This window comes from Wasmannia auropunctata, unplaced genomic scaffold (genome assembly GCF_000956235.1).
Source record: "Wasmannia auropunctata unplaced genomic scaffold, wasmannia.A_1.0 LD336090.1, whole genome shotgun sequence".
Taxonomy (NCBI): Eukaryota; Metazoa; Arthropoda; class Insecta; order Hymenoptera; family Formicidae; genus Wasmannia; species Wasmannia auropunctata.
Window position 1 is genome coordinate 1,213,010 of NW_012026800.1, and position 70,302 is coordinate 1,283,311.

At 40.6% G+C, this 70,302-nt stretch overlaps 7 protein-coding genes and 1 long non-coding RNA gene across 20 annotated transcripts; 5 read left to right on the forward strand and 3 right to left on the reverse strand.

Moving 5' to 3' along the window:
• Positions 1–15,156: 15,156 nt before the first annotated feature.
• LOC105447837 (protein Cep78 homolog) lies at positions 15,157–18,363 on the reverse strand. The gene is given in 7 exon segments (XM_011686060.1): positions 15,157–15,325; positions 15,327–15,832; positions 15,927–16,319; positions 16,410–16,594; positions 16,839–17,068; positions 17,514–17,740; positions 18,012–18,363. Coding segments are annotated over 7 exon segments (1,650 nt in total). The 5' UTR covers positions 18,066–18,363; the 3' UTR covers positions 15,157–15,270.
• Positions 18,364–18,831: 468 nt separating this feature from the next.
• Positions 18,832–38,668, forward strand: LOC105447838 (high affinity cAMP-specific and IBMX-insensitive 3',5'-cyclic phosphodiesterase 8A). Of its 10 annotated transcripts, none has more exons than XM_011686063.1 (21): positions 18,832–20,270; positions 21,841–22,104; positions 25,102–25,197; positions 27,961–28,046; positions 32,722–32,781; positions 32,906–33,096; positions 33,327–33,386; positions 33,462–33,528; positions 33,650–33,817; positions 33,968–34,182; positions 34,421–34,578; positions 35,155–35,285; positions 35,390–35,497; positions 35,650–35,846; positions 36,000–36,278; positions 36,560–36,686; positions 36,785–36,922; positions 37,380–37,541; positions 37,640–37,769; positions 37,851–37,918; positions 38,130–38,668. In XM_011686063.1, the coding sequence occupies exons 2-21, from the start codon at positions 22,008–22,010 to the stop codon at positions 38,202–38,204; spliced, it is 2,613 nt and encodes an 870-aa protein (XP_011684365.1). In that variant the 5' UTR covers positions 18,832–20,270; positions 21,841–22,007; the 3' UTR covers positions 38,205–38,668. The 10 variants fall into 10 exon arrangements, with proteins under 10 accessions (XP_011684365.1, XP_011684366.1, XP_011684364.1 ...); XM_011686064.1 differs by having other exon boundaries at positions 18,832–20,180; XM_011686062.1 differs by lacking the exon at positions 18,832–20,270 and adding an exon at positions 20,753–21,754.
• A 3,018-nt stretch (positions 38,669–41,686) lies between these two features.
• Positions 41,687–52,745, forward strand: LOC105447841 (protein lethal(2)essential for life-like). 4 transcript variants are annotated; one of them, XM_011686073.1, is made up of 4 exons: positions 41,687–41,816; positions 43,832–44,077; positions 50,505–50,729; positions 52,023–52,745. In XM_011686073.1, the coding sequence occupies exons 1-4, from the start codon at positions 41,706–41,708 to the stop codon at positions 52,155–52,157; spliced, it is 717 nt and encodes a 238-aa protein (XP_011684375.1). In that variant the 5' UTR covers positions 41,687–41,705; the 3' UTR covers positions 52,158–52,745. The 4 variants fall into 4 exon arrangements, with proteins under 4 accessions (XP_011684375.1, XP_011684376.1, XP_011684373.1 ...); XM_011686074.1 differs by having other exon boundaries at positions 50,508–50,729; XM_011686071.1 differs by lacking the exon at positions 52,023–52,745 and having other exon boundaries at positions 50,505–50,912.
• LOC105447840 lies at positions 50,877–53,272 on the reverse strand. The gene is made up of 3 exons (XR_974169.1): positions 53,106–53,272; positions 51,811–51,927; positions 50,877–51,036 (listed from the first exon to the last, which is right to left on the reverse strand). It is a non-coding gene; the product is annotated as an uncharacterized LOC105447840 (long non-coding RNA).
• A 4,793-nt stretch (positions 53,273–58,065) lies between these two features.
• LOC105447842 (aquaporin AQPAe.a-like) lies at positions 58,066–60,770 on the reverse strand. The gene is made up of 6 exons (XM_011686075.1): positions 60,645–60,770; positions 60,393–60,568; positions 59,983–60,126; positions 59,674–59,907; positions 59,322–59,402; positions 58,066–58,803 (listed from the first exon to the last, which is right to left on the reverse strand). Exons 1-6 carry the CDS (start codon positions 60,736–60,738, stop codon positions 58,651–58,653), a joined length of 882 nt encoding a protein of 293 aa, XP_011684377.1. The 5' UTR covers positions 60,739–60,770; the 3' UTR covers positions 58,066–58,650.
• Positions 60,771–61,368: 598 nt separating this feature from the next.
• Positions 61,369–63,649, forward strand: LOC105448024 (odorant receptor 13a-like). The gene is made up of 5 exons (XM_011686384.1): positions 61,369–62,162; positions 62,717–62,816; positions 62,885–62,995; positions 63,195–63,350; positions 63,430–63,649. Exons 1-5 carry the CDS (start codon positions 61,369–61,371, stop codon positions 63,481–63,483), a joined length of 1,215 nt encoding a protein of 404 aa, XP_011684686.1. The 3' UTR covers positions 63,484–63,649.
• A 1,065-nt stretch (positions 63,650–64,714) lies between these two features.
• On the forward strand, positions 64,715–66,545 carry LOC105448025 (putative odorant receptor 92a). Its single transcript, XM_011686385.1, has 5 exons — positions 64,715–65,523; positions 65,763–65,862; positions 65,951–66,061; positions 66,188–66,343; positions 66,416–66,545. The coding sequence occupies exons 1-5, from the start codon at positions 64,715–64,717 to the stop codon at positions 66,467–66,469; spliced, it is 1,230 nt and encodes a 409-aa protein (XP_011684687.1). The 3' UTR covers positions 66,470–66,545.
• A 1,067-nt stretch (positions 66,546–67,612) lies between these two features.
• On the forward strand, positions 67,613–69,337 carry LOC105448026 (odorant receptor 24a-like). The gene is made up of 4 exons (XM_011686386.1): positions 67,613–68,218; positions 68,461–68,693; positions 68,820–68,919; positions 69,026–69,337. Exons 1-4 carry the CDS (start codon positions 67,613–67,615, stop codon positions 69,335–69,337), a joined length of 1,251 nt encoding a protein of 416 aa, XP_011684688.1.
• The last annotated feature ends 965 nt before the right edge of the window (positions 69,338–70,302 follow it).

Below are 70,302 nucleotides of genomic sequence, written 5' to 3' on the forward strand. Positions count from 1 at the left end.
TTACGTCTAGCATAACTAGACGCTTAACTTATACGTTTCGTTATCATGTTAATTACCTTCTTTAAGAATGTCCATAAAAAATTTCGAAATGTCATATAGTTGTTAGTAAGAAAAATAAAAATTCCAATAATAATGTTTTCTGCGCGTTTCTATTATTCAACTGCTCGCCCGACGACGGATATCGGGTTAATTATGATCCTAACGGGATTAGCTTTCATTAATTATATCGTTTCACCGTCATTCGGTGTCAGGCAACGGTTTCACCTTTATCTCCACCGTCGATCTGTTCAACCGCATTCACCACCCTTGCCCCCGATAGCCACCCTACCAGACCGACTCACCGCCATGTTTCGTGCGACCGACGTACACTGAATGGGCGTTCATAGCTCATTTACATTAATACACGGGAAACACGAAACGGCCGTTTGCCATTTGCCGCGAAAAAGAAAATTATTCGCCGGCCGAATATAAGCGGTCCTCTCGTCGCGTCCGATCGACTCGTGCAAAACGGTCGACGTACGTCGTTAAAACGGAACGTTCCCGCGAGCGACGCGAGGATCGCCGTGATTTTTCGCGCGGTATAGTTTCACCGTCCCTTTAATTATCCCCGTCATAAGAGAGTTACCGAACCTTTCCGCATCCTTCTCAAGAACTCCCATCAGCGTAGAAAAATCCGCGCAGAGACGTCTCCTTGGTTTCCAATTGACGCCAACTCGGCGTCCCCGTTCCTAAGAAGGGTCGCCCGAAGCAGCGCGAGTCGAAGTTTTCTGCCCCCTTACCGAAGGGGGCAGAGGATCCGCGATGCCGCGGGGAAAAGGTCGCCGCGCGGGTAGCGGGAACTGACTTTGCGCCGAACAAATTAGCCCCTCTCGATGGGGGATATAACTTTGGAAAGCTCGACTAGCGTTGCGTTTCCATGAAACGGAAGTTTCCCCAGGCCGGAGACCTGGTAAGTAGTCAGGCTCGGCAGGTATCGCTGAAATATTTAAGATCCACTTTACGTCGATATGGTAGACGTCGCTTCTGCTTAAGCCGCGTGTCGACGTGTCGGCGCGCAATAAATTTGAGTAATCGGGACCAGAGATCGTGTAGGGTTTGAGGTCGGCTGTCGTCGCCTGCCACGTGGGACACGAGTTGAGCTCGCCGATTCGAAAAGCGAGCCGAAAATCTTGAGCCAGCCGCGAGGATGCACTTCGCGATGGATAGGATCTTGAGAAATTCCCGACGGATCGTAGCTCAGAGACACGTCTTTCTATTAAGGGCATTCTAGCAAAGACGTTTTGTTCGACAAGAAAATCTTCCGAAATATCAGAATTCTTAAAATCATTCTTACACTGAGAGAAAAATTTTTGGTATTTGTAACTATATGATTACAAAGTACTATAATTATGATTATTATTAGTATAATGTTAGCAATAATAATTATATATATAGTTTATATCAAAACTTACTGTATATTTTATTACCATAAAAATGGTAGCAATTACCATTATTTAACGATAATTTATAATCATTTTTGGGATCAACGATATGAAATATAGTTATTACTAACATTATAGTAATAATTGTAATTATAGTACTTTGTAATTATAGTTGCAAATACCAAAAATTGTTCTCTTAGTGTAAAGAATTATCTATTTTATTTTCGTGCGTGGCAAAAATTCCCTGCGTTCGTAGCTATGCTGCTTTATCCCGGTCGATCTTTCTCAAAGACGTTAGATAAGAAATGAACGAACGGATTATATACAGTTATAATCGGAAATGAACGCGCGGATTGCGAGAACTTCTAACGGAATCGCGCGATAATCATTTCTCAATTTGCGCAATCGGGTTAATGAGGGGCAGCCGGCACTCGCTCGGCTCAGCCGGCGATGCTCGATTGCCGGTGCTTTAAAGGGCCTAATCGATGCCTGATAGGGCAACATTATTACCTAACGCCAGACCTACGGACCGTGCCATTATCTCGCCCGCTACCATTACGCATGGCTGACCGGCACCTTTCGATTCCGCGGATTATGCCGTCGAATCACGCCAGCTCGCTCGTAATTTACGCCGAGTCTCCGCTGAAACTAATAAGAGAAATTAAACGTGCCTTATGTACGGGAAAGAAAGAAATAGCAACGCGATCGAATCGGTCAGTCTCGACTCGCTCAGAAACAATTGCAGAATAAGAATCAGAAAGAAGCTAACAATATAAATAATACAAAAGTGTCAGATATAAAAGTTATGAAATTTTTGTACACTTTATACTCTCATTACTTGTATACTATTAGGCATATATTATATAAATTTTTATACAATGTAAAACAGCTTAACGAGGATTATGCATCGAACGCTTGAACAGGTTAATTAGATCGGCCGTCCGCCTCTGTCTGCCGATTACTTCGCGCATCCGACTTTCGTCCGTTATTTCCATCTCGTTATCAATTTTTAAATGACATTGATACAAGATACCATTAATGATGTTCGTTACTCAATTTACAAAATCTAATAGTTCTCGAGTTACACGTAATGAGAGAACTTTTTAATAGAAGTTAATGTAAAATAAAATTTCGAAATTAATACGATATTCAGGGAAAAAATGATATCTTTTCATTCTGGTTTAGTCGCTGTTTTTATACTCGGTATTTTTTTTTCTTACAGTTCCGTCGCGTTAATGAAAAGTATCGAGCTGATATACGAATCTCCGAGACATGTATTAACTTTAATATATTCAGTCATTAGCGCAGGGCACCGGCGGTAAAATCAGTTGATTTGCGTCTCGTCCAACATTAAATAAAAACTTGCGCGCGCGCAGAAATTTAATATTGGTTTAATATGACCCGTCTGATGAATTGATTTATCTCATTTAATACGCATGCATTTATAAAGAGTAATCGGTACACGGAAAAGCTGTTGCGCGGGCGAATCGATGCAAGCGGGGAAATCGTTCTATATCCACCTCGTTTCTCACTCCTCTCTCTCTCTCTCTCTCTCTCTGCGTATTCCCGTTTGCTCTCCTTCTCTTCTCTCTGTTTCTCCGCCGTCTGCTTAATAATCCACGACCGCGTCGTAAATCCGCCGAAATTCGAGGCGAACGCGAGCCGCCTCGAAGATTACACCGCCGCCGGTATTCGGATCGGAAATTTCCCACTTTTTCCCTCCTTTTTCCGTTCGCCCCCGATTTTCTGTTTAATTAATACGCGTATGTCGAGGGTAAAGCCGCGGAAACGTATAGGAGGATACGATATCACCACTCTCTGGCCCCGAGAGCGAGACGACGATGAGAATTTTCCGTTGGACACCGCGCGCCGCGCCGCACCGGGTGCTCCCATGAGGCGCTCGCTCGGCTCTCCGCCTCGGCGCGACGTTGCAACGGCGAGATCGAATGCTAATTCCTTTAGGCGCCTCGAGACCGGAAATTTGAACGGGATTGAGTCCGGACGGGCGTGTGGCCCCTCCCCCGAAAATGTTCGCCGTGAATAACAAAAGAAGTAGACTATCGCAGGCGGCCTAACGAAAATTACCCGCGCGTTTCGGGTGCTCTCGAAATGAGATTCAATTAGTAGCCGCCGTCGCCGTCTGACCCGTAATGCCCCGCTACTACTTCGCGACCGTTGTCAATTATTTCCTTCTCATTGGGTGCGTTCAGCAAAGAAAACAGCTTTGCAACTGTTGTGAGATTCTTCAACATAATTGGCTTTTGCCTTTAGTTCTTTATGGATCTAAATGTATAAACCAATCATATTAAAGAATTTTACAACTGTTGCAAAGCCGCTTTTTCTGCTGAAACGCAGCCATTATCGCTTCCCGTACACGCCGTCTAAACAAGATACGGCTGATGATGTTTGCTGCAGCTTAATTACAAAATTTGACAGCTTACGAATAATGTGTTTTTGCTTAAGACTAAAAAATTTATTTATTTAATTAATTTAATGTATCTGAAACGAGCATATATGAAATTCTTTTGAGGCAGATTAAACGATCTTCAGTTCACACGGTCGTGTTTGCGCTGCCTTAATTCTCGTCGATTAATCTTCATTCCCCCGAGAAGATTTTAGAGTGTTATAAATCCAATTGGATCGAATCTTTTCTCCATATTATGCGCACGATTAAAAATTCCGCGAAAAATCAACTTAGCGTGTTTTATTTCGAAGGAGCTCTTCTCTTTGGACCTCTCGGTACGGGGAGTCCTCTCTCGCGCATTGGCGCGATTCATAATGCATAGAACGGAGCCATACGCACAACGGAGGTATTAAAGCGAGAGCACGAGCCCGGCTGCGCGCACCTCGGAAAGCGGAGCCGGCCGCAAATTACCTGAGCGCGCGGCGTCAAATCCTTCGATCGCGGAGCGTGCGAGAGAGGCGTCCCGGGCGCGAGCATCGATATCGAAATTACCTGCGAAGGAGCAAAGCCGAAACGAGAGGGATGAGAAAGAGAGAGAGAGAAAAGGAGAGAAAGAGAGTTTGGGTAAACGTACCGCGGGAGGGCGGGGAGGAAGCGCGGGTAAAAGGACGTTGACGCGAGTTCCCTGACGGGAACGACGTCGCGTCGCATCGTGTCTTGCGAAGAAAGGGGGATGAGTCTTGGAAACGCACGTGCCGCGGATTGCGGCGGCGGACTTAGCAGGCTCGCGAAACCAGCTCCGACGCGCGGCATCCCCCCCGCCGTTTCGGGGCGGATGAGGGGGAGTTCCGGGGAGTGTAAAAAGCATCCCGCGGGAACACGTGCTTCACCCTTTTCAGTTAAGGCGTCGACACGACGACGGGGCGTGGAAGCGACGACGGGGGGGGGGGGATCGCGAGCGGGCGTTGTGGATGCGGGATAAAGGGAGAGAGGACGAGCCCCAGGTTGGGCGGAGGAGGACGGCAACAGGCTTTGCCTAATGGCCTGGGTCGCCTACCGCAGATCGGTTGATACTCAGTCAGAGAGTAGGTGGGTTAGGTGGGAGAGCGCTTTCCTCGACTGAGTCTTACCCTGCCCTCTCCCTTCCCCCCCCCCACCCTACCCCTCCATGCCCCTCGTCGTCACCCATCCGCCGCTTCGCGCAAGCGACACCGGAGGATCCTTCAATACCGCGAAGCTCCTGACGTTTCACGAAGGAGAGACGATTTGAATAATCGTTATATGCGCGGCGGTAGCTCGCAAACGAATTCGTTATCGACGGCCCCGGATGCTCTTTCCCCGGAGACGGGCTGCCGGGCTCTTGGGAAAATTGAGAGTGCCCCGCGGGGGGTATAGCTGAGCGATTCCACCGGTGGCGCGCGCGGGCGGGTCGCGCCGGATCCCGTCCCGAATGCGAAAAAGCCCTGGATGGTCAGCGCGGAATAATACGCGTGCATTACGGGCTTTTTAAAAGCGTTAGCGAAGGAAGAGCGATGGTGCAACCACGGGGGGAAGATGGGGGATGAATGTGGGTGAAACGTGGGGCGAAAACGCCGTTCGTCAGGAAATAGTGCTCTTAGTGCAGTAGTATTTTCGCCCACGCGCCGAAATTACCGCGCGAATCTCGTTAAGTATCTTAAATTAAAGCCCACGACGTGCTATTACTATGTTAGTACTATTTTTTTTCCTACGGAAAACTCTAATCGCGTCTGTCCCTCGCGCGAATATTTCCACGGTAAATACGTCTCGCGTAAAAATTAATTAGCATGCCGCGAGAGAGAAAAAACTGGCTCTCTCTCTTTCTCTCTGCCGACGAATCAATTTGTCGGCTTTATCGGCGGGTACCTTATCAAAAGTGCGACGAAAAGCGCCGCGCGCCGCACCGCGCGTTCTGCCAATTTAATTTGGCTGTCAAGCTCGAAGGAAAAGCGGGGAAAACGACAGCGGTGGCGCGCCGCTGACGCTTCGAGCGGGGTCGAGGCTAACGCTGCGCGCGTTAATTTCTCGGGCGAATTTATTAAACGTCATTGCCGCACCTGCCTACCCTCAAAGCGAATCGACGCCGAATTTGGCGTGCTTTTACGGCGCAAAACCCGATACGCCGACAAAGCTGATTTTCCCGCGCGGCCCCCCACGCTCGCATACACCGCCGCATTCTGTAAGCGATCGCGAGCAAACAACCAACCTCTGGTCTTTTCCCTCTTTCCCTCTCTTCTTTTTTTTTAATTTGCGCCACCGCCCTTTCTACTTCGCAAACACCGTCCAGCGACGAGCGATTTATGCGCGTAAACGCCACGCGGAGGAAACGCTAATGCGGCTAATGAATATGTGAGAGAGAGAACGGTGTTACACACCGATGAACGACTTTATCATCCCCGGTGTTATGTTCGTCACGCTTTTAACATCATCGCCATGCATACGGCGAACGCGAGAATGTTGATTTTTCCCTCGCGCGGAAAGTGCTGATTGTTTGGCACGTGCATAAGAGACAGGGAGAGAGAGAGAGAGAGAGAGGGACCGCAAGACCGGAGGCGAGAGAGATACCGGATTTGTGTGCACTCCAGTAAATCTCCTAAATTGATTCAGACATCTACATCCCATTATGAAGGCATTTACATGCTACACATCCGTGATGCGCGCGTTTCGCAATTATTAATATAAATATAAGAATAAAATCAGAGAAAGAGAGGTGCTTCTCTGCAGAACAATTTAATTTAATCGACTAATATCTATGGGATACGCGGATAAAGATTGAGAGCAGGCGGAGTCACACACATCTCGCAGAATCTCTATCTAGTTTTAATTTCCGGTCTCTCGCAGAAGATCGTTAAATGATATATATATCGAGGAAGTACTTCGTAATTGCCGGCTTTATCTCCCACGTTCAATTTTAATCGCCGTAAGCTGTCATTGGGGGATGATCCATGGTGTGCAAGGTAAAACGTTTATTTCGACGGATAATCTGAGTCGGAAATGAGAGGATACCTCGAGAACCCGGTGCTATCCGGGGGATCCGGCCGGTGGTGAAGAGAACAATATCTTTCGGACTTTTTCCCCTTTTGTCCACATTATTAATACACCAGCAAGAGAGAGGTGGGCACGGGCGCCCTTTCTGTTACTCAACAAACGCTCTCTCTTCTCCTCTCCTCGGCGCGCCCGACATTGTCATCAAGATAAGCTTCTTAAAATCTCCTAAACCTCTGGTGTGGTTTCCCTTTAAACGGTAACCACCTCCGCGTTTTACAAGCAGCTTGCTTTTAATCAGCGCAAATTGTATTTTGTTTTTCATATTTCTCCCCGAAGAAATTATTTCGGATCCTCGGTGGCCTCGCCGCAATCGGCGAAAACAACACTGTTGTTGAAAATTTGTATCTCTCAACGAAAATATTTATCTTTCATTCTCAATCATTTTTTTTTCATTTTACTTTGTTATGAATGCTAAAGCTGGGACATGTCGTTCTGACAGTAACGCGAAGAAAAGCCCCGTGCATGCGTTCCATTAACACAAGAATTAAAAGGAAAAGAGAGAAAGAGAGAAAGAGAGAAAGAGAGAGAGAGAGAGAGAGAGAGAATAGTTCGAACATGATTCCGCCTACAAAATGATTACGCCGTTTCGATGACGCCGAGATATGATGCGCAAATTGTTTTTGATAGTCGAAGTTAATAGCTTCGCCGGGATATCCGGGACCAACAACAATCGGGGAAAAGCGCGCGCCGGGCACGATGTGTTTCCTCCCCTCGAAATAAAGGCCTCGTCGATCGAGCGGCGATTTTCGATTATCGTCGCGGCATATAGGTAGATACAATACGCGCTCGTGGATCGCGGAGGATCTGCTACACGTAGCCGAGATTATTCGCGGTCGCAGGCAACTGACTCGTTCCCTCGTTTCGGCCGGCTAAATTGCCATTTCGCGATTGGCAGCTCGTCATCGATTCGACCCGCCGCGCCGTCGCCTCGCCGGACGCGCGCGCGTCCGCCGTGCGCTATTATTGTACGCGTACATGCACATACGACGGTGTGGGATGGCGCAGGTCGCCGCAAATGTACCTACTATACTCCCTGACTGACGTATGTATTTTTGTCGTCGGCGTTCATGATTTCCATCCGGAATGAGGTTTCGCAGTCGTAGGAGGATGCGGCGTAGGTGCTTGCAAATCGAGAGTGAAAGATATAGAAACGAATGGGAAGAGAAAGATGTAATGTAAGATACGAAGATGCAACTGTCAACTGGCCTCCGTAAATCGAGCCATCGCAAAACGAAAATTGTCTATACAAATACAAGTGTGTGAAAGGTGTGCAAATCCATGTAAGAATAACACGCTATATCATATAAAAATATGACAATGGCAAACATATAAATGAAATCTAATCGAGATCACGAAAGTTCAAACAAGATTAGAAATCTAAAGTAAATTGATGCTTAATATTAATATTATTAATATTTTTTTTTTGTATGAATCTTACAATTTCCAGTTCAAGCAAACTGAATATTTTGTTGGTCTTGAAACACAGCTCTAAACTATAAATCCGGAGTAATATCACAATTAAATGGACAAGTAATTTAATAATTGTAAGTTCATATTTTTATGCAGTTTAATGTACAAGTTATGCAAGTTATTTTTATGTGGATGAAGCATTTTTAGATACTTAAATTTGCAGTGTATAAGCAATTTTTCTTAATAATGTTATATAACATTAATGAGATGTTTAATAAAATTTTTGTAAAATATAATAATAATAACAGTAGTAGAGGAGTGTACAGCATATTGTATTTTATGCTAAAATAATTGATTTTTACATGATTTTATAAAATATGTGGATAAGTAATTATCGTTTCTAACGATATTACTGTTTATTAAAGAGTTTAAGCTTGATGTAGCAAATTTGTCTTCATGTAAAACGCCGCTCCATCAAGCTCGGAACGGAAGAGGAAAAGCCAGTGATTGTGATCGTGTAGAAGTCCGCCCGCGAATTAAAGGTAAACCAAAGACTGAGGGAGCAGAAAAATTCGCGAACTCCATAAGTAACCCGAAGAAAGAGAGGAAGGAAGGAAAAAGGAACTTCGCCTTCTTCACTTCGCGATCGAGCCATATCGCGCGTTTTTCCTCTTTTTACGCGAGACTCGGGGAAGCTCGGGGGCGCGATGAAAAAGATTCATAAAAATTCTTGTGCATCTCGCGTTCCCGGTCGCATCCCTCCACGTCGACCTCCCCTCCTCTCCCTCCCTCTTATCCCGGTGAACCATTCGCTGGCGAAACTCGCTTTCTTTCTGCGCGGCATCGTCGGCGGTGATAAGTCAACCTCCATGCGCGAGAGATCGACGAGAGGTACGACGATGAGCAGAGAAAAAGGGGCGACAGGGCGGGAGGGAGGGGGAGGAAGGATTGGAGGTGCTCCCAGAATTTAATAACCATAGGTTCTTCGGCTCAACGGGGAGGCGCAGCCCTGGATGTAAGGCATGGATGTAATCTTGGCGGGTAACTCATATGTTAAGAACCCGGGGGGGGAGGGGAAAGGGGACACATTCCGGCGCCGTTAACAAACGCTATCAAACCCCCCGCCTGTCGCCGCGCTCGCCCTCCCTCTCCTCTCCTCTCCCCCGCTAACCCACCGTACGGAGTTGTCTGGCCATGAAAATGGGGGCGGTCCCGGGGAAAAGGGAACGTCGCGCGCGAGCCGCCGCGACATAATTCTAATTTTATTGCCCTGAACCCGCGCTTGGAGGGGCGGGAGATGCGCGCTCGCGAAGGAGACGTCGAATTTATGGGCAATTTTTCTTATTAATTTTCATAACTTCGACATGCGAGCGAGGCAGCGCGACAAAGCGCGCTTTCCCCGCTTTCCCCCGCGCGCATTCTCTCTCGCAACCCCTGTCTTTCCTCCTCCTCCTCTCTCTCTCTCTCTCTCTCTCTCTCTCTCAGCTCGAGGATCGGGGGTCGCGCTCGTTGCTCCGCTGTACGTGGGACGGCATACTTTCCTCGCCTTCCCGCGATCCTTATCATGTCGAACTACATGGGTTATATCAGGGAAGAGATTGTGGGGATTTTCGAGGAAGCTCACAGACCTCTGTAAATCTAAAAAAAAATGGCAACTGAGGTAAAGTTAACGACCGCAAGGATGAGGTAAAGAGATTTTAAGTTATATTTAATATGAAAGAGAGAGAGAGAGAGAGAAATCTTTATTATTAATTATTTCAATAAAACTTATAAATATAAAGTATAGAGAAGAGAGTACGCTTTTTTTTGTTGAAGACATAAGTTTCTTTATTCAGCAAAGAACTTTGATTTGCCCGATTTTACGGTGAATTATGTCGATCTCGCACCGCGATATTTGCAATTCGATTCGCGGCGCGAATCATCGGCAGGACACTCGGGGAGAATTCCCCGAGCGCGTCGGCAGCAATTTAAGATCGTCGCCGAATTTCATGAACCCGGCGCTTGTAGTACCGGGGACTGGAGAGACTGCGGATGAAATTTTTCGAGCACCGGAGTGGAAAGAAGCATCTTCGACGTTTCGAAGTGGTAAATAATGGAGGGTGACGGACGGGAGTGTTGCTGCAGGCTGTTGCGACGACGAGGGGCGGATGGGCGGTAGAGAAGGGGTGGCGGACGCGGTGGACGGTCTGAGACGGAGGAGATGGCGGAGAAAAGGATCGAAAATTGCACGGTAAACTCGTGCCACGATTTCCACCTCTCGGCGCGGTAAATTGAGAATAAACAGGCGTAGACGAGGCCGATGGAGTATTTCGCGCGTCTAGCGAGGATTCACGGAAGGAATCCGGCGAGGACTGGTGTTTGATTTCACTCTCTTGCGAATGATCGATGCGAGGAGGGGTATCTTCCTCTCGCGACCGTACAACGATACTGCGAAATCTCCTCCATATTCCAGAAGATGGATTAAGTCATAATTGATTAATAAATACGACCGACTGGTATACACAAAATTTCACTTTATTATCATTTATGGTAACATATTTTATTTTTGTGTTATTTATATATGTATATAAAATTGTATTAAATATCATACGTAATATATTTTAGTTTTTTCTAGTTTTCGCGAAATGCGCGCAGAATCCACCAGAAATGTTCGCTGCTACACACCGAAGGTTCGCCTTCAGGTAACAGGCAATCGCGATAGGGCACCTTTTCTTCCGGGATAGACCCCAAAGAAATCTTATCTTCGCGCGTATTTACAAACTCCTTTCTTCCGAGCCTTTACGTATTACCCATCGCCATCTCATTCCATTCGGCGCGGGCAATATCGCGCGGTGGAAACGTATATACGGGAAACGTATAACGTTTCGAATTGCACGTGTTGCGTCCGTGTCTTCCCTTCTCTCCGATACGGTATTGCGCTGTCGGCAAAGTCTGCGTCCTCTCATCCATCACCGGGCTAAGGTCGCCCCCGCAGTAGTCAGGAAAAGACGAGAAAGGCCTGCAAGGCCGACAGGAGCTTCCTCCCGATATCTCGACACGACGTTACGATTTGTCCGTGAACCGTGTGTGTTCCGTCATCCCGAAACAAAACTGCCCGGTCGAGCGTCCCGAGGAAAGTCGTTGCGACTCGCCAACCGAGTAATTTCGACGTTTCTTTCGTGGCGGCACCGACATCAATCGCCCAATGATGTCCCGACGAATTATCGCGAACACTCGGTCGCATTTCTCGACGAGATGTGAATTATTAAATTACTTAATTATTTATTTATCGCACTGTTATCATTAAATCTCGAAACGATAAACATAATTGTTCTATATTATTTCCAAGTCACGTAGCAATACGAAAATCATTAATAGTTTCCGACAAATATTAAGAATGTATTTCTTTATTTAGATTAAGAATTGAAAGATTTAAATTTGCATTTTTATGCTACAGACTTTAATGTTAATTTTAATATTTTATATTATTTGTAAAAAAATGTGTAGTTAGAAATTGTATAATAACTATTTGTGAAAATCGAAAAAGAGAAATAAAATTTAGATTAATTTCAGATGTAATATCTTTTAATTCTTAATCTAAATACATTAAGAATATATTTAGATTAATTAATAATTAAGTAATAATTAAATTAAATAATTAATCACACCACAAGAGAGCACAAACGCCGCAAAAGATGTTTGTTTGAACTTACTTTGTTTCACTGTAATCAACTCTTAATATATATTTAAATATATTCTCAACTTAATTAATCTAAATATGTTTTTAATATTGATCTAAATGTATTCTTAATCTAAATATATTAAGAATATTTAAATATATTCTCAACTTAATTCATTTAAATATGTTTTTAATATTGATCTAAATGTATTCTTAATCTAAATATATTAAGAATATTTAAATATATTCTCAACTTAATTCATCTAAATATGTTTTTAATATTGATCTAAATGTATTCTAAATGTATTCTTAATCTAAATGTATTAAGAATACATTTAGATCAATATTAGAAACATATTTAGATTAATTAAATTGAGAATATATTTAAATATATATTAAAAGTCACAGTTGGTCACAGTGTAACAAAGTAAGTTGAAACGAACATCTTTTGCGGCGTTTGTGCTCTCTTGGTGCGATACGGCTGCGCCGAAAAGGCGGGGGAGCTCGCTTTATCGCTCGGGCGAGAACTGCGAAGGGCGGTTATTATTAATTGCTTCCAGAGGGTTTTACAACCGGGCGGTTAAAGCCACGGTCTTTTTTACGAGCATCGAACGGGCCGGTTTGGCCTCCCTTTTCCACCACACCGGCACTCTCCATCCACTCTTCTCCCGCTCCCGGACACTCGACCGGAAACTTCATTTACATCGTCAGCATCTATAAAATGGATTAATTGCAGCTGGCCGTGCGACGAGTGCTGGCATGCACAGCCGACGAACGTTCGACAGATGGAATTTATCCGCGAGTGAATCCTCCGCAAAACTGCTTTTTATATTCTCTCCTTTTCAAAATATGTACCTCCGGATCTTGTTTCCAAATATTTCACATTTATTTCTTGTTATTTAAATTATCAAATTTGTATACTTACTTTTAAACTTTTACTTAAACTTTTCAAAAAATTGAAAAATACCAAATTTTATATTTATAGTCTTCCAAAAAATTGATAAAGTGTTAAAAAAATCTAATTATCAGCTAAGGAAAGACATTAATTCCATAAATTAAAATTCCAACAAATTCAAGACATTTAGTCGTAAATTTATGAAGGATACGAAATTTAAAGTCTCAAATATCAACGAATTATCAAATAAAATAAGTTAGGAGATTTTAAAATAAAACTGAAAATTATTTTTACATCTGGAGTTAATCTAAATTTGATTTGTTTTTTTATTTTTACAAATAATTATTATACAATTTCTAACTACAGATTGTGTTTTACAAATAACAAATATTGAAATTAACATTAAAGGTAAAGTCTGTACTATAAAAATGCAAATTTAAATCTTTTTAATGCTAACACAAAAAAAACGATTTTGCTAAAAGGTCGAAAAATTTTGCTGGATATAGATCTGAAAATAATTTTCTTGGTTCATAAAAATTTTGTTAGAAACTCAAAAATGATGAGCACTAGAACGTTTTGATATTCTAGCAATCAGTCTGAACTTTCAACAAAATTATTTTCAGATCTGTATCCAGCAAAATCGTTCTTCCCGTGAATGTGTGAATTAAATCGATATGTTTTTACGGAATAAGATAAAATTTTTCGTCTAATATGAAAAAGAAGAAACATTATTATCGGACATAAGTCAACGAGTTTTAAATGAAACTACGCAGGAAAATGGAAATACAAAAAAGTTGTGGATCATTTAACGAATTAACAATTATAATCTGCGATTAGAATTCCTGACATTAGCATAAGCCCGCGTCAGTGGGGCCGAGAAGTTTCCGGCGGCGTTTGTCCGCCAGTGCCAAAATAACCAGGAGGGAAGGAGTAATTTTATGCGATCGCGCCGGGGAGATTATGAGGGAAAAGTAGCCGACGAAGTAGTTGAAGAATGTTAAGTCAGAGAACCTTATTATCTTACCAAGATAAATCACGAAGGAATTGAAATTCTTGTTTAATCGTAGTAATTACAATGGCGAGCTAAAATTAAAATTAGATACAGCAACGTTTGCTCGATAAATCTTTCTGATACACTTCTTAATTTCTAAGATCTATCTATATCAATCATTAATGAAACAGAACTAAATAAAGAAAGAAAGACATGTATATATATTTAAATAATACAGCTTGTACTATCTGCAAGTTTTAAAATTGTCCGTTTGCGGGTTATATTAAATAGGAATTAATACTGATATTCAATTGATATGACTATAATGCAAAAGAATTATTAAAGAAAAATTAGATTTCAGAAGAAAGAAAACTGATACTGAGCGATTTGATTGATTTCCGTTACAAGAATTAAAGGTATAAAGTTATTTTTAATTAATTTATAATTTCAAGATAAAGAGAAGAATACTTTTTACGTAGTGAATTTATCTCTGTTACCTTTGTACAAAGCAAATATATTTATATGTATAGCAACTATTGCTTAAGATGTCACACAAAAATAAATAAATAAATAAAAAATAATAATAATAATAATAATTAATATTCATAAATTATTTCTGCCATTTTCCATTTCTTCTCGGAGTACGCTGCATATATTAGATTTTATGTACTATTCCTCTGAAATCAATATCACGAACTCTGAGAGTATCAAGTGTTGGCCTTGTATCATCTACTGTAATATAGTCCTGTAGAACTACATAGAGGAATCAATTTTCTTCGATGATAACAGTGTAACGCGCGGTATACTGCCGACTATAGTCAACCGTAGGGAGCATCGATCGTACAAAACGTTGTGAAGATAATGTATCTACTGCTCGGTACGGATTATTGATTCAACTAACGTAGGTCGCATTTTATGTTCCCTGAGACAGATGCCCTTACCTGTACCTATTTCAGAGAGAAAAAGATTTTTATGTAATACACCTTTAAATATAAAAAGAAGGGAGAAAATGTAATTGCCGCAAGGATGGTTGAGCCATAATAATTACTTTGACTTAGCAAATTCACGGATCGGAGCACAATACATTGCAAACACTTTACTTACATTCATAATCTCTGTTTCTTTGCTTTAAAATTGGTTTTAAAAATATATTTCTAAAAATATTTTAGTATGTAATCTACTCGTGATATAAAAATGTAAAAACATACACTATAACTAATTATATATAAACCATAAACGTGGATCCCTTGCACAAAAATAAACATACATAAATAATACTAGACAAGTTTATAGATAAGAAACCAGACATAATTATAAAGATTAATTGATTTATTCATTCATACAATTTTACTTGCATACAATATTGTATTCTCATATAATTAACACTACATAATTAACACTATTGTACAAGATGATCTGAAATTATTAATGACACAATTTAGGACAATTTGGTATTTTGTGGAAAAATTTCAGCAGTTTCATTTTTAAACGGTTGATTTTTATCAAAACAAGCATTAAATTTAATTTTATTTTCGCTAGTTATTTCGTTAAGATTTTTTCCGTCAATTTTTAATATTTTCCCGTTTGTAGATATTTTCAAGTCGTTGAACACGTTATGTAGGTTCACGTAAATTTGATTTTCGTAGCGCATATTCGACTGAATAGAATTTTGCATGGTGATTTTATTTTTCAAAATTCTCAATCGGGGTTGCATTTTGTGATACGCTTTCTCGGCACTCAAACGCCGATCTTTTTCCTTCATAAGAAAATTTGTGCTGGTCTCCAAGTCTCTAATCAAGTTCCGATTGTGCTCGATCATGAGAGACAGATGATTTTTTAATTCGTCCGCGTTGGTCCAGTTGATGTGACTTCTTTTTGCTGCACTGTTCAATCTACATTTCCTACCACCATTTCTTCTTGTCTTTCGTAAACGCCTAGTTTGCTGTGTTTGTAAAATGCAGTCTTTTTGCATTTTTATTGGAGTATCCTAAAGCAGACAGGTCTAGGTATTATATAAGGCGAATATAAATAATATTTTAAAAATCGTGCGATTTTCGATATTAAAAATTTGAGCAACTTACAGTTTCAGTTTTGAGAAATTCGCTCTCTTTCTTTATATGCTGAGAAGATCTGTCCTGTGAAATAGTATCTTGTTTAAGGATATGCTTGTGGCTCAGCAATCTTTTCCTCATCGATATTCTCTCCCCTTTGCTCTTTCTCTTTTTTAAAAACTTGCGAATAATTTGCAGTACGTCGGTCGACACTTCATTATCCCTGAGATCAATCTGCGTGAGCACGCTGTTCGTTTCCAAAAACTCCAATACAATTTCTCCTCCTCGCTGAGTAATTCCGCAACATCGTAGGCACAGCGTCTTCAGCCAAAAGTCATTTTTCAGCATACGTGTCAATTGCCTCAAGCCGATGTCGCCAAACCGGTGATTTCTGTCAAGTATTAGTGCTTGCAATCCTTCCTCCTGAAATACAAAAATTTGTTAAATAATTTACCCGTAAAAACGTGTAAAACGTCTTAATTAAAATAATGCTTTTCCATGCTGAATACACACCATCGTCGTGCTCTTGTCTCGAGATAATATTGACTCCTCCCAAACACTTTGCAACAAGTCTGCTTTTCTCCCTTTGAAGTACAATGACAGACACGTAGCGCTTCTATTAGTGAGGCCGCATGACGACAGATTCAGGACATGAAGACTCGAATTACACTGCAAACTTTCCAGCAATATATAGCATCCTGTAAAACAAGGCATGAGTATAAAAATATCATTTTCATTATTTTCGTTTACATTAGTTTTATTTCGTTTATACGAAATTTGTAAAAAAAAATAGGTAAAAGAAAGAAGTTTTTTTTAAATACAATAGATATGTCTAATTTAAAATACAATAGATGTCTGAAGTTGTTTTTTAAAAATACAATAGATATGTCTGATCTGTATTAGGTGTTTAAAAAATTCGAATTTTCACGAATTTCAACCAACCTGCATCGCCTATTCGACATCTGGCCAACGACAAGCTTCGCAGATTACGATTATTTGCCAAGCCGTCAGCAAGGATCCTCAGATACTTGGGTGCCAGAGGGATATCATCGAGCGTGAGGCTGGTGAGCATCAGCGAGTTCTTCAGGCAGACCGCGACGGAATGAACGAAGCACCGTAGCAGACGATTGGTGTACAAGACCGGGTGCCGTCGATCCTTTCGCGCGCATCTCCTGAACGTGCGAGCAGAATGCCAATCCATTTGCCATTTTGCGATTCGCGAGTTTAATTATCATCGTTTTTTTTTTTGCCATTGTCATATCTTTTAACGCTCCCGTCGAGTGTCCCCTCGTCGCGACGTCACCTGCAAGCTTAAACTTACTGGGAGTAGCATCCGAAAAAAACAAATAATCATGGTATTTAAATTTACTTTTCAAACATCCAAATATTTTCCGCGACACACACACACACACACACACAACGAATATCAGAAATAAAAAATAATTTTCTATACTATAATTACAACATAGAAAGAATTATAATGATTTAAATATTATTTCTAAACAGATAGAGAAATTTTTTAATATGTCTCCGTTCGCGTATTAAAGCTGTTTAGTCTCCATGTTAAAAGAAAACTATTTGCCAAAGCAAGTAAATTTTCAACATATTTTCAATTACCGTAATTTCATAAGTTTTTTCTCAGTGTCTATTTTCTCTCTAATCTTTTTATGGCAACATCGACTAAACACATAAATTTTGGACAGACTTCGATCTTGCATTATGCTGTCCAACAGAGGCGACCAGTCTTTCAAATTTACATTATCGGCACAAAATCGCAGGCAGTTCTTTTGCAAATACATTTGTACCGTGGGCAAAGGTTGCACGTTTTTCTCGCGGCACAGCACCTTCATTAAAGATATGTCTTAAATATAAAGATTTTATTTAAAAAAAAAGTTATAATAATAGGTAATAGGTTATTAAACATAAAAATAATCCATAATCTCTGTTCTGTGTGTTTTGATTCAAATTTATAACAAATTGTTAGAAATCGTCTTAATAATTACTTTATTTTTTGATAAAGTAAATTCTTCATTAATAATATTTGTAAAATATCATTAAAATGGCTAGATTGTAAACTAACGATTTTATATTCAAACAAATTTGAAAATAACAAACCTTGTACGTAAACTCAAATAATTCACTAAAACTTTTTTCTTCGCAATTTTCCATAACATGTAATTTTGCCTAATCGCGAATTTTATTTCCTAAGAACCTATAATTTTCACCGAAACACCGTTTTCAAGGAAGTTCGGAAAGTGACGGATCACGCGTTCTGAAAGCACGAATATAGCGATGTAAAAATATCAAACATTTGAATGCATACTATTAATAGAAGGGAAAATCGAACGATAAATACAATTATTAATTTAATTTTAATAATAAAAATTAGAATTAAAGATATTTATTATCCACACTCCTAAGTAGTGCAATAATAGGTAATATAAGTAAAATAATTAAAATGAGTTTATATATATCGAAATAATTTTTACAAGTAATTATTTTTCTCTCTATGATTATAAGATAATAAGAATCACAAAAAGAAAAATAATTACTCGTAAAAATTATCTCGATTAATAATACGCATACAAAAACGAGAATGAGATAAGTAATATTTAAAAAATATAGAATATCAAGTATAAGAGATCGTAATCAATCATTTTATATCAAAAACTTTAAAAAATCATACATTAAATTGTAAATTTAAAAATGTTAAAGGATAAATCCATATTAGAGAAATATATAGAATATTAATATTGTCGAATATTAATATACACGTAACGATAAAAATTTTTCTTAAAATGCATGACAATATTCACAAGATAAAAAAATGTTGTTACATAGCAGTGAATAATATAATTATAAGATAATAAAAATCAACAGAGAGAAAAATAACTACTTGTAAAAATTATTGATTATCAATTAATAATACGCATACAGAAATGAGAATGAGATAAATAATATTTCAAAAATATAGAATATCAAGTACAGATCGTAATCAATCATTTTATATCAAAAACTTTAAAAAACCATGCATTAAATTGTAAATTTAAAAATGTTAAAGAATAAATCCATATTAGAGAAATATATAGAATATGTCGACTATTAATATACACGTAAAGATAAAAATTTCTTCTTAAAATGCATCGAATATATTCACAAGATAAGAGAATGTTGTCACATAGAAGCAGTGAATAACATATACATGCTACTATAATTGCTATTATACAAAGCAATCGCAATCGTTCTTGCGAATATATCTACTTATGCATCTCAAGCCGCGCGTACAAACTGAGGACTCGCATTAAAGTACAAGGAACATTGCGTTAAAAAACAGCGGATAAGAAGTAAAAACAGACGTACGGACGCACGATAAGCTCTCGTGCGCGGAGATAAAATTACGTCACGGAAATTCTAAAACGGCCCTAAATAGTCGCCTTATGAGAAAAAAACGGCGCTCGTGTTAAGCGATTAAATTTACCGTGATAATTCCCCGACGTCTTGTATTTGCCGCACGCAAATTCCACCCATCCCTACCACCATTGTCTGCCGAGTAGTCGCTGGCTTAAAATCAAAACCGCTTATCGTTCAGACACGCGTGGATCTCTCGTGTGCCGGATCTCCGCGCGCGCGTGTATATGTTTGAACACTACTCGAATATCTGTTGCATCCTTTTGAGCAAAGAGACACACGACACGAGGCGGCTGGATGCGGGCGGCGGGCGATGCGAGAGGAGAACTTTGAACGCGAACGCGAGATACGCAGATTCCAAAAGACGACTCCCCGAGAAATCGCACAATTTAGCCAGTGAGTCTGAGGCCACTGTGCTGCACACCCGATTGTCTCTCTCTCTCTCTCTCTCTCTCTCTCTCTGTCTCTTCATTAAAATCTCGCGCACACCTCGAATGTTTGGCGCCTGATTCGCCTGACAAAGAAGACCCGCGCGCGCGATTCCTAGCAGTTTCTCCTACTGCGAAATCGCCGTCGTCGTCGTCGTCACAATTGTTATGTGACATCGCGAAAGTCATCGACGAGCGAGTTTTCACCTCTGTTCCGTTGCCGTCGTGCCAGCCGTCGAAATACGCTGTTTGAAATATGCCGTGACGCGTCGGGAGTTCGCGCGGAGCCGCGTCTGATCCAAAGTGTTTCCGGTTATCTCTGCTCTCTCGCATCCCGTATATCCAGCCTACGTACTTGAACGCGAGGCAGACGTCAATGAAGAAAAAATCTCTCGCGTACTGCACTGTGCGCGAGTTTAACGAAGCTGCAAAGTTGATCTTAACAGATGTAAGGATCGCCTCTCCTATAGCGCAGAGATCCATTTGGACGACCTATGAAACGGCCTTGTTGTTAAAAAACAACGCGCGTTCGGTAAACGTACGTACATGCTTGTACAAACGTACTGGCCTGTTATCATTGTTTATTTCCGAGGGCAATTAACAGCTTTATTCTTCTTCGAACAATTCGAGTGTACGTTTATTCACCAAATCGATTGTTAAACGTGTGCATATATCTTGTTTGTTATCTTGATGTTTCCGAAACGACACGATTCGCATTCGTTATATTTTAAGTTCAGCAAGAATAGATAATATTTTTGAATAAATCATTTTGTTTGTAATTACATGTAACTTTATTGTGTTGTAAAACGTTAAACAAAACTTGATAATAATTAATATAAAATACTATTGACTTTAATAATTAAATTTAGCAACTTGTGTATATACATCTTATAAATTAGATTTAAAATCAAGAAGTTGTTTGGATTACCTTTTCATTTGAAAAAGTAATTACAAATGTTATCTTTAATATATTTTATATTACTATATAAATTTAATTACAAATGTTATCTTTAATATATTTTATATTACTATATAAATTTAATAATTTTTATTTTTAATAGAATAATAATAGAATATCTTTCTTTTCTCTCCACGCGAGCGATAGAAAAGTTTCAAGATAGCAAAAATTTTTGTCTCAAAATCTCTTCTGTTTCATTAGCTTTAAACTTTAAATGCCTGTGCGCGCGCGCGCCTATCTCGGTATAGGAACTACAGACTTGCATCACTATGAAAACAGTTCCTCCCGGTAATTATGCACACAACACTATTTGCCCGCTTCCATGCCCACACAACGCGTAATCGTACGAATTACGTGAACGGCTATCTCGCGCGCGGAACGCTCTCTAATTGCGCACGCCGAGGATCGTGGCTGCCGAGTGATACAGCTATTTGAGATCGCGTCGCGGAACTTTTGAATTATATGTAGACACTTTCGGCAGCAGATAAGATAAAGCGGACTCGGGGAAAATTGCACGCTGACGTATGACCCCGCCGTGCGCGCGAAATCTTCGCCTCGCGCGATCTTGACGGCGCGCGTTCCAATAATGCCGAGTTAATCGTCAACGCTCGCGGAGTTTTCGCGAAATTTCCTGCACTCGTCTCGGCGCCGAAGCCGTTCCATCTGGCTTTTCGACGAGCGATTAGCAATTTACGTCGCGCTTTGTCGACGTAACGAAACGTTTGTTTAATCCGTTTCGAAAGTGAAAATAGAAACTCCAAGTGATCGGAAAGAAAAATCCCGGTCGACTCGCCGTAGTAAATTTCACCGGCGCGCTTGTCGTTCAATCCGTCGAGTTTAATCCGAGGCGATTTAGCGTATCGTTTCAAAGTGGCTCAGTCCCGGCTTTTTTTTTATTAGCGCAATCCCCTTTACGTACGTTAATTAATGTAAAATAGTGTTCGCGCAATCAATGTTTGGGTTATGCAAAATCAGTGCGCAGAGGACTGTTTCCTTCGGTCCCGAGATAAGCGAATTGATATGGTGCAAGCATGAGCGTGCATTTTTACACACACGCGTGCACGGTAAGCGCACGTTTCGTTTCATTTTCGAATAACGTCGAATTCTCAGCAATCCTATCTTTTCTTTTTTCTCTCCGAATGCAAAAAAGAGGAGGTCCCGCTTCTGCCAATCGGCTTCGATGAAAGGTAACCTAACGACACTTGCCGCGGCTGTCATCGACGATACGGAATCCGGCCGGATGCTTTGCGAAATTAATTCCCGACGATGCGAGAAGCAGCGTGGGGACCCGCCGCGAACTGAGAGCTCGCCTTAAGAATGGGATGCAAGTTCAGCATACTGGAGTACGTGAGAGGCAAAGTCGAGGAGGAGAAGAGCATATCGTCGGGAACTAACAGTTCCCTCGTTACGAGCGGTACGTTGCTCCTTTTCTTCCTTCTTTCTTTGTAATATAGTCTCGCTTTAATCGTTTCGAATTTTTTACCAGGAAACAAATTATTACGTATTCAATATTGAAATTTAAATTCGGAAAATCGGAATTTGCGCAGCGAAAGATGTAGACAGTTTGGAAAGACGTTTATGTAACAATGTAAATAAAAGCTATATACATAATTTTTAGGACTGACATTGTGAAGACAGGCACGATTGACAATCTACGTCGCACTTCGTGCAGCCGTAAATTTAAAAGGCCGTATAGGGTGTCTCGTACTCAATGGTACAACGTTTGTAGGCAGATAGTGTGGACCAAACAGAACAAAAAAGTCCTCTACCATTTTGCGATTTTCGCAATAGTTATCGAGATACTAATCATTTTAAAAAAAGAAAAATTTTATATAATGGCCAAGTTTTTGCTTTACTATGATTGATCATTTTAATAACTTTAAGTCTGTTTTACAAAACTTAAAATTATTTGGAAAGACCATGGCATTGAACTTTTGCTGCATATAATGCTTGAATAATTTAAACGATTTATTAAAAAAAATATTTTTGTGATTTGGAATAAAATATTTTTGTCTCTATGTCTAATCAAATACTTGGCAATTTGTATGATCTCATATTTGTTTTTGGACAACTTTTATTTGTTAAAATAATATTTTTGGTTTAGATAAGATGTACCTAATGTACGATACACTTGTATATACTTGGCGTAAATTTTTTTTTAATAATTAGTATCTCGATAACCATTGCAAAGATCGCAAAATGGTAGAGGACTTTTTTTTAGTTTGATCCACACTACCTGCCCACAAGCTACCATTGAGTACGAGACAGCCTGTGTATTTTTTTGCGATGTCATTTGAAAAACCGGTAGCCAAAAGATTATATTCCATATTATGTAATTATTTAATCTCTTGATCGATAAGTGATACAAAGACATGGTTCAAGCAGTGTGCACTAATTATTTCTTAATGGACGGCACGGTGAAATAAAAATCTACGAACGACGTGGTTGTCCAGTCTGTAAACTGAGCGCTTTTAACGTAAAGCTTAAATGCCTCCTTCCGATTGCGAAATGTAATCAAGTCTGCACGTATTCGGCTCTTGGATACATGTAATATACGGCTGGGGAACGTCAAACGTCGAAGCATAGTAATCTTCTCTCGAAGGTCGAATTCTGGATGGCTACGTGTCTTTGCCTCGTGTTTGCTCAGTACAACCCGTTTACGGCTTTACGAGACGCAACGTTGCACTCCACGAAAATTTATTTTTCAGACGACTATTTCTGTCTTTGCGCTTTGCATTAACTTAAACTGTATATCGAACTGTACATTTTCGATGCTTCAATCGATAGCAAAAATCAGTACTTTTAGACTTTTCAGTGAAAGTGCATTTTAAAACATTATGCTTAAACTCTGCGTTATCGTTAACATTCTCATAATTATTATGTCATAAATTAGACATATATTATATTCGTAATATGACAAAAAATTTCACCCATACATAAATGTAATACAATGATCTGTAATTTTATTAGAGTTTATTATTATTTCAATTAATAATTTAAAACATAACTTGAGATTGTCATAAAATTAGCCATTTATGTATATCTGCTTTATTTCATATACATTGCTTCTTAACAATATTTTTTATATTTTTAACATGTGTTGCCTCAAAGTATTTATATTAAATTATTCTACTTAAAAAATGTTTATAAATTCTTTAATATTTGATAATAATTGTCATTTATTTTAATTTTTTCAAACAACTGGATATATCACGTTGGTCAGGCACATTTACATAATAATAAAAGTTCCGTTTCACTGTAATGGAAGAAAACTAATTATCTAGACGTTTTTACGGTCAAGCGAGATTTTACTGTTGAAATAAATTTCTCATTTCTATTCCTCTGAGACTTTCTAACCGTAATGTCGTTTGACGTTAACAAAAGTTGAACGATCAAATCGAAATCGCATTTTACCGCGCGTCCGTCTGATGGATGCCTTTCATGAAAGAGGCGGGGGAAGGAAGAGCGGGGAAGGTGGACTTCAGGTAACAGTCATTCTCCTTGACCTAGTCTACGGCTGACCACGCCGTGCGTGTGCCGACTCGGAGTCATTGTTCGAGACATGAATTAATCAGACGTACGAAAGGGAGCAGCTTCCAGCGGCGCGTTTCTAGCTTTTCGATTTAGGAGTCCGCGCGACGCAATGCCGAGCCGCGGCCGTAATAATATTTCGTTCTCAAGGATCGACTCTAGGACAAAAGTTGATCGTTCTCCAACGCTCTCAAGGGAACTTTTGTGATTCTTGTATTAATTTATCACCTATATCTGTAATTCTTTAAGTCCAAATCGATCATCTTTCAACAATAATCAGCCCAACTATTCTACAGATTTTTTTTTTCTTTAATTTCGACTCGTTTTTGCCCTTGTACCAACAATATACGACTAAAATTTTATTTCTACCTACATTTTCCTGTATTTGTAATGTATTTCGTGATTGTGAGAGCTATCCACATGATTACTATACTTTCGGATCATTTTTGTCATTAGGTATTTAGTACTTATTTCCAGTAACGACTATCATTTTTTTTTTTGTAACTCTTATGAGAAGGAATTGAGGTTTATTGGGTATTATTTAAATCGCTACAGCCGCGATGTCGTGAGCGAGCATGTGCTGCGGAGATTACGTAAACGAGGCGTTCTGTCCATTCCTTTCTTTACACACACACACACACACACACACACACACACACACACTACTATTATAATGCATATAATAACGTATTTAGATACACAATCAATTCGTACATTAATATTCTAAGTCGGTTGCAAGTACGTTATGTTAATATTTGTACGTAAATGCACGTCAGGTACTTTATCGATCTCGTCTCTACAGAGCTTATTAAGTGTTTAAGACATTAGTTGATTTAGCCACTACTAGCGACAAGTATTTACACGTAGATATTATTTACAGATGCAACAGAGACCGACACGGACCAAGACAGTCTGTTTCTCGCGTCCGACAAGTACCATTATATCGCCGAAGAGGACGTTCAAAAAGTAGCGCAACGTTAGTTAATTATATTGGATTAATTGTTACGTAAAGCTAACTCTATATAGAGCATCAGTATAAGCATCGTTATGATTGCTTACATTTTATACTATCTAAAATTGTAAACGATTCTTATATCAGCATTGACGTTTAATCAGCATTTACGTTAAATGAGCATATTTTCTCTCTCAATCGATTAATTAGATTATTTTCATTAATGTTCATATGAAATCGGTGAACATGATTCTTGTGTAACTTAACTCACTTCGGTATTCTACAATGTTTTTGAACACTCCTATGGACATTTAAGCAAGATACAGGTGGTTTAAATTATCTTATCAGACCTAAGATAGTTGAAAATAATGAATTTATTTAAATGCCCGTTTGTTCTCACCGAAACAGTTGCCACATAATTTAAATATTTAGTAAAATTGCTGTACATTTATTTATTTTCTAGCTAGTAGAATCAACTATTTTATTCTTTTCAACTTATCGCCTCTGCGTGTGCTCTAGTTTTTCATGCATAATAATGATAATTTATAATTTTTCTTTTTTTTTTAATGACGCTTTATTCCTAACTCTCATTTACTTCGGAAAATCTCGTTCCACTTTGTTGAAGCTCAATTTGACGCGATACATATTTCCGTCCGTGTACGTGTTAAATGGACCTGCAGTATCTCTGGTCTCCCCGACAACGCTATCGCGTCGCTCTTCTGGGGCCAGTCACTCTCTCAAGTAGAATTTTAACTTGGTCGATTCGGTACTCTCGGTCAGTCGCTGTCTTTGGGCCGCAAACAGCACATCGTTCGGCGTCGGTATACACGTACCGCCGATTTTCGTCGTCGCGATTTTAATCCGCTCGCGATTTAAACGCCCGCACATAGCGTTTCGGAACAAATTGTACTTGAGTTAATTGTGAAATCTCATGAAACTGACCGTTTCGAGTGCATGTGTTATGTATAAGCGAATTTTGATTTTCAAACATTCTTAAACATATATAAATAATGTGGTGTGAGGAAAATCAAATGTTAGAAGAATGCGCAATAGATTTTTTTTACTTGATATAAATGTATGTAGTGTTAAGAATTTTTTAAATGTAAAAACTATTGGTAATATTTTCTATTTAACAATAATTTGTTACAAAAAATTATAGAAAAAAATTTAGCTAAAAATAGTTTTGATTTTATTTTCGTTTTGTCATAGAAATAAATATATATTATAGATTCAATTTTTTTGTATTAAACTTGAACAAAAATTTCTGAAATACTCCACAAAATGGTAGGATTATTTTTGGACAATCTTGATCTTTGGAACGGAAATAATCTATTGACCGACTTATTTAAATCGAGACAACTGACTCAGCATTTCAGAAATTAATGATTGATAAAATTTCGACGATTATTTGCACCAATTAAGATCACATCATTAATACATAAATCATTTTTGAATATTTCACATCTTTATTTAAATATATACGTTTATAACTATTTTAAAATTAATGTACAATATATTTGTATTTACATTCAATTCTGAAATTTCTCGAATTTTTTATACTATTTAAATTACAAAAACATATTTAATTTTTTGTACTAGTATATAAATTATATAAATTTAACATTTTTATCTATATATCCAAGAATCACAAATATTTTATTATATTCCTATCAAAGTAAAAAGTTTCTAATTTTTATAAACAGAGAAAAACACGTGTATTGCATTGATAAATGTAAAACATTCATAACTACAATATCAATTCATTTGTAGGAAATAATCAATGCTCATATCATATTTTTAATATATTTCTATGTAAAAAATTAATATGTTACTTTTAATGAGAACGTGTGATAAAAAAATATTCCTAATTAATAACACATCTACTGAGATTTAAATAAAGTTAATAATTTCAAAAAATAAGTAATAGTTAATAATTTCAAAAAATGTAAAAACTTGCCTTTATTAGTGCGGATTGCAGTGATTATTTAAAAAAGAAATTCTTTAACGAATGTTTTATGTGAGCAATGACAATGTGTAATAATGTAACGCCGACAGTGTAATGAAAGCGGACGCAAAGAAATATAGTTTCAAACGGCGCGAGATCACGTAGCTCCGCTTAATCTCAATGATCGCAAGGCCGAAAGCATAATTCATATGGCATCGCCGCCGAATGAGTATCTCTTCCCAAGCGAGGACGAAGACAGCTTGGAGGATGAATTATTTCCAGATCATTTATTCGGTGCGTAAATGATCGTGTCCGCGGTCCCTTAAGCTCCGCTTTTTGCGATAAATACATTACGCGCGTGCATATTACGCAATTATTTCATAATAAGTACGTCCTGTAAGTAGAACACTTTCTCAAAAAAAAAAATTGGAGTAACGATCAATCCACCTCGTCAATTAAATCCAATTGACTTTTAATTGCAATAAATTCTACTGCTGACCCATAAACCTCCCCATAAGATACGCGCGATAGAATAGGTGAGAGTACCTACTCTAACGAGCTTCGTTACCATATAATTACTTCCGCATTGACGGCTGAAATGCGTTAATTGATAGATTGAGCGCGGCTAGGAAAACAACATATAGGTATCGATAAACCGATACGCGTGAATAGCGGGTATCAGCTTTATTACACGGAATCAAGCGTGGCTTTAGAGTCGACAGACCTTCAATTACGATGCTATAGACACGCTTAGCAGCTACCTGTTGCTAAGAATTTTCAAAAGGACGCCCGTCCGAGTTTCGAGCTTGATTATAATTGAATATTCAACGGGACTGTTTCAGGTAAGACGGACGCGCTTGACATTGTGGCCGAGAAGGATGAAAAAACACCCTTCGAGGACAATGAGAACGGAGATTACTTGACTATCGTAAGTTATTTCATCATATTATCCAATGATGTAGATGAAAAATTTTTTAAACCATTTTTTCTATTATATATAAAAATTGCTTAATAAGTGGAACATCAGGCAGAAACGGTAATTTATTTATATTATCCTCCAATTTACTATTTCGCAATATTATTATTTACATATTATTCTCTGATCTACTATTTCGTAATATTCGTAATGTTTGCAACATGAGAGACGTTTCTATTAAAACAAATCTTCAAGTTGTAGAATTTATTAAGTTAATTTCTAGTTACATTAATACAATAAACTTCGGATAGTCTCTATACTTGGTTGCGTGATGCAACAAAAGATAAAATATTTCATTGGATTTCTCGAGAAAGCTAAATGTATAGGCCAATATCACATGAAGACGATGCACTTGACGATAGGTGACGCGGCTTGTGACGTAGGCGTGCGTTATCGCGTTTCTATTAATCAGGCCTGCTATCTAGACTCTTGCGCATTCGTAATCAGAGATAAGGATCGCCTAGGCATTGTTCCACTTTGCATTTTTTGAATACAGGCAAAAGGTAGGCCGGTTTTCGATGGTACCGTGTCGATCGTTGCTTTTTTTCTTTTCAATTTTCAGCGTTAATATTTTAATATAGAGAATATTAATTACTTAGCAAAAAAAATTTAATAATAAAAATTCCAGCAAATATGTAATATATTTTTAACATTGTATTCACACAGAAGACTCAAAATTAAATTATATTGAACGACGGAGCATTATATAACGTTTCGCTACAAGTATTTATCTAAACATTCGATCGAAATGTCGATTTTAATTTGTTATATCTTTAATCGAAAAATATATTGTTATCACCTCTCCTTTGCTTCTATATCTCTGGTCTATTATGCTCTGCTCTCTTTTGGCTTTTACGCAAAAGAGATATATATGAGTATCTTTAAAAATTATCAATATTACGCAATATTACTATTCGTATATAAAGTATCAATCGTCAGCAATCGTCCAGATTTTACGAGGAATTTTTAACAAAGAGAAGACAGAAAAATTGAAATTATCCGACGAGAGAAAAGTTCACGAAAAAAAAGCTACGCGGAAGTGTGCGCATAAATAGCTGGAAAAGGGAGAGCCACGCAAGTCCCGCTCGCAGGGAATATTCAATCGTTAAGGGAGCGCAGCGAAAAGAAAAAAAAGAGAGATAAAGAAAAAAGCGGAGAAATAATCTAGCGAAGAGAGAAGAGTGGCCCTCGGCGCGTCAGCCCTCTCCGTTCTCACAGGGCTTCGGCATCGGAGAACCCCGCAATCAAGCCCTCCCTCCCCCTCCCTCACCTTCATCCCCGCGATATGAGCTTCGCGAGGCAGTGATTCTAAATATACGTGCGTTTTTCTGCGTATCGCTGACGCGGCTTTCCACCCGAGACCAACCCTTTCAATAATTCGCGCGACGTTTACCGCAAAGTTTCGCGCGGGGGTGACGACGGGACGTAATGCTCGATCGGCTCGATAGTCATCCGTTTCCCTCCTCGATGGGCAGCCCGATTAAATATGAAAATTGTTCGGACGCGCTTCAACGTCGCGGGCATAAACGCCAGGCTGAATAATTGATTCGCGGCGCGCAATCGCAGTGAAGACGTGCTCTCTCATTTCGCCGCTTCTCCTCGACGAGTCAAGATCGCCGCCGCCGCCGGGAACGGCTATAGAACAGGGTCTATAGACTGTCTATAGACGGTCTCTAGACCGAGGCGCGCGAGCGGTCTGCAGATGGAGAACGATAGTCCCGGACCGGCGGCGAGCCGCTCGCTTAAAGTATGCGGATGTGCGGCACGCGATTGTCTCGCACGTGTTTCGGGCCGTCCGGAAAATGTATCAGGTAAGAGAGGAACGGGTGTTCGCACCGCGCGTGTGAAATCGTCGGGTGAAATCGAAGCGCGACGGGAAGATCGATCGCGCGACGCACTGTTTGTCGCGCGTCAGCTCGGAACCCCTTGTAAATAAGAGGGTAAAGTTGCCCCTCCGCGATAAACTTTCTATTATTTCCCGACGGATGAATAGCAGACTCCCGATCTTCGGCGTGAATCCTCGGCTCGGGTGAGCGGCAGTTATCAAGTTCGTCTGTGCGGCCAGAGCAAGAAGTGTGTCTCTTGTACAAGCGAAAGTTTTTGGAACGTGTTTTCGAGACGAGCGACGATGTCACTCCTTTGTCTTTCTCACTTTCCACTGTTCACTCGTTTCCCCTCCGTTAATTGCGCTGTCTCTCCGTACGTGCTCGTACTTATGTATACTCACTATAGCACGGCACGCGATAGCGCGGTGCCGCAACGAAACGCAATCGTCGGAGTTGTCACGCACGGCAATTAGTCTGATTGAATTATCGGCGGGAGCGTTGTTTCGCGAAAAGTTATGAACGAAGTTTGATACCGTGGACTAAAAGCGAGCACGTTGCGACGCCGAGTTAAACGCTAAACGGGCGAGTTGCCCGTTTGACAATTAACCTGTTGACGGAACGATTCGAATTTTCGCACCGCTTCCGCTATAAAATTTTCGGCTCACCGTCACTGATTCGGTAGTCGTTCTCCTCCGTGGTTTTTCTCCCGATTTTTATTTTCAGTCGGAACGAACGTAGGTAAGATAATTGCAATTGTCACTCCCCGTTTATTCGCCGTTACTTTCACGTTCATAGGAGACGTTGATTAATACCGCGAAGTGACTCGCGACGAATCGATAGCGGCAGGATAACCGCCGCTCTGTTGCAAGGAGCTTTTTTCTCGGTCGCAGAACTTTCTCTACCTGAACGCAGACGAACTTTTCCACCCTTTCTACGGTTTATCTCTCGGCGAGCAATTAAAAAAAAAAAACAAATACGAGACCCACGTATACTCTTCGTCCTAGCGTACAGTTTTCTTTTTTTTTTTCAGCTAGCAGTAGTCTTCTTTCTCGAGGCGCAAAAAGAGATCGAGGATGTAATATTCCGAACTGTGACCGTAAAATGTGTCTGTCTCCCTAATTCCGTATTTCATCGCGACGATATTCACGAGCGATCAGCTATGAATGGCACAAATGGTATCTCTATAGCAAGCCGCCAGTAACTATTTGCTAACGTCGCAAAATTTAATTTATCGCACACGTACGATGCTCGTGATAAATTTTATTCGAAAATGAAACGCAAATTTTACGAAGCGAATTTTATTAGGAATGAATTATAAATTCGATTATTAAGCGCAAAACATTTTTGTAAAATTAATAGAACTGAATTTTTTTTCTCACAATAAAAATGCGTATTACGTCATATTAAGAATATCATCGCTATATATATACATATGTTATTTGAAGTACGATAAAATTTGCAGCGATATCGCTTATTTATAACGCTTTTTCCGCAGGGTAAAGTTTTATGCTTCTTCACAAAATACACTATCATTATAGGAACTGCGGTACGTGGATGCCTTATCGTGGACAGATGATTTCTGCTTCTGATACATCGAGCGATTATATCGATCTCGTTATCTGTTGATCGATAATAATCAGTACCACGATGATCCTCTCATTAAACGTACCGTCCTCTGCGATTCTCACAGTGATTTAATAAAGTCAAATAATAATATAATAAAAGTATGAAATACTTTTTAATTACAAATTACGCTCAGAAAGAAATTATTTTCTAAAAAGTAACTTTAAAGTAAAATATCAATTTCAAAAAATATATAAAAAGAATAAATATCACACGGAATAATTAATATCCAACTGCTACACAATGTGCAGTGTGGTTATCATCTGTGCAGCTGCTATTATGCGTCTACGACACGTGTGTTAAAACGCCATTGAAAAATAGAATAGACGGTTGACCGGTGCTTTATGTGGCGAGACTGACGACAGTAACGTTCACAAGGAAGAGAATCGTGGACGTGATGTAGTTAGCATTTTCAGTGCGAGTGTGCGAGCGTGTGAGACGATGCACTAGAAATAGAGGATAAGATGCAAGAGGATAAATCGACTCCGCAACTGGCGGCATGCAGTAGGGTACGAAATTATCAGATATCAATCATATCGTTTCTGCCAATGACTTTTATGTATTCATAATTGCTTTTCTGAAGGGTGTTGCGAATATTAAATTAACTACTCTCGCGTGTAAGTCGCAAAAATATTCTCTGACGTATCTCTAATGCGCAGTATCTCAAACGCACATACTTATCCTTTAAAACACAGCCAACAACTTGCAGCGGTAACTCATATTCACTTTAAGGTCGATCTTTATCAATTTGAAATGCATGTGAAATGCATAAAATTGCTAACTTCGTTATTATTGTCGGATCGACATACGTAGGTTAGAATAGTAAGGATCTAGCCATTAATTTATCGAAAATGAAGGATCAAGTTACGCCTCGTAAAGTCGTAAAATACGCAGAAGAAGTGGTGTCACCGCGTGAGCGTCGTCGAGCGAAAATGTACAAACTACTTGAATCGATGTACCTAGATAAAGAGGAACCGGTATGTATCCGGCACTGATATCGACGCATTAATATTAAGTCTCCGATTAGATTTGGTTAAATAAAGGCGTTACTCATGGCAAACACGCATAAATTATAAAAAAAAGAAGAGAGCCCGATAAAATCCCCTCTTAATCATTTTATCGCAATTTTACGCACTTTTATTCAGCTTTGCGTATTCACCTCTTTCTTCTGCTTACAGAAGGGACCTCAGGATTTTAGTAATTATTTATTGACAAACACCGTTCCTAGTATCGTAAAAGTAAGTATCGCGCGACGTTCGATTTTTGTTGCGTAAAACTTGCAATGAAATATATGCGACCCTTGGCGCCGCTAGTGCACATTTCCGTTTTCCACTACTTCTGTCAAACTTCTCCACTGCGCAGATATTGTTAGTCTTTAGCCAGGATGACCAGCAAATGGAGATACTCGCCAACACCGCAAGAAGATTGGGATGGTCCGTGTCGTTGGCGAAGGATGCGGAGAAAGCGGTAGAACTTTTTCAAAATCGCGCCCACGAATTAGTGATTATCGATCATAGGGGACACCACGCGGCCGAGGGCGATGCTATTTGTAGGTACGGCGAATCGTTTAAATAAAATCTAATGAATGTGGTATCTCTGTAAAAAAAGATTTTTGCCCAAAATGCGAATTTGTCAAAAAAAATAATTTTAATTTTTTAATTCTTACCATTTTGCCATTTTTTTTTTAATTCTTGCGATATGTGCAATAAATTATTTTCACACACGCGCGTCCACATTTTTTTTACATAACTCTACTTGAATTGTTAAAAATGTTTAATTTCAGAGCGATCAGATCAAGCCCGGTTTTTCACAATTCTGTCATTATAGCGCTCGTGAAGAAATCGTAAGTCGAAATTTTTTAAAATTTAATTTATACTTTTATTTTTATTTTAACGTTTGGATTTTGCGTGTCTTCTAGATACTTCATGCTCGACGAGAAAGACCATATTGTGGCGTTGAACTTGCTAGAGACAGGCTTTACCAGAGTGAGTGCTTATCAAACACAAGATATTCAAACACAAGAATGCTTTGGGAGTGACTGAAAAAAAGATTTATAAAACAAGTTTTCTATTTGGTTCTTTATTTAGTTTTTCGCTTGTGTTTCAGGCACTGATGGAATGTTCGCACGAGGGTATATTAATAAACGAATTAGTAGGGATTTATACTAGCTCATTGTTGCCAAAAACTCAACTAGCAGCAGCGCATGCATTATACCTGGCACTCGACAGGTGTCGCGATATGGTGCATGTGACCAATGATAAGAACATTGTACAGGTATCACGAATACTTGGCATAGGCCATTTCAATATTTTCCATTAAAATGCAGAAAATTATATATTTTATTGCACACATTAAATATGCATTATTTATCATATGTGTTACCCTTTAATTTGTACGTAGACCGTAATTTCACATTGTTTTTAGTTTCTAAATAAAGTCAGCGAAAAATTGTTAGGATATAAAACAGAGGAGATGATGGGAATAAATCTTTCGGAAATAGTGTACTACGAAAACTCCGCTCTCATGGAGCAGCAATTGAGTAAAGGCCGGGAATTCGAAGGGAATATGAATTGCAAGAGGAAAAACAATCAAATGATTACGATCAATTGCAGGATAATTCCGTTCTGTATAACATTAAAGTATGTTTTTTTGATTTATCAATCTTAACAGTTTTTTTTTAAAAGATTTTATTTCCTTTTATAAGGTTTTATTTCGTATAATTTCGATGAAATTTCACGAACGTTTAACATTTTCCAGTTATTAATGAAAGAGCCGTCTCTCTCGATATAGAGTAATATCACGGTTAAAAAATACGCTCTGTTTATTATTTTATAATACTTCTATTATTAAGTTATCGATTATTATATCTGTCTTTAGAAAACCCAGTCACTACATATATGTATACGACACTACGTATCTGTCGGAAAATTCAGCGCCAATAAGTCCAGTTAGCAGCCCGTTGCATCCTCCTCTCAAAACGAGTATATTATCGAACACGCGAAAATCCTCGGATGTCAGATCTGGTATAAGCGAGGGTAAAGTATTTTTACAGATAATCAAATAAATAATATCGCTAATAATAATAATAAACTTGCATCAACGTAATTGGAAGAAGTTACTGATACAAAAATAGTTTCGTCCTCTCAGTTTTTCCATGTGCTTTGATATAAAAATGAACACGTTGAAAGGCGCGAATTAGGTCACCGGCGATTTTATAGTACACTTTGCGGCACGTATTTTTACGTGAAAGAGTTATCGCGCCGATATCAACCCTATACATATCGTTGCTGTAAACACGTCAAAGAATTTAATAGCACAAAACTGGGACGCACCTGTTATATTCTGTCTAATGCGAGAGCTTTATGCATCTATTGTTCTAATTAATCTGCGACGCTTATACACTTTCGAAGGAATTAAAATTATGTATATTATATTATGATCAACATATTATGTGATTTCGATATTACCATAACAATATTAAATTGCAGCTTTAAAAGCTTTAAATGCGTTATATATGATTATACATTACTCTCTTCAATCTGCGTAATTTAATATAATTTAAATTTTAATATACCGATCCCCTTGATACGAGGATTGTATTTCTGTAACAGGCCGTAGACGGTCCAGCTTGCAAAAACTGAACACCTTGCAACTGGAGGCTCCTATCACTAAAGTCATTACATTACTATCGAATGCAGTCACGGATACGACTAATCCGGAAACAGCAGCTCAGATCGATAAAGTACGTGATTTAATCGTGATTGCTCCGTGTCGTCGTATAGTTACGTCTGTCCAGTTAAAATAATTACGTGTTGTGTCCGCTACCATCTTCTGCGTCTTTCACAGGCAATCGATATCCTAAAGACGACGGAGCTCTACGTGCCGCATCTTAAAGAAGACAGGGCGATGTACAGCGACCCAGTTGCCACGGATCTCGTTGGCGCATTGCTTGCCGTAAGAATCTTGCCTTTCACCTCATTTCGCGTGTATATATAGAAGAAAATAATAAACTTGCAACGAATCATGATATAAATCATGACATTTATACGCTCGAAAATTTTTTCTCTCTCCACCGATATTTTTCTTGTCCGTCATTCGATTGACAGTCTCCGCGCACAGCGTGGGAATCAAGAAGATCGTCGTCGGATTCCGCGAGAGTGTCCACCAAGGCTATCAACGGACCGGCCAATTCGCGTGCGCAGGTGAACACTTTTCGGGGGCCGCAAGAAATCACGGAGATACTGGACAAAAGTCTCGACTGGGACTTCGAGATATTTAAGCTTGAAGTGCTGACGGAGAAAAGGTGGGTCAAGCATATGAACTATCGACGCGCATTTTGTGACGATGTGTGTGTCGTATAATAATTTTATAATCTAAGCAGACATCACAATTCCTGCATTTTCACATAAAAGCACGCCTTAACACCTGAATTGTTTGCTTTATCGACTTGTTACAGACCGCTCGTCTTTCTGGGATTGACTATCATGAATTTGTACCAAGTGCCCGCTACGTTACATTGCGATGAGAGGACGCTGCAGAACTGGCTAGCCATTATCGAGCACAATTACAACGAGGAGAACAGCTACCACAACTCGACTCACGCGGCCGATGTCATGCAAGCTACTGCGAGATTTATGCAATCCAAGAGGCTCAAAGAAATTTTAGAGCCCATAGACGAGGTCGCCGTTTTAGTGGCCGCCGCTGCGCACGATATCGATCATCCTGGACGGTCCAGGTGAGACGATCTACTTTCAGATACCGAGAGATAAGTCAAAAGATATTGACAAAAAAACGTGACTAATTATGCTTAAATATTTATATTATATAGATGGAATATATTTTAATTTTAATCTATACAAAACATTCGAAACGAAAAAAAAAACTTCACAGATTTTTCTGTAGATTTAAAGTGAATATTTAATAAAAGTTTAATTGGCACACATTATTTGTCAAAAAAAATTTAACTTGAGATTAAGTACATTAATAACCTGATCTTGAATTTAAATTCCTTTCCAGTCAATTTCTTTGCAACGCCAGCAGTCGTCTGGCAATACTTTATAACGACCTGTCGGTCCTCGAATCGCATCATGCAGCCTTAACATTCAAACTATCTCTGTCGGACGACAGTGTAAATATCTTTAAAGTAAGTTTTTTTTCGTGTTCTCTGTAATGCCAATTGAAAGGTGAGCATGTAGAATAATCCGAAGGTATAATGTCTGCCGGATTGAATGTCTGCTTTAGAATCTGGAGCGAGATGCGTACAAACTGTTACGACAAAATGTCATTGACATGATTCTGGCGACCGAAATGACGAAGCACTTCGAGCATCTGGCGAAGTTCATGAATGTTTGCAGCGCGAGAATTGGCGACGGTCAAGAGGTACCATATATTATTATTTTCACGTTAAACTCGTTAGTTAATTCTGTGTTTCGCATTTAATTTCAATCAATATTAATTTTCTGCTGTAGGTTAAAATTTGTAATATATATATTATCGTGCTTATTATTAATTAATAATTATATTGATTAAATAAACATTCGATAATATAAAAAAATCTAATTACATCTTTTGTGTTTTCACTATATTCTTGTCACACAAACATAAATAATTAAAAATCAATCTTTCAATATTTCGAAAATTATTTTACATTATCCAGGAATTATCTCAGTTTAAAATTTAATTTTAACATAGATGTCTAATAGATGAGATCTTAATTCTATATATTTAAATTTATATAGCTGAAGTCGTAATTCTATATATTTAAATTTATTATATGTATATTTAGACACGTTTAGAGTAATAGAAGAAAATTTAAATTTAGAAAAATCTTTCGCAGACTTATTCAGACTCTCTGGACATGTCTGTGGTACTACAGCCAGATAATGTTATACTGATTAAAAGAATGATGATCAAATGCGCGGACGTATCTAATCCAACGCGGCCGCTGAAATGTTGCGTCGAATGGGCGAGACGAATCGCGAAGGAATACTTTAATCAGGTGAAACATTTTGATAATTATTAACTAGGATCATTCCATCGCGGAGAAGATAATTCTTTCACTACTCCCGCGTTCAAATATTTATTAATTATTTTCAGACCGACGAAGAGAAAAAGCTAAAAATGCCAGTCGTAATGCCGATGTTCGATAGAATGACGTGTTCGATACCGAAATCGCAAATCGGTTTCGTCGATTATATCATTAATGACATGATCGAGGCTTGGGATGGTTCGTTCTTTTCACTACATTAGTTCTTATTAAACTTTGATTAATATTTGAGTTATTATTTTTGCCGTATTTGTTTCGCAGTGTTTATCGACATGCCGGAATTAGTGGGCTACATGCGACACAATTACGAGAAATGGAAAGAATATAATGTAAGACATCAGCTTTTTAATTTGCAATTCAATCGTGTCGATATAATTTACGCGAAACTTCTGTGTAGTTTTATATATAATATTCATTAATTCCTAATAATAATTTCCTAAACGTTGAAGATAAAAAAAACATTGAATATGTAGACATCAATAATCTCGATGTATAATTCTAGCAAATTTGTTCGCGTATTTCAAATATTATGTTTTACAGGAACAAGGTATATCCACTTTACAAGACGTCGAGAAGCTACAACAACATCCCGAGATGCAAATACCGCGATTATAATGAAAAGCGTCTCATTTTCGCATCTCGTTTTACGCCTCGTTATATAATATTTACGCTGCGATTATCGCAAAGACGTGTATAGTATTTATGTATTTAAGGATATATAGCAAAACGCGACCGTCGTTCGCGTTCTTTCGAGTCGTTTCTAAGAAAATACATATGTAATATTTGCCGTTTTTCGCGCGCGCCACACCAGCACTTTCATTATTTATATATAACTCCATCCCCTCTCCCCCCCCCCTCTCCAATGACATTCGCCGTATTATTTGAAAACGTGTGACACATATTAAGTAAGACACTTAGAGTATAAGGAAAGGAAATACCTTTGTTGTATGCAGCTCCGGACGACTATACATGTTTTACTTCGAACAAAGTCTTCCTTGCGTTTGCGCATACATGCTGCTGTGGTCGTTATGTTTGTGAATCTTAAGAACGACAAATAAATTAAGAAACTGCATTTGAAATCTCGTTTTCTGAGACAACCATATACTTAATCCCCTCGCCTAACTCTGCCGTTAAGTTTCCCGATGGTGACCTACCGTTTGGAAGGGGCTTGGTAATAACTCAAGTCGAAAGAAAGTACTCGCACTATATTTATGTGTGTGTCGGATTTCACTTTATTGTTTCTTTCAGCCAAGAAATGGCGCAGGGCCTATTTCTATGCTGCACAAATACAGAGAATTAAATAAAACCAGGTTATACATAAAGTGTAAGCCGTATCCAGATGGAATTTTGCACAGTTTTTGTTCTCTCTTTTTTTTTACCAACAGAGCGTATATATAATTCTCGGTTATGCAAATTACAAATTTTTCTCTTTTTTTTTTGTTTGTTAATACAGAAAAGTACGCACTCGCTTTCTCAATCTACATAAGTCGGCCCTGACATAACGTTGCTGCATCTAAGAAATTAATCATATTACAAAACCAAGGAGGATATGAGTGTAATAACATCAATAGCCCATCGAGTTACAAGTATCAGCCTAAACTTGGATGGTTACTATAAGTCACATTCATCGCAGAGATTCTTACGTATGTTGACAACATATGCTTAACGGTATGCGTTATACATCGCGTAATTACGTCTACGGGATCCGATGGTACGTTTTATCCAGTATCAACGAGACATTTAGCTTGTTATTTTTTTTTTTTGGTCTTATCCTTAGAGACAATCAGAGTATCGAGTGTCGTTTTTAGAGTTTATTATCGAAGTGTAACACACGTAAACACACGGAATATACCTCACGATAATATCTCGGAGTAAAGGTGAAAGGTAAAGAGACGCGGGAGTTCCCCTTTAAGGCGGAGGACTCCCGCTCGGAATAAGCTTATCGATTATAAATGTTACGACATTGTAATATTGTTTTTCAATTCAATGCCGCCAACGCGCGGTTGACGGACATAAAGTAACTTAATTACCCTTACGTTTAGCTTATCGTTATTACTATAATGCCACATAGTATGATTCGTCCGAAGAGCTAGGAATTACGCTTAATGCTAAAATTACTCGCGTCTTTCGTCACCTGCCGCAAGTGCGTCGCCGGATCTAAGAATTTTTGCCCAAGGGCTCTTTCCCTTTGCCAGAGATATGCCCTCTTGATCGAAACAAAAGAAAAAAAATGTCGCTTCTCCGGCTCGAAAAAAAAATCAGGATTCGATAACCGTGTTTGTCTCGAGGTTTCTAAAAACTGTTTCTTTGCTTTTGGTCGATGAGATATTTCGACAATGTGGTGGTTATCGCGCTCAACTTGAACATCACAGTTGTATTGTATCTTCCATTATTTTCGGCTGCGTTGAATTTAAATTTATTCGTCTTGCGGAAATGTGACTATTACCGAAAGTGTCGGTGACGGGCGCAGCGTATTTTTAGACAAAACGTGAGAAACGAGCTATTTCAAGGTTGTTTCATTACAGGCACTTGCCGCGAGCGGACGGAATTCGCGGAGTAACGAAGTAGCTTAGCATACACAACACCTTTTTCCCTAAATATTACTCTTAGCATTATGCATAAGTAGTACACATATACCTAAGCTTTATCTTCTTTTCTTTTTTTTTGGCTGACGTGCACGTCATTTTTCGTTATTGTTTTTTTTATAGACGACCATACCTTTAGACAACCATACCTTTAGATAACAATACCTTTAGATGACCTTCCCCCCCATTAAAGGGGGGGGAGTCGTTATATAAATCAAGCTATGTAATCCGGTGAATCGCCGTCGTTTATCGATTGCGGTGTGCGCATTGCTGCTAAAATTATCCTCGCGCGAAGCGACGCACGCAAAAAAGGAAAAAAAAACTGATCAGACTATCTCTCGTGCGGACGAGAATCGTGCACGCGGCGCGATCGTGTCGCGGCCGAAACATTGAATCGAAAAATCCGAAGAATCTCAAAGGGTGCTGTGACGGCATCGACGGGTTAAGCTACGTCGTTAATTCGTCGCGCGAAGCTATAATAAAACACCGGCGTTAATCATAACTTTCCTTATGTATACACTGAACGAGAAAGAAGCAAATCGAAGGAAACGTATTCTAAGAAAAATGCGTATAATCCAATATCCTAAAATAACACGCGTGTGGGTGTAGCCCGCATTAAGAATGTGCGCTCTTAGCACTCTCCGTATCTCCTAAGAAAAAAAAAAACTTGTGGTAACTCTTGCCCCTCTATACGCTTGTGATTTTTAATTCGCGGCAATTGAAAGAGTGTGTCCACGGCTCATTTGCTACGATTTTCTGGAATAAACCGTCATGTGAATTCTCATCGCGACTGATCGAAGACGCGCGCGCGCTGTTTCTATTTCGGTCGATTTTCTCTATTTCTAGTGGTTTGCTCAGCGAAAGTTGTATACCGAAGTATGGCCGGTGCGAAGAAAAGCTTGCTTCAAGAGAAACGCTTGGTTGAAGTACCGTACGGTGCGATGCAGACGACGGCACGATCAGTTCTTTAAATCGGTTGTAGTGAAAGATGCAACGTCGCGACTACGAGATTACGCGTTCCGATCCGACTTTAGGATTTAGTTTTATTTTTATTTTAACACGACTGTCCGGAGTAAACAACAGGCTGATAAGCAAAGTGCATTAGACCTACTACTAATGCCATTCCGCGATCTCGACGGGGGCAGCGTTCGAACGTCGATGCAAGGGACGGCTCGGTAACAGAGCGATGATGCTTGCTAGGATAAGTCGAATTTCACGAACAAGTTCGAGTCTGAATTTTTTTTTACACACAACACCGTTCGTTATCAGGCGCCCCAAATTCGGTTCGGTGACGCCTCGTCATCGCGGGATGACGAACGAATTTCGATTCGTAATGATCGTGGTTTCACGAAGTAGTTTCGAGAATGTTCGAGATCGCCGCCGCCGCGAGAAAGAACGGCGGAAGTCGATCTCCGCCAAAGATCTCTCTCTCTCTTGTATTTCGATGTATTCTTGGACAGGACAGTCAGTGGAAGCGTCACGTGATCGTTGTAGGAGAGAGAGCACCTCCTACGCGTCGCGGCTATTTAAAATGGGATCCGCGAACTCGCGCCGAATCATAAGTCGACTCGGGCGATACCCGGAATCGTTTGGTGATCTTGGGAGTACAATCTCGGTCGGATCTTCACGTTCCACCTGCAAAGTACGGTAGCACGATATTCCCGATATATTTGTTGTGTCTCCTTTGAGAGTGTGCGTATCGCACCCCACCGGGGTGTTTTCCCCCGGTGTTTACCATCCCCCGTTCTCATCTGACTGACTCACTAATTTTAGCTTAATTCGAGAGCTTAGCGGTTTTAAGGAGGATTGTGGTGTATCGATAATCTTAGGATTATCTTAAGAGTAAACCTTAAGAGTGTAACCTTAAGACTTAAGAGTAACCTTACGCGCTATTTGTCTTGTTCGTGTTTTCTTTTTTAGATCAGAAGTAAGCTTATATCAGTACGTTTTGTGCGGAATAATCTTAAGCTAAACGGTCCTTATGTCCTCGCACCACCCACCCGCCCAACTACCGTATATATCGCGAGAGCGGTCCTGTCGGTTGGAAAAAGACGCGCGTATCCTTAATTATGGAAGAAGGGAAGAGTGAGGAATTTTACCGCGAGTCACCTGCGCGATGCTTTTTTTTTTTTGCGGATCTTATAAGTCGTTCGGTATTGCGTCGTTCGATATAAATCGCGCGCGCGGGCGCGCGCGCGTGTGTTATTTCGGACGCGTGTATTGAGGTACAAGGCTTAGCAGTTGCGGAGGGCGTGTGACTCTAAACTAGTCCCTGCGCTGTGCCTGATGATTGAATCGTTATCGTTGTTCCGTCACCTAAGCTGGTCGATACACATTTTCCGTCGGCCCCGAGGATTGAGCTGCGCTCTTGCTTGAAATCTGCTCCTCCCCTCCCATTGCGTGATCTTACGCGAACGGACTAGCGCTTTCTCGCGGTTCCGCGCTGCCGCTTAAACCTACGGACTAGCCTAAACTTTGTTTGAATTAGACGAGTTCTCTCTTTTGTATCTGTCACGAAATCGATTATACGAACTAATAGTACTCCCTTCGCCGGAGAATATCCACCCTCGCGCGCGCGTCTACTTCGCGTTGCTCGCGTACAATTTCGCGGGAATGATTACAAAGCCGAGTGATGTTATTTACCGAGATGTCATCTTCGAGTCTGCTTACAAGCGAAGTTTCTCTATCGTCGCGCGAGGGAAAATTATTATGGTTGCAAATTATCGCCGAAGGTCCCTCTACGTTGCGTGATGTTGCGAGACGCGTCAAGATTTAGTCTTTGTCTTTTTTTCTTTTATATACAGATTTATTCAGTTCGTCGAAGGGAAGAATTCCAGTGAGAGTGAAAAAGGGCTTCTCGCGTGTGTTAGACTTTTTAACGAAGGGAGGGCTTAATCCGCACGTGTCGAATTTTTAAACGGACTCGATTAAACGGCGCTCTGACGTTCCCCTAAAAGCTATCGATTAACCGTAACCAACGTAGCGTAGCCTAGATTAAATTTAGTAACGACGTGGTGACGAGTCGAGAAGATTGTGCGAGTCGGACTCGCTTATTGTTATAAGGAGCCTTTTATTATTACTTTTATTATTAAATTTATTAAATGCGTATCTTCGTCAGCGTCGCGCAAAACTCATCCACTCCGGAATGGATGACCCGGTATGATTTCGGTTTATAAGTCTTTTTTTAACTGCGATGTACTTTTCGGCCGTCGTGTGTAGGATCGCGCGGTTAAGTTCTTTGTTTCTTTTACCCTAGAATCGTGTGTGCCAGGTATGTGTGTGCTCGTACGTTAACTATAGTATTTCCGAGAGTAATTCCGAAATTGTATACGCTAATAATTGTATGCTTAACGATAATCCTTAAATATACCGTTCGATCAGTAATACTAAGAGTGAGAAGGAGTTAGCCTTCGTGCAGCCTAGCTTAAAACTTATACGTTAACGTATATTATTTCTGTTCGGTTTGCTATTTTATAACCGCATGCTTTCACTCTTATTTCGGGTTTTCATTCACTCATGCGTTTCTCGCTCGCGGACCGCTCTACTTCCTTTCTCTTTGAGTCTCTTCTTTTTTTTTTTTTGGATTTTTTGTTTGTTTTTTTTTGTTTTTAAACGGAAAGTGGTCCGTACCGATTACCGCGCTGTCGATGTTCGCAGATGTCAATTGTGCCGCTCGTTTTCCGAAATTGGTGGGACGACTTCGACCGTCCCGTCTCGCGGCTCTTGGACCAGCACTTCGGCATCGGTCTCCACCGTGATGATCTGTTATCATCCCTTTCCGGTCTCGGCTTCGATCGGCCGGCCCCACGCTTCGGGAATCGGTACTATCGACCGTGGGGGAACGTGACGCGTCAAAACTCGAGCGGGACCAGCACGATCCAGTTGGAAAATGACAATTTCCAGGTTGGTATTTGTAGATCGGACTTTTACAGTCGCGCGGTGCGAAAGTGAATTTGCGAATCTTTCTTTTCGCTTTCTGCGGATCTCTATGAATTTTGAATTGAGTTCAAACATGTGGGTCTTTGCGAATAAGATAATTTTTGATCTGTGACTATATGTCGTCTGCATATATGTATTTATAGGATTGAAATGTTGAAAAACTTCAAGTTTCTATTTCAATTTCTTTGCGGACATTTCAATGGATTTTTCAAAGTAATTTTAGTTGCAGATTGAGACGTTATTAGAAATTCATATCCAAATGTCTGTAGTCTGAAAAAACTTCTCGTAAACTCGCTTTATTTTTTCTATTTCAAAATATGCGATTTTATTGAAACGAAAATTGCCAAACTGTATTTTGCTTTCAAAAAACTAATTGTAATCTCACTTTATTTTTTCTATTTCAAAATATGCAGTTTTATTGAAAAAAAAAAAAAAATTGCCAAACTATTTTCGCTTTCTTTGATATCTGAACTAGTTTTGGAATTTATCTCTATGCTTGTTATTGTTCCCGTTCGTCAGGCTAGAACTAGAAATTTATTCAATTTATTGCGTCGACAGATCGTGAGGTAGAAATATGTTGTACGGAATCTTAGATCAGGTGGCCAGAAATTACATGTCCCTTTTTTTCGCGATCGTGCTCGTCCATGTTACGTGACGTTACATCATGAAAGTGATCCTTTGTAATTTTATCACCAAACGATTCATCTTTTCGTAGCAAAACACGAAAAGATAGTCTTAAATTATAAGCCTTACGTTACAAGAATGATTTTGCTTTTATCAAAATTTGATTGCCAGTATTATACATAACTTATGTCGTTATTTTTAGTTATTTTTAGCTTTGATATCTCGTTTATTCTCTTACGATACGTAATCATTTAATCATGCACGGTTTAATCAAGTTAGTCAAGTTGCGCGCTAGTCTTGCGATCAGACGGACTTGTGAAAGTGCTCGAAGCATCTTCTTGTGTCGAAATAAGTTCTATTCTGTAAACTATATAACTCACGTAATCTATCTCGTGTATTTTAATTATCGTGAGAAGTTGACTGACAGAATTTTGGTCAAATCTTTTTTCGTAGAGTCGTTAATGATATAGCGTTTTCGTCGGGGGAAAAAGTGTTAAAAGCTTACTTAAGATATATATTATAGGGCGGAAGTACTGCTGTGTGAACGGTCCAATTTTCCGTCTTTCGCAGGATCCCGCCGATTATATATATAGCTAGCGGGATCCTCCGAAAGACAGAAATTGGCCGAAAACTATTCGGAACTAATAGAAGTTCAGAAAAGATTTAATTGTCTCTCGCTTTCTTACGTAATAATCGATTCAATAATAATAATCGACAACACAAATGGACGACAAGACCGTTATCACTTCTCGATTGATCTGCAATTCAAATCTCACCGCCTATATAATTTCACCTCGGAAGAATACTCGTTATACTAAATTGCTTATTAAATTTTCGCTCTTTACAAGCCTTTTTGGAAGAAGCTCCGCTCTATCGCGTAATCTCGAAACGGCGTAGACAAAAGAAAAACTATTCGTGGTACTTTTCCCTGTGCGGATGTGCGTTCGTCCGGTCTGATTTGATATGGCAAGAAAGCGTAAACAAGAAGCAACGCGCGTTAAAATTATACCACGGAGTGTGTCCCGAACGCGAGTGTGATGCAACGAGTTATTTTCGGAACGGTTTTCTTGGTCGTTGGAACTGGCCGCGGACTGGACAGGCTTCTTTCTGTACTTTCACAGATTTTTACGGAGAAAATTCTACGACCGATTAGCCGTCGCGTTTCCGGAAATGATCAGCGGTCAATACGGCCTGTGTGCACACGGATGCAGAATAGATCGGGGGAAGAAAAAAAAAGTCTACGCGGTACTCGCGATTCGGGATGATATGCACGCGATTAATGCTTAAGGATTAACACGCGCTGCGGAATATACCGATTATCTTACGCTGCAGTTATATCCTAAAACGTACACAAGTATTAGACAAGTCGAGAATCAAGAATCAATCGAATGCCCTGCTGTCGTATCCGAGCATGAATTTTAGATTCGATTGTTATTAGAATCAATGTACGGAAAGTGTCTCTCTCATTTTCTTTCCCCTTTCTCGCCGAAGGGTTCGAAACGCGAATGAAGGGCGCGGTTGTCCCTTTTCGTATAGACGTCGTTGGATCCTTGACCTTTCGTTTGATTTCGCACTGGATAAAACGTCCGCGAGGCCGCCGCTTCCCGATCCCCAGAAGGAGAATCGTTCAGCGCTTATCGCGCCTCGGATCTCTTAGCGTAACTTAGTAACTCGACAGTAATATCGATTAAATTTACATTCGGTTTGCAACCAGAGTGTCGCCGCGTGTTGCCTAATAGATTCAAATTTTATGTAAGCAAGCTGCAGATACGTATTGCGTCGTGAGAGCGTGTCGCGACACGCCTGAAGTTCACTGATTGTGAGTTCGTATAAAGCGATCGGTGTTTACGCCGTAATCGGAATTTATCTTATCTCTCACTCTCTCTCTTTGTGTGTGGAAGTTGCGGTGATACGATCGCGAGTGGAATATAACTGGTTTACTGTGCGCGACAACAACTTAATCGCGGTTTTGAAGCGACGGTCTTTTTTTTTCTTCTCTCTTTTCTGTTATTTCTTTTTTGTTCTCTTTTAGTCGGCTGTTTACGTCGAATACAAATATATGCAACTTGCCTAAGAAGCTCGTAAACTCACGAATTCGCACGTCTACGGCTCATCGAAAATTACACTCGCAAATTTCGCCGCGTGGATGTAACGCGACTCGCCTGACAGTTCTAAATTTATATGAATTCGAGATTCGCTCTGCCGCAAAAATATGTGCGCTACAATTACAATTTATTTCCTCGCGAGAGGTTTTCGTCGTGATGCAACAGAACGGAATGTGTTTCGATTACGCGTGATAATACAACTTAGGGACTAAGACACGACTTAAACTCTTTAGCGGTTATTTGTATACACAAAAAAAATTCTTTACTCCCTTATTTTTGGTATTTGTAGCTCGAGCGCGATTTGTATCGGACGCAATACAACAAAATTTTGTGTCGAATACAAAGAGCCTCGAATGATATATCCTACGAAACAAAAGTACAATAATAAGTGTATTTAGGGGAAGATACTTTCTTTTTACGTTGTCTTCTAGCGAAAAAAAAAAACGAGTAGCAAATTTCAGATTTCCAAATATAGAAAAGTCGCGGGGGATAAATGACTGAAGGTGACGTGAGAGGGAAGGACGAAAGGGCGCATTCGTAAGAAGGAAAATAAAAAGGGCTGGAAGGGGGGAGGGAGGGAAGGGGACGGAAGGAGGGGAGGGAAGGGAAGGGAAGAAAAAGGCGTTAACGGAAGAGATCGAAATGTAGGCTAATCTACTCTCTTGAATCGAACGCGGACTCGAACGTTACTTTCAAAGGGGACCGAATCAACCGTTAAGGATGAAAGAAAAAGAAAGCCCCGGCAGGGGGATTGGAAACCGAGTGTATAAGGGACGGGGTGAAAAACTCAACGCTCGGCGGTAAGGGTCGCTAAAAGCAACGAACGAAAAGGATCCCAATACAAAACAAGTGGAACACCAGAAGGCCCGAGAAACTGATGGCTGCATCTGCTGTGCGGCTACCGCTGTCTCTAATCGTCATGCACGCATACAATTTTACGCGTTGTATATAAATCTTATTACGCTTTCGTAATCGCGCGATCGCGAAGTCCGACCGGGAGGACGTGCGGCAGCTCGACTTTTTCGAATCGGGTCCGGGGATGGTGAAACGAGTGCTCGATCGGGACTATTTTCGGGGGGGGGATGGTAGGGGGTGTTGTTTTTTTTTCGCACCCTCCCTCCTCTCGAGGAGAGAGGGCGAATAAATTCGGAACGGAGGGACGACTTTTCCTTCTTATTTTTTTTTCTTTTTGCGAATAAGCTATTTTTGTCTTTTCTTTCTCTTTTTTGCTTTTCTCTTCCCCACGAAGGTTCAAATAATCTGAATCGCCCTTCAAGAAAACATTCACGGCGCGTTTATTCGTCCTCTTTTACAATGATCTTTTTTTCTGTTTGTGCCAAAAAGAATCTAGCTTCACCTACAGGTTTAGTTTCAGTTAATCGTTCTATTCAAATTTAAATCCTTGGTTAAAAAACCGGGGCAAATCCTGTATTGTTACTATTTTTATCGTTTATTAGCAGGTTCCATTCTATTCCCTCTAGTTTTCCTTCTCATTTGCCGAGAGTCCTCTACGAGAGATATGTGCATTACAAAAGAAGGACGATCGCGCTCCATAAAAGTCTCCGGTTATAGTCACGCCAGAGTTTCGGAATCTCTATGAAATCACAGTTTTACCACAGTTCTCGTTTTACCTCCCCCTTCTTTAATCTTATTGTACATAGGTGTGTGTACGTGTGTTTGTGTATGTGTATGTTTTCTCTTTTGTTATTTTCACTCTTCCTTCTCTTTCCGCGATATTTTTTCCTCGCGCAGATCGCGCGCGCAAACAGTTTGCCTGCCGCAGGTCCGAGGTGACTATTTAAATTCTCGTTCGTGACGTCTTGACTTCGTTTTATTTTTTTTTCCTTCGTTCAGAGTCGCACGCGAGAAATCGCGCGCAGCAGCCACGGAATAAAATATGCAACCGAAAGAGTGGATTCGTATCGCGCCGCGCGCATTTAGTCAGTCTTGTTCGTGTCGGAAGAACCGAGACGCCGTGTCGCGTCCCGCACGCGAACCGACAGCCGTCGACGCACCCCCCGACTCGAATTTAACTCGAAGGGCCCGTCGCTGCTCGCGCGGACGGGACCCGCGCCGGGCCCCGATTCCCCCCTCCGTTTATAATCTCTATACAAAAATAAATGCTTCTTCTTTTTTTTTCTGAATACCCACAACAATGTAGAATCGTACAAAAGTGACTTTTGTGCTCTATTTACCTTCTCTTTACACGGAACTATCTGTATCGTCTTCGCTTTAGTCTCTTTTTATTATTTGTACAAAATATGTGTCGCTCTGCGCGCAGCACTCGAGCCGACCGCTCGCGGAGCGCGGTCGCTCCGCGAACCTCTTTCTCCTTCTCTTTCTCCTTTTTTTTTCTTTTGGTACTATTTCTCAAAATGCACAGCCAAAAAATCCTCCGCTAATCTCTTCGCGCTCGCGCTTTCTCGCCGAGCTCCAGGATCACGCAGGATCACCCGGATAGGCTTTAAAGGCGCTTGCCTCACTACCGATCGGTTGTTAAAAGCTTCCTCGTTCTATGTCAGAAATGTAACTCATTTTCTCTTTCGCTCTCTCTATTTCTCTCTCGCTTTTTTTATTTTTTTTTGTTTTTTTAAATTTTTGTTTTTTGTGGTCTCCAATTTTTTTCTTCCTCGCCGAAGCGAGGCGCCGGCCGCAAAGGGACCAGCCACCGCGATCGCGACCGATCGCTCCCTGCACGACCGCGCGCTCGCTTGCAAAAACGAAGAAGAATCACCTACTTGTATGTATGCTCGTTTTTTTTGATCGTAAAAAAAAAAAGGAACAATCTCACACAAGTAGGTGCGCCCGACAACTACATCTTCCCGATTTGTTTTTGTACCATAACGCGCGATAATCTAGAAAAAATCGCGGAGGATTACATATGTAAGAGAGAGAGAGAAAATCGAGAGACGAGAACAAAAAAATTGGTAATTTTACGACTTGCGCTTTGTCTGACGGGTCGGGATAGGATTTAGAGCGTTGGCCGAATTGTCACATTTTATTTTTTATTTTTTTTTTTTCTCGTCGCGGAGACTCCAACAACTTGAGAGGCCCGCGGTGGGCACCCTTGAGCGCGGAGGCGCGTGAACGGACGAAAGTGAGATCGAATGAAGCGCTGCTGCTCCAGACGGTAAAGCCGAAACTGTTGTTATGCGTGGAGATGGCTCGCCTAACGCGTTTTACGGTGTTTTTGTTTTCAGAGTGCGGATTTAGAGAATTACATTTATGCGCTAGAGAATGACGCACACGGCGAAACGCTCGAGATCCTCTTCCGGGAGAACGAAAAATTCAAGGTTAAAAGCCAGAGCAAGGAAACGAAAAACTGACAAGCGAAACGAAAGGAAACGCTAATCCGCGCGATGCGAGAAAAGAAAGTGGGCGGGGTTGTTACTTATTGCTCAAAAATCGACCATTATTTTTTCGGTGTTAAATCTCTCTCGTATATATACCGGGGAGTGATCGATACTTAACTTTCGCTTTCACGAATGCATGGCGGGCTGTTTTTTACACACGATCGCTCACGGAAGAGATGCGAGACTTCCTGTCCTCCGGACGGCGGAGAGAGAGGAGATATACCGAGCTGCAGACTGTTGTAACTCAACAAGCTCTCCCGGGGCCTCCCTCTGCGGGAGGGGGCGGGGGGGCCCGCGCTTTCTGATCAGCAGGTGATACTCGACGTGCAACAATTCTCACCGGACGAGATCGCGGTGAAGACGATCGACAATCAAGTCGTCGTTGAGGCCAAGCACGAGGAGAAGCAGGACGAGCACGGCTACATCAGCAGGCACTTCGTACGCAGATACGTCCTGCCCCCGTCTCACGACCTGGTCAACATCACCTCGACCCTCTCCTCGGATGGTGTGCTAACTATCACGGCGCCCAAGAAGGTACGCTCGACCGAGCCGAGACAATCCGCGTCAACATCCGCCCCGCTTCTTCATTCGCGGATTCGACCGCGAACGAACGGAGCCCCTCTCTCTCTCTCTCACTCTCTCTCCCTCTGTCCCCTCCTCCTCTCGCTCTTTCTCCCCCTATCTCGTCTTTGTTATTAACTGGTGCGGCTTACGTTACATATTTGACTTTTTGCTTTTCTCGATCCCGACGTTCCCACTGCTGCGCCTCAGTGTGCAGTACTAGAGGCAGAGATGGTGCCGAGACGGTTTTGGATCTCAAACACTACGAGTCTGCTCTAAACTACAAAAACAGAACATGTCTCGTTATACGTTGCGAAATTCAAGACGCGCGGCTTTTTGTGCGTGGACGAGACACATGTTCGCGGATATCGTTTAAGTCGTTTAAGATCAGCGTGCGTCGATTTTAAAGGAAGTTTCCTGAAACTCGGCGATACTATGCAAAAGCGAATGACAAGCTGTCAGTGTGCTCTCATTACGACTACTTGGTAGTCAACGTCTTCCAGATTTAAAAATTAGCAATTGCATTTTCGGGGAGTTTCAAAAATCGGATTCTGTTAAAATCGATGACATTTTTTCAGCCGACAGTCGAGTGTCCCTCATCAGACATGACTTATTTTTATTTATATATTACGTAATCATCTATTATGTAATTTATCGATTTATCAATATTGATCGATTTGTCACTATTGATAAAACTCATTCATTTTTTTTTTTTTACTTATTTATATCGTTTTTCTTTTTTTTTTAGACGCAGAAAGCATAAAAATAAATTTGATTGCAAATATATTCAAATTATTTTGAACTTTATATAAATTTTATTTAAACTTATAATTCTTTCGCAATGATTCTAACGTATTGGAAAGTTAATTTTATCGAGGCAAAGGCTCTCTCTTTCACTGTCGGCGTAACAATAGTCCAAGGTCGCACTTGCTTACATGCCTCGCACGTTAACCATCGTATTTTTAACTCTTTCAATTCATCGTCCACAGACAATAGTCCTAATTAACTTAACGCATAGTAAATATTATCGTGTCTAAACACTTCGTGCGCTTACCTATATCTCGAAGTATACTCTTCTCATATTTGTTCAAAGCGTGAAGGAATTTCAAATTCTAATCACGGCTGTTATCGTCGCGTACGGATTGTTCAAGCACCGACCCCGTAGGGTGCACTAAAAAAAAGACACAAACACATAGCTGTCATAATTCATTTGTCGTGGATGACGGGTATGCTTATATATTTCTGTGTTTCACGAAATGTTTTCAGAACGTGACGCCGGCTGGCACGGAAAGAGTCATCAGCGTCGTTCGAACGGGAGTACCAGCTGCCAAGCCGGTTCCCGTCGAAACAACTGCTACTGGTACTACTGCTACAACTACGACCACCACTACCATCGACTAAAGAATTTAATTGTCCGAAACATTCATTCCGACGTTCACTTCATTCTTTTACTTTCTCGATTCTAATTTACAGCAATATGATATTGTAAAATATGACAGAATCGTGACACTTCTAATAATTCTCCAATATTTATTTCACGAAGGTATAATAAATTGTTAGTGCATAATATAAATATATTTTGTTACGTCGTATGAATTATTATATTCTACAACTGCGTAAAGTTCTCATGCTAGTTTCCAATTTATTTTATGTGAATTAACTTTAGTACTTCAGTTTAATTGATTTTCTCTCTTTGTTTTTTTCCGATTAAAATCAGACAGATGTAACTAATAGATCTCTGACAATGAGAGACAAAACAGTTAAACATCATTTAAAAATCACCTTAACGAGAGAAGCCAGATCTAATAGAAAATAATATAATTTATATGTGTGTATAACTGGAATTTAGCGATTGTCAATTAAAAAGAAGAAATACCAGAGCGTTAAGCGTCACATTAAAACTTGTCCGCTCATCTTCCTTGGTATTACTACTTTCCAATTGCATTATCAATACAGCAAATAAATTATTTTCCTTAAAAAATCTCAAAATCATCTCGAAATATTGACTTCAATCGGGACCTAAATCACATCCTCAACTATTTTTATTACGATAAAAACTACTGTGATAAAATTTAATGCACCAAATCCAATTATAAGTCAATATGATCTTGCACTATCAATGCAGCAAATAAATTATTTTCCTAAAAAAGTCTCAAAACCATATCGAAGTATCGACTTCAACCTGACCTCAGTCACATCCTCAACTATTTTTATTACGATAAAAGCTACTGTGATAAAATTTGATGCACCAAATCCAATTATATAAATCAACGGGATCGAATGATCGCGTTTGGAGTTTTGCGAAATAAAAAAAAAAACAGAAAACCCGAAAATCGGGGGAATACCTACGGTAAACTGTCGCGCTCCGCACCTGGTGCCCGCTCGCCTACATTTTCCCGTGCCGGCGGTCTCGACGAAGTTAAGAAGCCGAAGTGTGTTACACTGATGGTGAAGGGTGAAGGGGGGTCTTCGGGTGTTCGCAGCGTCCGAACTGAACCAGGGTTTGTTTACGAATGCGCCGCGGCTGGCCGGCCGGCCGCTTTATATAGGCGCGCGCCGCCGCCGCCGCCGTCGCGTCGCCGCGACGGAAGAAGCTTCGAGATGCTCAGCGCCGCGACCGCGCGTCCCCGCGACGACGTCACGTAAATGCGCAATACCCGCGAACGACGGTTTCGGGGCCGCGGCGCCGTCCGGCCGGGCCCGGGACCACGACGATCGGCATCGCCGCGACGAGATCTGTCGATCGGTGCGTCGATCGATGCGTTTTTTCCACGGCATAATCGAGAAATCAGCGAACGCCAGAGTATTGATCCGGTTCCCCGGCCGGCAGGGACGACGGGATTTCTGGCACGTTCGCTCAGCTCCGCGGTCGGAGAGGCCCCACCATATCGCCCATCCCACATGCACGCGCACATACAGAAGAACGCCGCCGGTTCTTTCCCCCCCCCCTTTCCGCCCCCCCGTCACCCCCGCTGCCATTAACACGGTCAACCGGTGTGTGATATAATGCCGCTCGTATAACGTGGCGTAGCAGCCTTCTCAACGGAACGCCGCCCGCTGCGTATGGCATTGTGTGCGTGTTGTCGATTTGTTTCTCTCGACGGAAGAGAACCTGCGGGAGGACCGGATAAAAATAAAAAAAGAAAAATCGATCACGGGTAGCCTACTGCGTAGCAGAGTTCGCTACGCGAAGGACCTACTTCGCAGGAGCGAGTCAGCCTTGGCCCCCGCCGCCGCCGCCTCCTCGTGCCTGTCCGAATTGCTATTGCTCCGGAAGGAAATTACGTTCGCACAGGACTGATTGATTTTACGCTGACCGGAGCAGGAGTCGTCCCGACGAAACTCGCGCTCCGTTGCGTAATGCGACAACGAGAGGCTTCTGTTATCGCCAGCGAACGGAGACCACCCGGCCGGTTATCGACGGATTAGGCGATTGTTTTTCGAGAATATTTTTGTAAACACGAAATATACACTAACGCGGAGCTGGGAGGGGGGGGGGGGGGGGGACGCCGCACGCCGGTCGTGATCCAACATTGCGAAATCGCGTGCGTGCCGCCACGCCGAAACGTTGAAACGCAGTTTCCTATACACGGTCGGGCGAGCGAGCGTTCGCGTGGTGGGATTTCCGTACTGCGCAGGCAGCTCGGGGTGACCTTGCGGCCCGCTCCGACGTAGTTTTTTTCCTCTCTTTCTTTTTTTTTTTTTTTATCAACTCTTGAGGAGAACGACAGCTATTTTTACGAGATTTCGAGGAGCGGCCGCGCGCGCGCGGGGATACCCGGAGGAGCGGTCGTAGCCGGCCGGCCGGCCGGCCGGCGAAGCGCGCGATAGACGCGTGTGTTTGCAAACACACACGGGATCGGGTGCCGGGATGTTGACTCACGCATGGTACGGGCGCGCGATAGCGTGAGAATGAGCAATTTCGATGTAAACGCGAGATTGTCGCGCCCGCTCGGAGACGCAAACATTACGCAACATGTGTATACCGCCAAGTTCGGCGTCGGTCGGATGTGGGTCGCGGGGACGATCTTTCGCGCTCGGAGATCGCGTAATCGCGGCGAGAGGAAAAAGGGAAAAAAGTAGAAAGAGAGAGACAGAGAGAGAAGATAAATGAAGCGCTTCGCGATCGAGAGACGCGCACCGGCAGCGGGCTTCGACAACACCGCGACGACGCGATTCGACCGTGGCGTGGCGGGCAACGACGCATAATAGCGGCGTTACAACCGGGTTGCATAATATTACGTTCGCTCTCCTCTCTCTCTCTCTCTCTCTCTCCTCTCTCCCTCTCGACGTGTATCATGTACCGCTCTATCGATTTCCTTTTCATATTGCCTCGTTAGCCCGGCCCGAAAACGGCCTCCGACAAAGGCCCTCGGGCTCCTTTCTAAGTAGATGCAATTAATGCAATTTTATTCAGCGATACATAGAGAGAGGGTCGTGCGCGCACGCCACAGATACTTATCTCCCCGCGGAGATCGTCTTTTTGTCGGCCGTTAACAAACGGCCCGGCGGATTAGGCCTCGCTCACGGAGGGGCGAACGGAAACTACTCCTACTTGTATACTTCATAGAAATATGCACAATGCGCGGTGCCTTCGTTACATTCAGGTGTCATTCAGCGCGGCGTAATGAAATGCGAAAGGTAAGACGGTTGCCAACTATATGTTGCACTAAAACGAGAACGGGCGCGATGATCTGTGGGAACTTTCTCGAACGCGACGCGTCGCTCTCTTCCTACGGATCACTCCGGCCGGAGCGAGACGATGGTGTGTACAGTTAGCGAACGTCGCTAACGAACGCACTCTCAATTAGTGCACCTTCCCGCCGACGTATCTTTTTTTTTTCTCCTTCCCGCGTTCCTCTCAGGTCACTGGAACAAATCGACTTGTTAGGAAATGTACAAGCTACAGTTATCGAGAATGACAGAAAGATCGCTGCTCTTTCCCATCCAAGCAAGAAAACGATTAATTAAAAATAAACGTACTTACGGTGACGAAATGTCATGTTTTTTATTTGTACGATGTATACTTGGAATATCCTAGTTCAAACTCGTTATTCAGCGCATCAAGCTCGCGGGTAAATTTAGAACGAGCGATACGGCCAAGTGTGGTTTTTATGTGGTTTTACATTCCGATTGTGAATAATCCTCGAGTGATGATATAACTCTGTAAACATATCGAGTAATAAATTCCACTTCAAATATTAGACATAATGGTATTCTCTAATCTTTCTAGACATTTTTTTTAATGTCTAGAAAAATGTTCGAATAACTTACACATCTCAGCAATTAGCAATAGTGTAATCATTTCCCTTGAAAGGAATCTAATAGACGGCAAAAGATTTTATCGCATATCTCGGCAAATGTCATTATAAGCGCAGGTATTGGAGTTTAGGCGCCTTCCATCGTGTTCCAGAACATTCGAGGTTCAGCTGCAGCAGCTAATCGATAGATGCACGAAGTGAGTTATATAGATATAACGTATAGAAAGTGCGCAAATGTCCGACCCAGCAAAATAAACGTATCGATTATACATTTCATCCATTATTTTGCTTCGCCGCGATCGCGTTGTCAGCGAATAAAAATGGGAATTACTCATCAGTTACACCAGTAAAGATTAATATAGCCTTCGTTGCGGGTTATAAAAAAAAAAAATTCCGCATCGTAATTCTTGCGACTAATATTAATGTCGCGTAAATTATAGCGGCCTTGTGCTATAATGATAGTATAATTCAAGTTTTTTTTCTCTCTCAGCAGAATATACTACCTACAACGTAATAGATAATAGCTTTGTGTAAAGTTAGACAATTTCCCTCGCATCCCCCGTCTGTAATAAACCCAACAACAAGTTGTTTATACTTCATCGTACAGCCAGGATAACATCTCCGTGCAAAGCAAAGGGTGAACATCTATTACGCAACACGAAAATTGCCCCACCCTAATCGCGCGCCGCGGCGCAGAACTTCGATCGCGGCTGACAGAGAGAGAGAGAGAGAGAGAGAGAGAAAGGAAAGAACGCTGCGTCGCAATATTCTCTCCTCCCTCGGAGAGAGAGACCCCCGCGCTGTTGCAAAGTTTTCCTCTCGCCATCGCATTGTCGCGGCCATCCCGCGTTCGCGCGGGTTTACCCTCATCAATCCGCTACATAAATAACGAACTCTCCGTCCGCGCGGCGCGGCGTCGTCATGCTTCCCCGAGCGAGCGCAAACGGGTAACCTGCCCGCCTGGACTAATTTTAGTTGCCTCGCCGGTATCGCGCGACCTTGAACTCGACGCAGTCACGTCGTGGATGATGTTGCAGCTAGCACCGGGGGTCGGGAGTAACATCGGCGCAACCTCGGGATCTCGAGATCTCGGATTCCGGTCGCGCGCGGCGCGGCGTCCCGTCCGGCGTCGAACGGGACCGGTCGAGCGGGCCAACCCGGTTTCCAACGATCTCGCCCTGTGACACTTGCGGCGGGACAATACTGCAAGTAGGCATACCTTTTCCACGGGGGCAACATGGGCGTTTTTCGAGCCCCGCAGGGTGCACGCAGGTGTGCGTGTATACATGTGTGTATGTGTGTGTGTGTTTTATGCGCAGCCTAGCTGGGACGCGCGTTTCTCGAAACGTCGACGAAACGCCCCGCTATCGATCGCATCCGTGACCAAGTTCCAGCCGGCGAGAGTGTGTCGCTGGGTGAAGGTTGATGAACCTTTTGCCGGTTGCCACGTACCATGTTTTTACACCGGCCGTACTCGTTGAATAAATTCATCGCGAAATTACGCAATTCTCTACACCAGCTGCCATGCGGGATCACGCAACAGGATCATTGTGCGAAACTGTCGGAGATTTTTGTTCGCGAAATACGTCCGTGTTAACACCACATTGCTTTCTTTGAAGTCAAATTAAATTATCAGATTAGACTACATATCTTAATTGAATAATTTTAATTTGTAAGAATTTAAATTCACTGCGCTGTTTTGTGATCCTGTGAATTTATATAAATAATAGTAAAATATACATATATCAACCCAATTTACTGTATTCTGATTTATCTCAAAAGAGAAAGTCAAACGGCGAGAATGTATCCGTGTATATGTATACAAGTTCCAACTTTTAGCCACCGCATAGAAGAAACGACGTTCGAAAAATAAAGAGATAAAAATAACGCAAAACTTAGCGTGGGATCTTTTAATATTCTAAAAGTGTCCAAGATGCACTTCGCTCATATTAAATTTCACCCACTCGAATAGTGATCTATTTTTGGGCGAAGAGGATTATATTATCTTCAAACACATGATGGATGCATTATTGAAGAAACTAGAAAAATTTAATTAAAAATTTATTGATCAATTTTTTGTTATCTGATAAATATAATAGCGCAAGAACATTGCGCAACTTATGTGGCGCAGATCTTCTTTGTCTACAGCCGATTCAAGCATTGCAATATCGATATTAAGCGCAATTATTGTAAATATAATTTATTTATACAATAATAAGCCTTTCTTTGTTATAAAAAAGAGAATTCATAGACTATTAATAATCTCTCCAAGTAATTAAAACTAATAGATAAGTTATTTTTCGAAATATTAGAAATATTAAAAGAACGAAAACCAATTATAGCATACTAGATTGAATGATTCAACGATTTTTTACTTAGATGAATATAAAATAATTGAAAAAAGTATCATTGTAGTAGCCTATTAGGATTATCGTTACATCTGCCATCTAGTAAAACTTGCAGTTACTCTGAAGAAAGCATGACCAATAGACGATAAAGAAAGTAAGCATGATACGTAATAAATAATTATGTAATTATTATTTGTCATGTAAAATATTATTAAAAATTTTAATATTATACTATAGCTTCGTTCATGAATTATATATAACAAATTATTAAGCCTGTTATTTTTATTACATGATTATATTATTCGACTGTGTTGACAAGTTAAACGAATTTTTATCATTTGAACTGGATTTTTTCCTGCTTAGGTGACTTTCGGCAAACAGCACTTGATAGGCAAAGGTTCCAAGTAAACCTCCCAAAATAGGACCAACCCAATAAATCTAATTAAACAAACAAAATTAAATAATTTGAAAGAGGCTTATCAAAAAAATTAAATTAACGATGAAAACATTTTTATAATTTATATTAACTATTGTTCAGAAATACACTTTTACATGAAATATTATATGATATAATCTCAGATTATTATTGCCACTGAATCGAAAGAAATCTTCGATAAAGGCGACGTATAAATAAACTGATATATCATTAAAGATAATTTTGCTGTGTGTGCTACAGTAGCTTATGCGTTCTTTATCGCGTATATCAGATAAATAATTTTATAGAAATTCTTATAAATGATCGAAAGCAGGTTAACGTAATCTGTCTTCAATATGTATCGTGTGTATAATCTGAGTTATATAAAGATTAAAATAAAAACACTATTGTAGTCAATTTTTAAATGTAAATGTTCTGTATCATATCACCGTATTACTTAACAATTTCGCTTTGGAAATAAATCTTCATTCTTATTTTTATCTACACTAATTGTAAGAATAAATTTTTATTTTCAACTTACCCAATGATCCTTCCAAGAACTATTCCAAAATGCAGGCGCAAATGACCGCGCTGGATTCATACTGCAGCCGGTATAAGGGCCCTGAAGAGATATAGGAAAGAATAAATTACTCGGTTTTTAATTGTATATCTTACTGTAAAAGATTATTGGTTACTTTCATGTATTTTGTTACTTTCCTCTTTTATAAAGTTATACCATATGATGACAAATTTTATTAAACATTATTGAGCAATACTCAGTATACATATATTTTTAAGTGATAAAAATTTAGGAAAAAAGAATAATTAATGTATCGAAAAAATAATAATAATTTTAACAAAGAAGATGTAAAAATTGTTAAAAGTAGCTTTACCGCCGCGAAGGAAAGGGTGGCGACTGAGAAGCCGAATTTGAGGGCCACCGAGTCCGTAATGTGAGCGCATCGAAGATCCCACGTGGCGCAAGCCGCGCAAAGTAAGCAGAACGTGCAAAACACCTCGACTAATAAACCTTGCACGCAGCTAAGCCCCGGATGAACAACCGTAACGCAAACGCCGACAGTCGAGTTCGGGTTTCCGTCGTTGAACAATTCCGTCGGCGTTACCACCTGCGGGAATACATGTTCACATCGCAATGAATATATTTGGCACATTAAAATAATAGCGAAACAATAAAACAGCACTTTTAAAAGTCCGTATCCTATGATGGCGCCGACAAGTTGTCCCAAGATGTAGATCACACCGGTCGGAATTGACTTCAGGCCCATTATGACGGCACCGATGGTAACAGCCGGATTGAGATGAGCGCCACTTATGTGACCTATCGTCTGAGAAATATTGGTGATTGAAATTTTGAAGACGATGTAAACTGGATTTTTTTTAATGCTTCGTAAATGCTTTGTAAAAATATATATTTCTATCCAGCCAAGAAATTTAACTGCATCAATATTATAGTTATTAAATTATAGTTTATGATTTTATAGTACAAAAGTCAACTTATTTATAACTTGTGAAACTTATATCGCGTGCATGTGAATGAAGAATATTTATTGTATTATATATTCGACATAAAACAGAATAATTATACACATACCATAATTACGAGATTCACCGTCAGACCGAAGGTGAGTGCCGTTTGCAGCGGCGGAGGTGGTGTGGATCCCAAGCTGCCGACGTTCCCCATACAACCGCAGAGCAGGAGGATACATGTGCCGACGACTTCCGCCGCGAACATCGACAACGTGTTCTCCTGCATCTTCCACATTTCGACTGTAAAAAAATCCCACGAAAAATCATACAAAATCTCGGGAAACGTTTAACCTAAACCTCGGTAACGAACACTCACTGTTCCGATCGCTCTGCACGGAGATCACTGACGCTGATTTCGACATAACTATGACTATTACTTTAATCTCTGCACAAATCGCCGCGAACCGCATAGCATCGTTATTTTTTATAGACTAAAGATAGAAAAAAGAATACAGCGGTGTCTTATCGGTAGATACGTCGAGTGCTCTTCAAATCGCTTGAATACTGCACACCGGGAAGATATCCACGTTCGCGATATGACATTATTTCTTCGAACTTTGGTAGAGATACGGCAGATATTTAACAACCAAATAAATAACATAATTATTATCGAATAATCACCGATGCGCCACAAGCCCGTTTGACTCGTTACGAATTATCTGTCCACGTTCCGGATGGCTCCGTGCTCCGAAAAGAACTCTCTGCTTCTTCCAGACGACGCGCGACGTGGAAGAATAAAGCTCCGGACTCGGAGAATCCAAAGCTACCACTGCTCATAGCGCATGCGTTGTCGCTGAAATTGCATGCGTTGTCGCTGAAATTGCATACATTTTCCTTGCCATTAAAACTTCCGACGATTCCACGCAGATTGCCGCGAGGAAAATAATCGTGAAGGGAATCATCTTGCACGCAAGCGCCCGCGGTTTGACTCTCGTGGCAGGACGCGCGCTCGTGTCCGTCCAGTCGTTGGAAATATTCATATAACGAAAATATTCTGTATTAAAAGAAAAAGTACGAAGTAAAAATAAATTTCGAGAGTGATGCCGACGGAAGAGTTTAGGCTATTTCGAAATCACAATTACAAGACCGACATCGAATACGTGGTGAAGGTGGCCAAGACTTTACTAACGCCCGTGGGTATCTGGCCGCTCTACCGAGGCAACTCCAGATCCGACAAGATCAAGAATTACCTCCAGACAGGCGTGATATTCGGCCTGATGTGCTTTCTGCTCGTCCCGCACGTCATATACACCTTCTTCGACGCCGAGGATCTGACCAGATACATGAAGGTCATAGCCGCCCAGGTGTTCAGCTTGCTCGCCATTATTAAATTCTGGACGATGATCATCAACAGGGAGGGGATCAGATTCTGCCTGCAGAAAATGGAGCTTCAGTACAAGGACGTGGAGTGCGAGGAGGATCGGCTGGTGATGACGAGGAGCGCCAAGATCGGCAGGCTCTTCACGGTGACGTACTTGGGACTGTCGTACGGCGGCGCGTTGCCCTATCACATAATCATGCCGCTGCTGGCGGACCGGATCGTCAAAGAGGACAACACGACGCAGATACCCCTGCCGTACCTCAGCGACTACGTCTTCTTCGTGGTGGAGGACTCGCCGCTCTACGAGATCATCTTCGTCTCGCAGATCCTGATCAGCAGCATCATCCTCTCCACGAACTGCGGCGTCTACAGCCTAATCGCCACCTGCGTGATGCACAGTTGCTGCCTGTTCGAGGTCGTGCGCAGGCAGATGGAAACGGTCCTCGACGGCGGCACCAGCAATCTCCACGAGCGACTCGAGAGAATAATCGAACACCACACGCAAGCCATCCAGTGAGAAAGTTTTTTATTTGTACTCTGAGAAAGTTTTTAATTTGTACGCTGTACATTAGTCCCAGCAAATACCTACAAATTATAACCGCAATATTACAGCAACATTGCAGTTATAATCTGTTTGCTGGAGTACCTCTAGATTTCCTCAAGTCTTGGAATTTTTAGATTATAAATTACGTAAGGTAAACGTGCCAGTGGCTGAACGTGTATCTATAGCTGAACAAGTACACAAAGATTTATTTTTAAATGATTTTTTTCATAATATTATAATTTAATTGTAATCTTTAAATATTTTTACAATTAAATTTTGATATTATAATAAAAAAAGTATTTGAGATTAATAAATTTTGTGTACGTGTTCAGACATAGATACATGTTCAGCCACTGGTACGTTTACCTTAATATATACATGTCTTTAAATTTAAGATTATAAATCACACGTAATATGCAGTCATATGTATAATGCAAGCAATTAGGATAAAGAAAAAAAAAATGCGTTTAATAATTCACATCAAGTTTTATTTAAGTTCCCTAAGTAATGAAATAAGTTACAGATTCGCGGAGATGATTGAGAAGTCATTAAACATTGTCTTTCTATGCGAAATGGTTGGATGCACTATTATTATATGCTTTCTGGAATTCGGAGTTCTTAAGGTATTTTTAGTAAAAATTATTAAAATAAAATTCTGCAAATCTATACGTTTATGTAAATTCGTTTACAGGAATGGGAAGACGGAAAAATCTTAAATACGGGTACATATTTCGTTTTAATGACGTCAATATTTGTAAACGTTTATATTATATCGGCTATCGGTGATCGTCTTAAAGAAGAGGTACACACATTCCACTTTTATACTAAATAATTCATAAATTATAAAATACTTTGTAATACGTAATCCATCGTAATTACAAACGAGTGAAAATTTCATATAAAAATCGATCCAAATTCAGCTCTAAAAATAAGAGTAACAATATGATACACATGATATAATCAATTAATCGATCGATATTCATTTGTTGCTTTTTATGAAGAGCGAGAAAGTAGGAGAATCGTCGTTTTCTATCAAGTGGTACGATTTGCCAACGAAAATTGTAAAGGATTTAATTCTGGTGATGCTCAGATCAAACCGTCCGTCAACCTTGACAGCCGCGAAAATATTTGATCTCTCCCTTCAAGGATTCTGCGAGGTAATTACTCACTCTAACGAAGTGTTCATCTGAAAATTGATACAGATAATATCCGATATATGTATTACGTGCATTTCAGGTTTGCAAAACATCAGCGGCGTACTTTAATTTTATACGAGCGATGACTACATAAACTCTCAAGTATTACCGCATAAAGTATCGAATATCTACTTATACATATATATAAAAGAAATGTTAAGCTGTCAACGTCACTTCGTGAGATACAATACATATGACTTACTTGTCTTATATGACATCAGCGAAACAATCACCTCTCTGTCGAACAATAAATCATACTACTAACAGTCGTATTGCATGGTACACGTCATATAATTTCCATATATATAACGTTTTCACGATTCCGTCTTTTCTACGAAAAGAATTTATTTGAATTGTCAACTTTCCGAGTTGTATAACTAATTTGCGTAATGTGTATTCTTTGTCCAGAACTTTTATTACCGTATCATTATTTTTCCCTTTTCGAAACTTCTTCCTTTCCTCGAGTTTTATAAAACATAAATCGTAAGTAATACGAGATCGCGTATTCTATACAATCATCCTAAATAGCGAGGCGCAGTTTGCCTGCAAGGAACGTTATATCAATAAAATGACTTACCGAGATACAAATAATCTGGCGTTCTGTTGAAAATGTTGAAGTAGAGACAGCGCAGTTGAATTTCATTATAAAACTTATATACAGGTGTCAATATCGTCTTGTACATCAAATTATTAAGATCTGTATAACGCACACATTTTTATCAGAAGTAGGAATGCATTCAGAATTGCGCATTATTTGCTATCACGAAAATATTATTTGATACTGCTTGATTCGAGTTAGTTCTGAGAATTTATCATAATTTTTTACAATAAATTTTCATTATAACTGAATTTTTTAAAAAGTAAGTATAACTCGATTTATATTCTCAATGCGTTAGAGAAAGCTAAATATTGTCAATTTACATCTGATATGCAGTAAACATAAAAACGTACACAGCAAACATCTTCAAATTAGATTTCACTTCGTGAAGCGCAGAAATACATTCACCGTTCTGAGCACCGTACGCTTTTGCTCTCGACAGCTCAACGAAGCGAACCCCCCCGTACCCGCGAGTACCTCTTGACAGCGCCTGCGTAGTCATTGAAATCATATGTATATGTATATATTTTTTTTTTCCAATGGAAGTTGCGGCGATTCTCAGAAGAGTAGCCCTTGCTGAAAGTTGCCTCGGAGAGAGGCGAACTTTTCGCACGCAAGCGCCCACGGTTAACTTGCGTGCCAGCCGATCAACAACCCCCGCGGCCATCACACTTTGTTGTTGCCAGTCGGGAATCAAGCGTGCGAAGCGAATAATTGTGTAACGGCAATGATCGCGGGCATGTCGCCGGCCGACAACCGCGCGCTATTTCGAAACTTCAATTACAGATCCGACGCGGAGTACGTGGTGAGAATCGCCAAGATCCTGCTGACGCCCGTCGGCCTCTGGCCGCTCTACGGGGACGATTCCTTGACAGACAAAGTCAAATACTATTCCCAGACGAGCGTCGTGTTCTGCTTGATGTGCTTTCTCCTCGTCCCGCACGTCATATACACCTTCTTCGACGCGGAGGACCTGACGAGATACATGAAGGTCATAGCCGCCCAGGTGTTCAGTCTGCTGGGCATCATCAAGTTCTGGACGATGATCATCAACAAGAACGACATCAAGAGCTGTCTGCAAGTGATGGAGTCTCAGTACAGGGACGTGGAGAGCGAGGAGGATCGGCTGGTGATGATGAAGAACGCCAAGGTCGGCAGGCAGTTCACGATGACGTACCTGGTACTGCTGTACGGCGGCGCGTTGCCCTATCACATAATCATGCCGCTGCTGGCGGACCGGATCGTCAAGGAGGACAACACGACTTGCCTGCCCCTGCCCTATCTCAGCGACTACGTCTTCTTCATGGTGGAGGACTCGCCGTTCTACGAGATCCTCTTCGTCGTCCAGATCCTGTTCAGCACCATGATCCTGTCCACGAACTGCGGCGTTTACAGCCTGATCGCCAGCTGCGTGATGCACGCCTGCTGCTTGTTCGAGATCGCTCGCAGGCATATGGAAACGTTGCTGGTCGGTGGGACTGATAGTATTCATGAACGATTCAGCTGGATAATCACGCATCACATGAAAGCTCTCAGGTCGGAAAAAGAATTGTGATATTTTTCAGCAAATGCGTGTCGCCGATAATATTAATATTCATTAAATTTATTAAAGTATTCAATTTATTAAAGTAAAACAAACTGAATTTTATTTTTGCCGAATATTTCTTTGAATAACGTGAATAATTTTCATTACATTGTCGTGTGTTTATTTTTTATTACTCCCGATTTGTAATAATTACATTTCTTCTCATTTCATAATAATATACCTATTACAGGTATGTCGAAATGATCGAAAATTCATTAAATTTCGTCTTTCTGTCAGAGATGGTTGGATGTACTATTATCATATGCTTTCTTGAATATGGAGTTCTCAAGGTATTTAGATACATTCTCGCACAATCGAAGGAATGATTTATTCTTAAAATTAAATTATATATATTTTTTTTACACAAATTTCTTTCAGGAATGGGAAGATAATCAAATGTTTGGCGTGATCATATATTTCATATTAGTCACTTCAATTTTTGTAAATGTCTTTACCTTGTCGACTATCGGCGATCGTCTTAAGGAAGAGGTAAACTTAATAATCATTATTTTAAAACAAATAATTAATTAAGTTAAAGTGAGCTATTAAGTAAAATTAATTAGTCAGTTCGATTATTAAACATTGAGCTCTTTATATTTAACTTTTTTCTTGAAGAGTGTAAAGATTGGAGAGGTGTCGTATTCCATCAACTGGTACACGATACCGACAAAAAACGTGAATAATTTAATTATGGTGATGATCAGATCGAATCGTCCGTCGACTTTGACAGCTGCTAAAATGTTTGACATTTCTCTTCACAGTTTTTGCGACGTAAGTGTGCAATTTCTTTCGTTATATTAATCTGAAAATTAAACATACGCTGTTCAATAACAATGTTTACAGGTGTGCAAGACATCGATGGCGTATTTGAATTTTATTCGAATGCTTACGACGTAAAATGATTTATATTATTCCAAATAATTACTCCAAATTCGCCATCTACTGAAATACTAATTTTTTGTCCCGCTCAAAATATATATTATTAATTTCTTACCTATATAACAAATCACAAATATAAAATATTATATTCATCATTTCTCTTTGCTCGTATCTATCATTTAGCGACGTTCATTAAGGCGACATTTAAAAACAGATCAAACGATGAATCAATTGCGTTACTAATTCAGTAATAGGTAATTAAAGTAACATTAAGATCATTTCTGGATCATTATAGCAGGATTAATGCTCGTTATTTCTGTGCATTCATACATACCTTTATAATTATATTAATATTACATTTATTTGTACGCGCCGCACGGAGTAAAGGGGCTATTATTAGTCAATATCACGATGCAAACACTCGGCTACGATTCACCCTTTTCGCAGAAAAAAAAAACGGACTCAAAGTTTAAACTGCGAACTACGATTTTGCAATAGAGTCGGATTTACTTTGCAGTCGTGTCCCCTCCGTTTTGAAGTTCCTCGAAGCAATATTATCCCCTCGCTCTGTTTTCAACTGCACTTTCTCTCTGAAAATAATTATATACGTAGCGGTAACAGAAAATTTTCCCAAAGAAATAGCCGAGTGAATTAAAAATATCGCGAGAAGTAATATTAATATTCTTAAAAAATGTATGCGACCTGCTGAATGTACAAGTAATTTAATATATAAGATTGAAGCATGTAAGAGTTAAGCGAGGCACAAAGTTATGTAAAAAAAACTTTCACGTACGTAGAATTTTTCGAGGAAAAGATTAGAATTTGTCGTACACGTATCGTCAGTAACTTTACGACGATCATCGGACGAAAGTTTCCACCGCATCATCGTGGCGACCACCGGCCGTGTCCCCGCTCACCCCTTCCCGATTTCTTCCAACTGCAGCTGCTGTTTTTCCCCCCGTGAAACTTAACCGGCACATTAGAAAATGCAAATTACGAGTTATCAAAGTCGCGGCGAGGACTCGTACGCGGCGAGGACCGGAGGCGAGTTCATCGAACGGGCCGCGCATGCCTCGTGGTAAGAAAATCGCGTAATTCTGATTTCGCGATCGGGACAGTAAAGGTAGAGCCGGCGGCGGCGTTACACGGTTTTTTTTGAAGATGGTCGATCGGAAGCAAGGAAACGCTCTGAACACCTCGCTCGCCAAATACGGCGTGACGAGGGAGAACAAGTCGCACATCGCGAACTTTCGTTACGCCGTTCAGATAAGCGTTTACCTGCTGAAGCCGATCGGCGCCTGGCCGCTGGCCAATGACGAGAGGTCGAGGCTGAAGATCGCCTTGCACCGGGCGACGATGGCTACCGCCACGTTTCTCCTGCTCTTCTCCATCCTGCCGTGGATCGTGCGCATCGTGAAGGACAAGTGGGACGTCTTCCTGATCATCCGTACGATCTGCCCGCTGTTCTTCACGGTGACGATTTTCACGAGATACGTTCTGCTGCTGTGGCATCAGGATCGGCTCCGGGTCTGCGTCGAGCGCGTGGCCGACGACTGGCGGCGCGCGATCCTCGCCGAGGATCGCGACATCATGCTGGCGAACGCTCGAATCGGCCGCACCTTCGGCGTCATCTCCGTGGTCTTCATGTTCAGCTGCGGCACGCTGTTCTATACGATACCAATAGTCACGCCGAATCTGATTAATGAGAACAACGTTACCGTAAGGCTGCATCCGTCACCCTGCGAGCTTCTCGTGTTCGATTCCCAGGTAAAACTTCCAACCCCGACTTGCGGGGTGAGGCGACAGCGTTGACATTCGATCAAATCTGATCGGCGTTTTTCCCTTTATAATAGGTTGACATTTCCTCTCTCTCTCTCTCTAGATATACATTTATAATCTTCAGGCATCTCGTCTCTTTATTTGTAACATTTTAGTTTTGATTATATCTAAAAATTGATTATATCCACAAGTTAGATCGACAAATATAAATCAATCTTATCGTCGTATAGGCTAGTCCTGTTTACGAGATCGTGTACTTCTTACAAGTTCTGTCCGGTTGCACTGCCTACAGTGCGTTCTGCGGCATTTGCAGCTTGATGGCCAATTTCGTCACACACGTGTGCGGCCAGTGCGACGTGTTGACGTTGATTCTCGAGGAGACCGTGGACGGTGGTAAACGCAATGGCGGTTCCGTCGAGGATCGAATCGCCACCGTGATAACCCGACATTTGCGTCTGCTAAGGTAATTGAAAAAAAAAACACTAATGATTAACCTTCATTACAACAATTGCGTTCGACGGCAGTTACAATCTTAGGATAAATCGCGCAGCGAGACTCTTCGAAATTTCATCCGACATCGATTTTCCAGACTGGTTTCTAACGTAAGCGGCTTGTTCACCGAGATATGTCTCGTGGAATTCGTGAACGCCTCGTGTAACATATGTCTAATCGGCTATTACATCATAACCGTACGTTGGCCGATTCCTCTATAGGGAACTCGAAGCGATCTTAAAGCAAACATCGTCCGACACCTCAACGATCGCAATCGTTCGTTAATCCCTTCCCGAATTTCAGGACATGAACAATAACGGGTCGTACGTGCAGATTTTTATGTACCTCTTCGCGCTCGCGTCGATCGTCTTCAACGTGTACATGTTTTGCTACATCGGGGATCTGCTGAAGGAGCGCTGCCAACAGGTGGGAACCGCTTGCTACACGATCGAGTGGTATCGCATGCCACCCAGGAAGGCGATCGAGCTGCTGATGCCGATCGCCATGTCCCGATACCCCACGACGCTCACCGCCGGAAAGATGATAACGATGACACTTATCACGTTCTCCGACGTGAGTAACGCCATTTCGCGATCTAAGCGCGAGGCATCATAATTAAGACTGCTTGATGCGCTTGTCGCAACAATTATACGTTTTATACATAATGCATCTATTACTTACAATTAGATGTTTGAATTAGTCGGTGTGTTAAGTATTGTACTGATGTGTGCCAGCAGATTCCAATAAATATCCTAATAAAATCTATGTATCTGAAAGATGCTCGAAATCTCACGAATCACACTGAAAACGAAATGTTATATCGCAGATCTTAAAGACGTCAATGGCATATTTCAATTTGCTCCGTGAATTTTCCTCGCGAGACGTTATGAGAACGTAAGACATGGCGGCAAACGACATTCCGGAAAGGAAATTACATCGCTCGGAATATTTGTACAGAGAATTATATTAATAGTTTGACAAATAACGCACGTGTTAGAATATCACTTACGATGAAATAAAGATTATTTCTCTTCAAAAATGTGATAATATTACTATAAAAAAAAAATAGAATCTACAAAGTGCTCGTGTTCCAAACGCAACGTGTACCAAATCGGAGCATTATTAATCGATATATAGGAACAATGACCTCGCCGAAGAGATCGGACAAAAGTTTTATTTACCGTCGTTGCGATGGAAGACTAAGTTAGTCCTTTACTCCCTTGAAAAAAAAAAGAACCGCTCTCGTGATTCGAGTTACGAAGTCAAAGTTTCCGTCGCACACGTATACTATCGTGCGTTGAGAAATCAACATCGCGTGCAAAATCAATCGCGAAACTTCTTCTCGTCGATCGCTATCTCGCATCCCTTACGTGTGGCATTTCAATTTTTAAAGCACGCAGGCGCAAGCCGCCCGAGACTTTAACATCACGCCTAGGTATTCGCAAAGTTGCGATCGACAAAATCAAACCATACGCAAACCATACTGACTCTAAACATATACATATCTCAATTTTCAACTCCCGCAACAATTTAACTAAAACAATTTCGGTTCTCCAACGACAGCCACGATCTCTCCGTCG

Coding starts and splice junctions, on each gene's coding strand:
- LOC105447838 (XM_011686063.1), top strand. CDS start 22,008: ATGGGATGCAAGTTCAGCATACTGGAGTACGTGAGAGGCAAAGTCGAG. Junction 25,198..27,960: donor CGTTCAAAAAGTAGCGCAAC/GTTAGTTAATTA, acceptor GGACTGTTTCAG/GTAAGACGGACGCGCTTGAC. Junction 35,498..35,649: donor TCGTTGGCGCATTGCTTGCC/GTAAGAATCTTG, acceptor TTCGATTGACAG/TCTCCGCGCACAGCGTGGGA.
- LOC105447841 (XM_011686071.1), top strand. CDS start 41,706: ATGGGATCCGCGAACTCGCGCCGAATCATAAGTCGACTCGGGCGATAC. Junction 41,817..43,831: donor CTTCACGTTCCACCTGCAAA/GTACGGTAGCAC, acceptor CGATGTTCGCAG/ATGTCAATTGTGCCGCTCGT. Junction 44,078..50,504: donor TGGAAAATGACAATTTCCAG/GTTGGTATTTGT, acceptor CTTTCTGATCAG/CAGGTGATACTCGACGTGCA.
- LOC105447842 (XM_011686075.1), bottom strand. CDS start 60,738: ATGCGGTTCGCGGCGATTTGTGCAGAGATTAAAGTAATAGTCATAGTT. Junction 59,908..59,982: donor TAGGATACGGACTTTTAAAA/GTGCTGTTTTAT, acceptor GTATTCCCGCAG/GTGGTAACGCCGACGGAATT. Junction 59,403..59,673: donor CCACCCTTTCCTTCGCGGCG/GTAAAGCTACTT, acceptor ATATCTCTTCAG/GGCCCTTATACCGGCTGCAG.
- LOC105448024 (XM_011686384.1), top strand. CDS start 61,369: ATGCCGACGGAAGAGTTTAGGCTATTTCGAAATCACAATTACAAGACC. Junction 62,996..63,194: donor GTGATCGTCTTAAAGAAGAG/GTACACACATTC, acceptor CTTTTTATGAAG/AGCGAGAAAGTAGGAGAATC. Junction 63,351..63,429: donor CCCTTCAAGGATTCTGCGAG/GTAATTACTCAC, acceptor CGTGCATTTCAG/GTTTGCAAAACATCAGCGGC.
- LOC105448025 (XM_011686385.1), top strand. CDS start 64,715: ATGATCGCGGGCATGTCGCCGGCCGACAACCGCGCGCTATTTCGAAAC. Junction 65,524..65,762: donor CATCACATGAAAGCTCTCAG/GTCGGAAAAAGA, acceptor TACCTATTACAG/GTATGTCGAAATGATCGAAA. Junction 66,062..66,187: donor GCGATCGTCTTAAGGAAGAG/GTAAACTTAATA, acceptor TTTTTCTTGAAG/AGTGTAAAGATTGGAGAGGT.
- LOC105448026 (XM_011686386.1), top strand. CDS start 67,613: ATGGTCGATCGGAAGCAAGGAAACGCTCTGAACACCTCGCTCGCCAAA. Junction 68,694..68,819: donor CGACATTTGCGTCTGCTAAG/GTAATTGAAAAA, acceptor TCGATTTTCCAG/ACTGGTTTCTAACGTAAGCG. Junction 68,920..69,025: donor TCGGCTATTACATCATAACC/GTACGTTGGCCG, acceptor CCCGAATTTCAG/GACATGAACAATAACGGGTC.